Source organism: Lottia gigantea, assembly GCF_000327385.1.
Source record: "Lottia gigantea unplaced genomic scaffold LOTGIsca_34, whole genome shotgun sequence".
Taxonomy (NCBI): domain Eukaryota; kingdom Metazoa; phylum Mollusca; class Gastropoda; family Lottiidae; genus Lottia; species Lottia gigantea.
This window is the reverse complement of record NW_008709146.1, coordinates 194,041-266,129: the sequence shown is the minus strand read 5'-3', so window position 1 is coordinate 266,129 and position 72,089 is coordinate 194,041. Positions and strand designations below refer to the sequence as shown.

Below are 72,089 nucleotides of genomic sequence, written 5' to 3'. Positions count from 1 at the left end.
CAGTTACATTTTGAATGCAGAATAGTTTACATTTTGATGAAGGTAGGTTTTTATTGTCAAACAGTTACATTTAAAATCTCATAGCATAGGACATATCTGTTTTTATTTTGTATCAGAACTTTTCTATTCAAATCTGATCATATCTGACATGAAACATTGATATAATATCTAATACCATTGTTTGGGGAATTGCTGTCCAACCATTGAGCCTTTAGCAACTTCGATGTTTCTGAATTAAAAATCAAATTTTTGCTTCAAAATTAATTTCATCAATTCAGAAAGTTTGTGTGTGAAATCGTTGAATAAAATTTACCTACTTCTATTCAAACCCACTGTATAATACTATATAATACTGCTCAAATAGTCTATTAACAGTGAAACTCTAGCTATTTATATATACATCAAACTTTCTCAGGCCCCTTTTGAACCCTTCTTTCTAAATCAAGTTATTTCTTTCACCAATTTATGGGAGGTTGAGTGTTAAATTCTATCCAGTAATTGGCTAAACTATATCTTGAAAGCTCTTCAAGGATGAATTACTCTCATTTATTCACATGTCAATTAATTTGGATATTATTTGAAATTCAGTGTGTTGTTCAAGTGTTCATCATAGTTTGATTTATAAATATATTTAAATCTATCATTACTAAATTTATGAAATGATATTATCAATAAGTGACTGCTAAATTATAAAAGGATTTTTCATTAAGTGTTTTTTTGCTTTCTCATTGGATTTTTACTATGACACCAGCTTCAAAATATGAAACTTCATTAGATCGGGCAAGTTTAAATATTTATTTCATATGTTTTCATTTCATTTCTGTAAGCTTTATTTGTCACTTTTTTTCAAATAAATACAAATATTTCAGCAATAAAAAAATTTGTCATCTCTTTGAAGTAGTAGAGAATATTTTTATTGAAAGCTCACATATGCATCACGTATCGTGACGTAAAAGGAATTTTTTTGAATACTTCAAGTGTTGTGTCAATATGCAAGACCAAAGGATAAACATATTTGTCTTCAGGCTTAACTCACTTAAACTTTCCTGTTAACATAACTGGTATTAAACCCAAAGTTCAAAAGAGAAAAATAAAATAGCAATTCAGTGAAAAAAGACCAGCAATGTCATGTCGAATTTTCACCAACAATTGAATTTCGTGGGTCACACCTAAAAATACTACTTTAATTGTTAAATAGAGTTCAAACTAAAAGGGATGTTTACTTAATCTTGTCATTTAAGTTCAAATTAGATTGGTGGATGTTACTACCTTTTACAAATATATCTGTCAACTTTTCAACAAATTGGGAATATTATCTAAACAAAATGCATGTCCAATTGCACCCATGTTTTATTAGAATTATTACCTTTAGACTGACTTATTGAAAAGAATCAATGAAATTATTATTATAAAACATGTATGGTTTCTTTCATCTTTATGTATAATTTATAGTCTTACATAAAAGCAACGCACTACTTTCATAAAAGCAGCACACTACTTACATAAAAGTAACTCAATACTTATGATAAAAGCAGCACACTACTTACATTAAATCAGCACATTACCTACATTAAGTAGCACACTACCTATGATAAAAGCAGCACACTACCTTCATAAAAGTAGCATGCTACTTATGATAAAAGCGGCACACTACTTACATTAAAGTAGCACATTACTTACATTAAGTAGCACACTACTTATGATAAAAGCAGCACACTACCTTCATAAAAGTAGCACACTACTTATGATAAAAGCAGCACACTACCTTCATAAATGTAGCACACTACTTATGATAAAAGCAGCACACTACCTTCATAAAAGTAGCACACTACTTATGATAAAAGCAGCACACTACCTTCATAAATGTAGCACACTACTTATGATAAAAGCAGCACACTACCTTCATAAAAGTAGCACACTACTTATGATAAAAGCAGCACACTACCTTCATAAATGTAGCACACTACTTATGATAAAAGCAGCACACTACTTACATAAAAGAAGTACTTTTTTTACTTACATAAAGTTACATAAAAGCATAATTGATCATTCTAGTGAGGATATCAATTGTCTTTGAAGTCATTCTTTTATATTATATTAAAACTGAAAAGTGTATGTCAAACTGGATAATCTAAAGTTCATGATCAATATACAAAACAAACAGGGCTAACAATATTTAAAATCCATTGCATTTTATCAGGAAAGTTGTATAAAGTATTGATATTGTAGACAAATTCAATAAGATCATGCTCAAATTATTTGAAAACAATAGAGGTATAGAGTGTATTGTGATATTGTCCCTACTACTAGGCATATATAAGTAGGTTGAAAGGTGTGTCTTAAAACGAGGATAATTGAAGAGGGGTCTTATCACATGCTTATCAAATTGTGAACAATTCTAACTGGATAAAGACCTCACTACATATACTTAAAGTGTCATCATATACTTTCCTATACTGGTGTATAGTAATTGTTAATTACTGGTAAAATTTTATGGATAATTATTAAGTACTTCAATGCAATATTTTGGTGAAGGAACTCTTATTTTTATCAAGCAGTGACATGTTAAATACTCTACTACATGTATCTAGAGTGTTTTCACATAGTTATAATGTTTTATCTTTAGTGTTAAACTAGTGAGAAACTATTTCTTGTCATTTGTTTTGATGTTTACCTCCAGTCAGCCAAGGTTTCTATTGTTTTTGTAGATTCTAAATGTTGTGGTTTATCAAGGAAAGGAATTTATTTGATATCATTTGTAAAAACTGTTACAAGCATGGTATCTTTTTGTGGGATGGAATTAATGCTTCTAAAGTTTCAACTTCTTTTGTTTCTGTTATTGCCAGTGTTAGATTCTGGAATTAAGTTCTATTACCACTAGTTGTAAGTCTTATTTGTTCCTAATTGGGCTGATTGTCATTATAACTGTAGTGTAGTTAACAAATTTGAGAAATTCTTATATTTCATAATACATTTCCTCGTTCTAAGATATAAGTATACTTATAGTATAGCTACCTTGAAAGATTTCAATAGATTATGAAAAAAAGTTGAACTATTTCAAGTATTTCTTCAATAATATAATCGTGTTGGGTAGTGAATACAACTTCTATTTTTAACCAAATAGCAACTCAATTCAAAATAAAGTAATATTGGTGAGAGTAAATGAAAAAATTAAACAAATAGCCCATTGAGGTAGTGTATTTGATTTGAAATGTTATTGGTCACACTTAATGACCATGGTAAAATGTGTGTTATTAAAATCCTATATCTTACTACTTGAGTGGTTTAATGACATTTTAATGAAATTAGAAAGGAAAATATAGACTTTCAGATTATTTTGTCAAACTTGAGATTAGTTTCTAGTGATTTTGATAAAGAAGACATGAGAAATTTTGATCTGAAATCTGAATTGTGGATTAAATTTTTGCTTATATTTTGAAATCAGAAGCTGACATAGAAAGAGCATGTTATCGTTCAGATTCGTGTTTTAACTAAGTACGTTAAAGATTTATCAACAGCTAATGCTGATTTCCTTGCAAAGATTCACTCACTGCACAATGCAAGGTGTTTCCCAATCATACATTGTGTAGACTTTAAACTCAATTTCATTTCTTTAGAAATAAAGTTTTAATTAGTTCTTGTGTATGTTAGTCAGTTAAAATGTTTTGTATGTGTTGAGGTTACTCAGTAAAGTGAGGTCTATGGAGGGCTATATTTATAAGATATGATATAAGTTATAGCCTAGAGGTTATAATAAATAAAACATATTATTGATATAAAGTTTTTATATTGATCATATTATAGTTTACAGATAACAGTTTTATCATTCTTACCTTATATTTTCATGAAATAAACTTACTATACTTCAAGGATCTTCAAAGATCAAGGAATTATTGTGAAAAGTTTTGTGTATTTTGATGTGGTTCACTTGTGTTTAGTTGACAGCAACCTTTGTTTTTGATGCTCAATGTGAGGTGAAGTTTTGTATTTTTTTGTATCAAAGAACTATATTATATATAAATGATTGTTTTGTGGAATCTAATGTAGTTTTGCATGGTAAATATTACTGTCTGGTGAGCAACTATCTGGTGAAGGGTGAGCAACTGTCTGGTGAAGGGTGAGCAACTGTTTGCTGAGCGACTGTCCTACTCTCTAACTAAAGATGCTAGGGAAGGAATATGATCATCCTATTTCAGGAAAAGTCAGTTTCCAAATCTGTTACAATTTATCGTTTGGTCTAGTGAAAAATTACCATTTTGATGTGATATTAGAATCTCTATACATTATAGTGGTATGACAGATTTGCAAAAAGACCACATATGTACATATAATTACAAACAACATACACAGGAAATTCTTCCTGTTAAATTTGAAAAATAAACTGGTGTTGATATAGGTGATACTGTGAATATTGTTAAGTCTGTATACAATAATTGTGGTGTAAGATTATAGTTTGGCTACAATGAATTATTGATATTGATGGTTCTATATCAACATTGAATGACATTTGTTTTAGATCTTATGTCTATATATATAGAGGTTTTTTATCACTTCTCTTGTTTGATAGTGTAGAAATTACAATACCCCTGTGGACATAAAATGCCATTACAAGAATAGAACGGCTATTTTCATGTCTTCACAAATTCTTGAAAACAAACTGAAACCCTTGTCGAAATATTTGTCTCTGGTTTGACATTACTTTCACTTTCGGTACATCTGAAATCATATTGTTACTTTTATAACCAATTTGGGTTTTTCTTAAAATAACTTTGGCATTAATGAAATACATTGCTTTGTGATTTGTCTTAATGTCAGGGAAGCCAATTTTTGTCATTTTGAAAATTTTTGCATTTATAAAATCTGTTGCTTTGTGATTGGAATAGGGCAGCCTATTTTTTTGAATTTAGAATTGAAATCATACTACATGTAAGCTTATAGCATTGACATAAAGCATGGAAATTGAGATAATAATAGGACTACTTGCACAGACCACCTAGAAGAAAGGAAATGACAAGCAAAATCATATCAAATAGATACAGATATATTTGACTAGACTTAAAATAGGATTTAAAATGATAAAATAAATAAACTTGTCTTAAGCTGTGACACTTTAATTATAACATGTTCACCTGATAGAGACATGTTAAACTTATATTATTTATATATTTTATATATGTGTATTTGGTTATGTTTGTATATACCTGTATTTTGAATTCTCTCATATTATGTTTCTGTATTTCTATATCTGGTCTCTACAACACAGTGTCTTATGGAATAGGTGAACTTTTAAATGGATAAACTATCAAATACTGTTAGATTGATTCAACTGTGATAGACAATTTTAATGTTAAACTTCAAGGATATTCAAAAAGTTGTTAGCTTAACTTGGCTTAATATGAAATCTAAATACACCAACTAAAATATATTAATAGCATATGATTATAAATGAATGTTTTTTAATGTTAGGTTGTAATTCTTAATATGAGTTGAAAGTTAATTAAAATAAAATAGGCTACAGTTATATTCAGGATACATTTAGACAGAGTTGAAATTGTCATGAAAGCAATCAGAATCGAAATAAGTGTATGTCTTTCAGGCTAAACTTAGATAGTTCTACATTCTAGGAATAAAATTAAGAGGTAAAATGATATTTTGTTCTATTGTTTGAAAAATCTGAATATTAAACTTGCAAGGCTTGGCTTAATTTGTATAATATTCAAAGTGTAATACATGTAGTTCGTTCTATATTTTCCTTATTCGTGACATAGTTATGACAAGGAAAATATATAATTATATTTGCAAATATGACATATTAAGTGTGGAATTTGACAAAATAACTGACCTAGGCATACATGGACATGAACTGTGAGAACAGATGAAAAAATTGAGTGTTACATTGAATGTATCATCACATATTTGATTGAAGATTATCTGGTACAAGTGTATGATTGATGCAGCCAATCTAAAATGACATGCACCTTTTAATCTTTTCACACTCAGTGAAACTTTCACCTTATATTATTTCTACGAAAATATTGTGAAAATACAGGATTATGACAAAATATAGAGTCTATTCGGGATTTTTTTGTTTGTGATATTACTTGCTGAACAACTTTTTTTTTTCCTTTGAAGATTAGAGGTAAAAACTGTTATTAATGGTTCCAGTTTGTTGAATATGGTTATAGAGACAATGTTTTATTGTATGATAATTTTCAGATAGTTTTTATGTTTTTGTTTTGTTCAAAATGTCTTGTTGTAGGAAGTTCAGATATTAAATTGTTTGTTATATACTGCAGTAATTTAAAGGGATTGTAAAGAGGTTTTCTAAAAAATAAATTATGTGGATAAGGGATATTGATAGCATCAATTTGTACCATTCCAATTTTCAATCATTCCAGTTTAACTATGCGTTTTGACATCACTATCACAAAAGTTATTATGTGATTCAAGCACACTTTGCGATCAATCAATCAATCAAACACTTAGTTCTAGTGGAATAGCAAAAACATTTGATTGAAAATTGTAATGAGGCAGATTGATGCTATCAGTGTTCCCTATACTTTGAAGTTTTAAGTTTTGAAAACCTCACTACAATCCCTTTACATTATACATTGGTTGTTTTGGTTTAAAGTTTAAAATTGTCAAGAATGTGGCTATGACATCATTTAGCAATACTAAAGGATTAGTATGATGTGAAATATTAATTAGGCAATTATTAATTAGATTTTAATGAGGATGGTTCATGACATATAAATTAATAGGTTATTTGGTATTTCTTTTGATATATTTCTTTTGATCATGTGTGGAAATATTGAACAGCTGTGAATTGAATTTGCCAAATTTGATTGCAGTTAAATTGACTTTCTTTAGGATGAATTAATATTCTTATGTGCATACAGTGTTTTGAAGGAGTTATTAAGGAACCATTATCTTTATTCTTACATCATACTATTCTGAAATTTAACTTGAAATCAACATTTACAAAATGTGATCATCAAAAGTCATGTTTTAGAGATATGGATGATATTTTTGAAGTGATGAAACTGTGAACTTGGGATATATCATCAAAGCAACATGTGAATTGTGCTCACTTGAACATTTGGATCACATTTATCAAAACATTGAAATAAATATAAGTGAGACTCATGTGGTTTGTTATTTACATATTGCATGAGGATTCATACTGAATTTCTTGGCAAGGTTCAGAGTTTTCATCATTTGTTATCAGTGTGTATGAAGTGAACTGTATTTCTCATAAAATATGTATAGTTAATCAGTGTGTCATTGTCAGTAGTAGACTATCAGACTTGAAATCATTTTATACCTTCATGTGATGGAATGTAGTGGTTATTGGTTACTTCTTCCACATTGACTGAGTATAAACAGGTTGTGTCATATCATACATAATGATATACAAAATGGTCAGTTTGTAATGCAAAAACTTTTTGTATTTTGATAAACTGTTGTGTTTTAATCAATACCTGTACTGTTTCTCAAAATTTTACCAAGACATGAAAAGAACATTAATACAGCTCTGAAAGGCTTTGGTATTTTCTGATCCTGCAAATGACAGCTTTGTTTATGGATTTCAAGACATGTTAATGAAACAGTTCTGAAGATTATTGTTGTTGAAGGCTTTTGGTGATAAACTGCTTACAGTATCAGACATTTGCTCAAAGGATTTTACCATGTCATGACATTCTTCTGTTCATCATTGCAACACTAGCCTATAGCTGGAAGAGGAAAAGTCGATTTCATAGAATCTGTGTTAGATTTTGGTTTTACCAGAAACTCGACATTCAAGAAGTATTATAAAGTAGTATCTTGATCTGAAAAAAGATTCAACATGATGGCTACGTGCAGTAGAAATATGAACTTTAAATTATCAGGTGTGAGACCTGTAGGAAATATGTACAGCAGTGTTATCAATTTAGCTGAGGTAAAGTTAATTTTTATAAACAAATTTTCATATTCAAGTTATCTGGTTGCAATAATCTGGGGATGACTTTTTGGCACAATTAAGCATCTTAACCAGCATGGGTTGGACAAAAGGCATTAAGAGTTATGTTACCATCTGACCAATATCTTAATATAATGAAACATCTGATGGTCAAGTGAACCCCATGACATTATTATCATTTTAAATCCTGTATTATTATTGGTATCCAGCTGGTCAATTGACCTCCTGCTTTGACATGTTGGAATTACACAGCTTGCTTGACATTAATGGAATTTAAAGAGGCAATGCCTGTATGGTAGTTATTATCTGGCAGTCGCATATCATTTTCCAACAAGAATGTGTATGTCAACTTGAATTTTCACCATTCCTGTTTCAATGCAATCTAATTAAGATTAGAGTACAATTTCATCTCTTTTTGTTACTGTATTTATTATTCCTTTTTTTTGGTTTCCATTGTAATCTAACAAGATCAACAAGGATGCGTACTGGTAGTGCTACAAGCAATAAATCAGCTCCCACTCTCCCCCCTATCAGAATAATTTTTACAAAGAACGTATCTGCCTTTTCATAATTCGTTTCAGACGTTATATCACTCTACTCTGGGTTCCACTATCCCACAATTCATAGTCGATATTGAGACAACAGTATGGCAAAAAAAATAAATAATAATCAGATTTATTTCTATGCAATCTTATTCAGCTATATACAATAACGTTTGCCTAGAATATGTGATAAAAATATAAAATATGCTTATTGGAGGATTGATAACTTTACATTCATAAAAGTCACATTAACCTATTGATATAAATCAACCTCTCTTTAAAACATCATACTTTTACAGTTATTATCCCATCTCATTTGAATAAGAAAGTTCCTCAGGCTAATGTGCATATATAATAAGACATATCACTGTTATTATATATTCTAGAAATTATCCTCCCATCAATAAACATGCTATGGCTTCAACAGTACCCCTATCATTAGCATATATTAAAATCTAATTTGCATACATAATAATATAGCTTAGTTATGCAACAAAACATAATAGACTTAAATAAATATTATGGAAAATAATATGTTTAATGTTGTCCAATCAGATTTGTGTATTTTAATTTCTTCCTTCGTTCTTTTTGTTTCCGGTACGTTCTTTCATCATTGAACTTCAATCCGCCATTGAGAACTCTGTTCCTTGGATGAAATATACAGATGAGATATACAGATGAGATATCAGCATTTGTAGGGCCAAACATAAAATGTCACTTTAATGAAAGTTTCTCTGATCTATTTGTATATGGCTAGTTTTTGAGAATATCACAAAATGAAAAAAGCCAAATTTGGCATAAAGTTTGGGTATCCTTTCAAAGCTGAACCAATAATGAGTCCAACAAGACATTTCTGCATATCCTACAATGTTCCTGTGCCCCCACAATACACTGGTTGTGAGAATAAGTGAAAATCCTACCCCTTGACTGTATTGTGGCTAGGGCTAGATTTATCTGGCTATAAAGAAATCAAATGATAGAAATAGTAAAATATTGTTTACTATAAATTGAGGTTGTATATTATATATTGAATAAATGTCAAAAATACATCAGCCTGTATTTACTATTTGATCTTAACAGTTAGTATGTATGTCATTACAGGGTTACACTGACATCTTGAGGTAAATTGATCAAACCTGGTGTGTTTTCATGAATATCATAGTGAAATTCTTACACATGTTGTTCTTGATATGAAAGAATCGTTTATTTTAAATTATTCCTCTTGAAAATCTAATACAACCTTGAGTTCTTTAATTGCTTCATTAATGAGTTTTTGCTATTTGCTAGTATAAGATGTATCTATTTGATAAAATCTGCAGATCAGAACTGTAGAATAATCAGCCTATGTCATAATGTTAGCATGGAGGTTTATATAAAGATAGTACTGTGATCTTAGAGTTAAATAGGTTGAAACATTTAAAAAAAGAAAGCAAAGGCCCAGGACCTGTAATCTTAGTTCTTGAAAATAAAAATAATTGTCTGTTAATAGAAACATTCTAATATTAGGTTAGATTGTCTTCTGATTGTTGACTGTGAATCATTCAACTTAAAAAAATAAAAGATTCCATTTGATTTGAAATGGTTTAAATTTACTGTGTAATATTGATTTTGTAATAATAACCATTAAATTCATCATTTATTGTCTCTGAATAGATATTACATTATTTGTCTGTTCTACAGATCCACATAATTACTATTTTAATTGGGATTGATTGAAATTTTCCAGGTATAGCAAGTCACTTTGCTTGATTACAAATAGTCTTGTATTAATTTCCCTACATGTTCTGCTTTTGTATGAGCTCAGTTATTGGCACTGGACAAAACATAAACTAATATTGGTACTATTATCTGTGATCATTTAGTCAATTTCAAAATCGTGGTATTGGGTACACTGATAGCATCAATTTGCACCATTCCAATTTTCAATCAGATATCAGCAATTCCACTAAAACTAAGTGTTAATCTCAAAGGCGTTATGTGATACAAGCAATTTTTACAATTAGTGAGGTCATCAAACACTTACTTTTAATGGAATTGCAGTAACCACAGAATCGCATGAAACACAGACATCTGATTAAAGATTGGAATGGTGCAAATTGATGTTATCAGTGTCCTGATACACATAAAAAAAATTACAAAACATCTTTACAATCCTTAAACATGAAGTTCTGTGTAGAGAAACTAACTAGGTCCTGAGAAAATACAAGTACAAGTAACTAATGATGTCTACCATTGTAATTACAAACATGTAATGACTTATATAAATTGATGACATTGTGTCTGAGTACTGTATAATGTACCTATGTATGTACTAGCTAGTTGTTAGTATGCTGTAGGGAATATTATAACATTGTTCAGTCTGTATACTGGGAGATCAGTGGTAATTAAATACAATATTTTATACAAGTTTTTCCCTGAAATTTCATATGACAAACCATTGTATCTTTTGTGGCTTTTAGATCAAATATAACTACAAAATTTCAATAATCATTATGAGATGGTAGACTACTGTCAAGTTAGAAATTTTTATGTTAAATCTAAAATGTTTTACAAGGAAAATAGAAAGAAATCTATGAATGGTCGAAAAATTCGATCCACACACTACACTTACTAGTGCTGAAATACACAACTGGACAATTACAAGTGGATAACACAGCTTTAAACAATATGAGGATTTACACTTATCTGTTACAAATTTAAGAAACAGAACACATCTCTGTCTTAAATTTGATAGAAAAGTTATATATCTAATAGTTAGTATTTGAACAGAACACCTAAAAATATTTCAATCCTACAAGCAAGGTGACACCTCTAAAAGTCAATATTATCATTGAGTGATGAGTGGTAACAAATCTAGAGTTGAACTACTCCTCACCTTATGATAATCTGTACATCTACATTGAAGGGAAGATGGGATAGGATTGAGACAATAGTTAGCTGCATGATCTTATGGTGGTTATTTATCAGTGACAGAGGATTATTAAAAATTGTGGTGGTAATCTTTTATCTTTTGTATGTATCTTTATTCATCTTGTAATGATTTTGGTTTCTGTATGACTTGACTGGGGATGGTAATTAAAGAATAATTATATTACAAAAATAAGACAATTTTATGGAAAGAATATTTGATTATATTCCTGATGACACTGTGAGAACCATGTGGAAAGTTATAAATATTTTAGAAGTATCTTCTATACTTTAAACTGTCTTATTTATCTATAACTTGTTCTTCTAATCTTATTTTATTGAGTACAAGGCTGTGTATCTATTGGGTTTGATCTGATATAATTCAAAATTTGCCACAACTAACAAGACATTATTGAATACTGAGAAAAGTCTTAACTTTTATTGTGTCATTAAATCAATTTTAAAGATTTCACTGGCAAAATCAATTTTAAATTTCAATATCAATAGATTATATAATCAAAATGAAACTATTATTCTGTCTTACAATAGAAACCATTCATATTGATTGTTATAAGATATAAACCCTAGGGGTTGTAAGTAGGAGATGAACCCCAGTCACTTCTGATTTAAATCTATATTAAGTAAATGTACACAAGCTTTCTGCATTTAGTTATTTGTGTATCATTTGAGATGTGGTCAGGCTGTGACTTGGATAGATGAAAATTATGAGTTCAAATTGATTTGGAAATTCTTTCATATTGTAAGTAAATGTAGTTGTAGTTTATTCTGAAAAGAAAAAGTTTGAACTGATTAATGACACATCTTAAAGAAAATGAATTATTATGAATATCTATCATTAAATTTTAAGCTTTTTTTTCTTTTACTCCTTTTGTCATTGATTGATGTAGATCTTTGGTAAGAATTTTTTTTGATAAAAAATGGGTGGAGAATACTTCTGAATTTGTCTATTAAAATTTCATCATATTTCATATTTGGGACAAATTCTGAACTATTTAATATATATAATTAAAGCTTATATTTTGCAAATTCTTTAGTTTATTTAAAATGTTATGTAAATATATATGATAAAATATGGTTTGTACTAAAGCATTATGTTTATTTATCAACCATTACGTTTACTTTATGCATTTTATGGTATGAATACCATTGCTGTTCTATAATTAGAATATATATATATAACATGACAACTTAAGTATTTGTTGTCACATAATATAAAGAATATTTTTTATTTCTTTATTTTAAATATTTTATATGTATACAAGGAAATCCAGGTTAAATTGAGTTATTTTGTTACTAATAGTAATTTTAAAGTTATTATGACATTAATAAATATGCAATTAAAATCAAGAAAATTGGGATTAATTTACTTCGACTAGAATCAGATGATATCTGAATTTAAGGGGGCTTATTAAAGGGATTGTAAAGAGGTTTTCTAAACTTTTTACGAGTTTAGGGGGACACTGATAGCATCAATTTAAACCATTCCAATTTGCAGTCAGACATCTGTGGCTCTTGTAATTTAAAATTAAGCGTTTGATGACTTCACTATCACATAATTGATAAATAAGGACCTTTGCGATAGTGACGTCATAAGACGCATAGTTTAAGTGGAATTGCAGGAACCTCAGACGTCTGATTGAAAAATTGGAATGATGAAATTTTTATGAAACCACTTTACAATCCCTTGAAAAGGACAATCAGATCCCTTTTATGTGCTTTTATTTATTACATAATTCTATTATGAATGATTTAACATTAATTTTTAGAATTCTTTGAAGGACCATATGAATGTTTTAAAAAATACTCCAATGGGGGTAAAATGTTATATTTAGAAATGACAGTTAAAATTTGTAATCAAATAGATCTTATACAATGACTCATTTGAAAAACCAGTGAAATTTGACATAATGTTGGTATAATGACCTCATCTGGATAAGAAGTGAACTACCTTAAGGTCACTATTAATGGTTATCATGTCCAATAAGTCAAAACTATTTCCTTTAAGCAATACTGAATAATGTATAGTGGGTGGTAGATCCTCTTTATACTTCACTGATTTTTACTAATAATCACTGTTATATTTGATATAACCATCGTCATGGTAATTATATCTTTGATAAGCTTAGTTATATCCTTGACTGTGTGGTGTTTTTGCATATGAGGTGTGTTGTTGACATACAATTTGCAATTTTTTGCCTCAATGATTGGTAATAAATGTTGAAAATTTAGGATGTGTGCTTTCAACGAAAACAGAAGAAAAAAGATTAATTGTAATTAAAGATTTCGCAGCAAGCAACTAGCATAGTTTTCAGTGGACAGATTCATAAATACCAAGGAAATAGTAATTAGTACAAATTGTAATGCTGAAATAGTCTTTTACACCAACAATTTTGATTATGTTTCCTGAAATGTAAACAAAACCAATATATGAAATTTACTTAGGTTTAAAAGTCAACATGTCAAAAACGTTTAAAAAATCAACAACATTTAACTGTGAAATTAATTTTAATGAGATTCATTTTAATTTCTCTGTTGTGTTAAATCTTCTTGTGACCCTGTTCCACCATGTTTATTGGTCATATTCCATGGTCTCAGTGACCCTGTAACTTATAAAACACTCAGATTGGCTAGCTCAAAAACATAATAGAACAAATTAGAGCTTTGTGAACAGAATTGCAAATATTGCTGTTGCAATTCTGAATTAAAATGTACATATATTAGATACAAAAAATGTATTTTTTAAGCTTAACAACCATATTTTAAAAGTCATCAAGGACATATAGCTTTATTTGCGCTAGACATCAATATAGCATCTGAATCTTTGAATAATGGAAATGGTGTTCAATATTCTGATATTAATACATCAATACACATTTCAAACATTATTGAAATTCCATTGTGACATTTGAATACAATGTCGATGAATATATCTGAAAGTATTGGTTATAATGCAATATGTTATTAATTATATACTGAAAAATGAATATATTAACCTTATAACTGATATAATTAATTAAGTATAAGTATATTATATAGTTATAACATCATATTGTTCATATTATATTCCTACAGTGTTCATTAAACATAGCTTCATTGTTATTGTCTTATAATGGATATCTGTAATGTTTTTGTAAGTAGGGGTATAACTTTATTATTTTCCACATTACGTAAAATTAAACTAATGAAAGCTATTAAACTAATGAAAGCTTTTAACGTTATTCAGATATAAGCTTAATAGCAAAATCAGACATCTGTGGTTTTTGCTATTCAACAAAAACCTAGCGCTTTATGTTGTCGCAAAAGCTGTAGATGATATCTAAGGGTGATGTCATAAAATATTTAGTTTTTTTGGTGGAATTGCAAGATCCACAGATGTCTGACTGAAATTTGGAATGATGCAAATTGATGCTATTGATGTTCAAAATACACATAAAAAGTTTAAAAAACCTATTCAAAATCTCTATTACATAACTACATCATTAATTGCCTTATTTTCAGCATTAGAATTTAAAGTAGACTATGAAGTATATGAATTCTAGGTTTCAATAAATTTTAATCAAGATGGGTGTATGAACAGTTGTTATTTAACGATTTCAAACAAATTGAACCATCCTTATTTCTCAAAATGTTAAGATTCTATTAAAATTGCAAAGAGAATAATTAACTTATTTATTCACTACTTGTGTATAGTTGCATTAACTTTAACATTTGTTATTGTTGCTTGTACTTAACATTGTAATAGCTACTGTGTGGGATTTAAAAATTATCATTAGTTTAATTCTCATACAATGATACACCTTTGTTATAAACTGAGACATAAGATATAAAAACAAATATGACACATCAACCAAATAGACTTTCTAGGATATCAAACATTTCCTTGAGTAGAAAAATTATCATGTTCAAACTACACCCAGTATTATTATAATAGGATGTCTACCAACAACCCAATTTAACACTTCTCATCATTGTGTTTTTCAGGAAAAAGCTGATAATTTTGTCATGGCTGCCTTATTTTGTGCGTCTGAAGAAGGCAATGTGGATGGGTTGAAAGAATTGTCGGAAATGGCTAATAATATTGACCTCAACACAGCTAATAGGGTAAGTATTTTGCAGTATTAGAATTGGTAGCATTGCATGGCCTAAGGCTGGACAATACTGGTGTATGAATATATATGATTAGTAATATCACCTGATTATAATATACCCAGATATTACCATATTGTGATATATATATGGTAGTTTGCTGATGTATTCTCAAATTTCTGTCCAGATAAGATATCCTAGATGGTGTCTTTTTTTTGAGATTTTATTGTTTCCTTGCATTAAAAAATTTCATTTAGAGAAATATGCTTAATATCCACTTGAACCAATTTCACCCAGTCCTAGCATGGCCTATGCATTCGAAATTCAACCATTTGATGACAAAAGTTACAACTGTAGGATAGGTCATTTTGTGAATTCATTGATTTGTGTATACTGGATATATATACTTTATGCCAAATAAGACCTCTGTAATATATTCATGACATAATAATTTAACATTTTTAATGTGGATAAAATAGAATTAATGAAAATTTTGTAGATAGACTTAATTCAAGCTAATGTGGATCAACACCTGTGTTAGGGCCAAAACTTGAAGGATGACTTTTGACATAAGTATTTTGTGTTTTGACCAATCTGAACATATAAGGTTATGATTAACAAGTTAAAAAAACATATTTTTATAAAATAAAACCTAAGAGTTGAACATGTAATCTAGTGGACTAGTTAGACTTGTTGGAGTAGATTTTTTAAGGTTAAAAAGACTTTGTTGATAATTCAAATTGATGGTGTGGAAAAAGTTGATTTAAAGGTACAATTTAAAGCTACTTGTTCAGGTGGTCGATGCAAGAATCATCAAGCTTGGAAATGGCCAAACACAGATGCAAAAAATGGATCTGAGCAAAATGCTGAACATTATGTCGACTTTCCAAAAAAGATGCCAAAAGAAAAGTTCAGAGTAGCGCCTCTGCCTCAATAACTTCAAGCTCAAATTCAAAATAAAGTTTTTTGACTAAACTTGAAGAGCTTTAAGTTAATATATTCGATATATCTCCCATTTCATTGGAAAGAATTTTTATCTGTGTTAGATTATCCCTTTAAGGTATAAAAATGATTATCATTGATCATCATTGGCTAGTCTTAGTGACATGATATATATAATTAATGACGACAGTTTATACTGACATCAAGTTTGATATATTATCACCACTAGTGGACATACGTCTGTACATAATCATTTCTTGGTAAGATTTAATTTTGTTTAATCATAAACTTTCAAGGATTTGTAGTGTCTATTTGTATAAGATGATTGTAGAAAAAATAGTTTGATAGCTTTCAAATCATGCATCAAGTTTAATATACTACTATCTCAAATGGATAGAGCTATGTGCATTACCATTTTTGTTGGTGAAGAAAGATATTTGAATTATGTTTTAGATCATTAACTTTCAAGAATTCGTAGTGTCTATCTATTTTTCATATCAGATATGTTGGAAAAAAATGCTTTGATAGTGTTCAAACCATGCAGAGGAAAAAAACAACATGATTTTCATCTCAATAGCTTCAATTTATCTTAACCTATATTATTTATTGTGTGTAGCTTTCTGTATGATTTGTTTGATTTGGAATTTTGTGTTGTCATCCATGAATATGAATGGTTGTAAACAATGGTAGTTTTTGTCAATATCTGTATTGTTTTCCGGTGCAGTGAATCTGTCAAGTTTCATCAATGATTGAAGATTAATGTATTTATTGACTTTTTTTTATCTTATGTCAGTTAGTTGGGTCTCCAAAGCAGATTACTTTTTTTCAAATGTTGATCACTACTTGAGATAAGGGTGGTTGAAAGGTAACAAGTTTTGTATGATCTGGTAAGATTTGAGAATGATTTCATTGAGAGTTTAGATGTAATGTCATTAGAATTCTTGTGAGGAAGGTCAGATCAACTTTTAACTCAAATTCAGAAATTCTTGTGGACGAAAACTTGCAACAGGTTAAAAATTGTAAATCTGAGCTTGCCATTTCCTGAACAATTTTAACTAGATTGTTTAATTGTGATGGACATTGAAATGGTCTAGGATTAGAAGGTGTAAAGGTGTGAACAGGGTATATAACATGTATTCACTGTGACTAGGAGAGATTAGTAAACTTATACACAATGATCTAACATTACGTCAATGACATTAACTTCTAATGTAACATACTGTCACTGTACATTTACTCATTATCTAGCACGGTGAAACAGCAGTCCATATGGCAGCTAGTGGAGGACATGTGGAAGTTATTAAATTTCTTCAATCTAAAGGAGTCGACATTGCTGTTAAAGACAAGGTAGGTTTGATTATTTTCATCCAATATACAGTCAAATTTGAGATAGAAGTAAAGTTAAATAGCTTCAACAATAAAAAGTAAGCCCACTTTGCTGTTGATTTCAACAAGAATTTCTTAGTAAAAATCTTTGTTATTGTTTTTGTTTATTTTAGTAATATTGATATTAATTAGTATTTAAATGAACTCCCACATTATTGATGATGAATATATGTTTATTAATGAGTATTAATTAGATGTATTTAATGATAGAAAATGAGTAATTAATTAAAATAATATTGATATTATAGCAAGGTGATAGTGCTGTATATGTAGCATCTAGACAAGGACATTTAGATGTTTTAAAATGTTTCCATGAAGCTGGTGTTCCTTTAGATACCCTCAATAAGGTAGGTTAAATATATTCCTTTCTTTACATTAGTCTGATTTGCACAGAAATTATGATGATTTTAAAGTTTTTAAACAAAGCAATTTATTATTAATGTTATTAGTAAGATAAATGATATATAGATTTATGATCAATTTTCCCAATCATGGTCTTATCACTTGTATTGTGTAAGTATTTTAATTAGGCATGAGAAAACAAAGTACCTATATGATGAGTCATTTCAATTCCGTGTTTAAGTTGAAGGGATAAAGTTGTGTAAATATTTTTTTCCCAGCTGATTTCATTTGTCAGTATCACTTATCAGAATGGAATTTGATGTCTGGTTAGTCTGAACAGAACAGATTAAGTTTGTAGATCACTATTGATATTCTCAGATGATATCATAACATTGAAAATATCTGTGTGGGATAATGTTGATCATAATCTAAAACGACTTTCCAACAAAATTTGAGTAGTAATGTTACATGTATATTTGATTATTATTGTAGTCTAATGAAACAGCTCTACATGTATCAGCAAGATATGGTCACAGTCATGTTGTTGATTTTCTATGTAGTTTAGGTATTCCTATTAATGTACAAGATAGTGTAAGTATTATTTGACTCTTATTAGATTTTCGACGAATTTTTACCATATGATATTTTAAATTTTTAGAAAGGTATTAATAATGAAAGTACAATTGGATATAAATTACAAGTATATTGGCAAGCCATGATTATATCATGATATGAAAACTTAAAGCAAAGTTTTATTTAATGCAAAAATGTTAGTTTTTGGTATAATAAGAGCAGGCATGAAAATGCTTTTACTTAAAACTAATGCATGAACTTAGAATTTTAATTAACTGCATTGTGTGGCTTTAAGTGTTCCCAGTGTATACTATAGAGATGTTTACAATAGTTATTAGTATTCAAAGGCCATAAAGAAAACAGAAAATTTAGGGGGAAAAAAGGACAAAATTTCTTAAATTTGTATAAGAACATTTTTTGGTAAATTCTTGTCAAAGTAAATTCTTAACCCTTTTGACACTTGAGTAATATAAGTAATATAACTTGAAGTGTATGATGTTAAATTTGTGTCACTTGGTAACGGCCACTATATACCAGTAAACCCCTCTCTAGGGTTGAAAGGGTTAAATGAAAAATTAATTGAAGACATCTTTGAAAATTTTGTATTTATTAACCAATTTATTCTATAGCTTGGTGAAACACCAATCCACAGTGCTAGTTGGCATGGTTATGTTCATATTGTACAAACATTGTGTTCAGCAGGCGCTCACTTAAATATTCAAAATAAGGTAGGAGTCTTCTACTATATCATCTAACTTAAACTGCTTCTTAAACATTACCAATCACTCCATATCAGTCCTCTAATCCTTTTACATGGCAACTGTTTTACTATGAAAGCAGAGCTACCAAAGCGAGTTAAAATTATTTTATGTTATTTATTTACTTTTGGTTTGCTTTCACCTAAAGTGTTTCTACTGCCAATATTTTCAATGGCCTAAAAACCAAGAAACAAGTAAGAAATGTTATTTGTTTAGGAAACTTGGAAATTTGGCATTAGTCACATCTGTATGTACATGTTAAGAACTCTAAATTACCTTATTGATTTATTTACTAAATATGTTATTATTGCATGTTAACAACTCATGCTTGACATTATCATAAAATTCTTGTAAATGAAATGGAATTTTACATCTTACAAAAATTGTTGTAATATTAATATTAATAAGCTTATTAGTCGAAGGTCGAATTTGATTTTTATTAACAAAAGTTTTTTATTAATCAGCTTTACTAAACTTTTATCTAAAACTCATTATCTGAAATCATTTTGAATATTTTGAATATATTTTCGGTACAGGAAGGTGAAACAGCTTTACATAATGCAGCAGTTCGTGGTAATTTAGAATGTGTTAAAATATTATTACAATATGGTGCTCCTTTAAATCATATTGATAAGGTACAAATCATTACTTTTAAACTTATGGCTTTATAAGCATACATCCCTTAACCTGTTATCCCTTGCTGCTTTCCCACATTTCGCTCCAATTTCCAGAACACTGCAAAAGGAGAAAATCATAACTGAAAGTTAGCATTTCTACTGAAGGCATTAGTACTGAAGATTTTGTTTCTGAGCTTTTTCAGTTACTGATTTTGCAACATAAATAATTTTTCATAATCAAAATATAATTTGGTGACATTATTTTGAGATTCATTTAAGATAATGTTGACTTTATGATGTAAGGTGGTTGATAAAGAAACAATGTATTAAGAATAATATAATATTAATTTTCAGCATGGTAGTACAGCCTTACATATGGCATGTAACAGACATCATTCTAGTATAGCTAAATTATTATTAAATGCTGGCTGTGAGATGGATTTGATAGATAAGGTTAGTTCGAAATCTTTCCAGAATGAACAGTGATTCTTATAAAAAGGGCTTATGAGATTTTTGAGTGACTATCACATGCAGTAACAAGGTGAAAGTCTACAACAGCTCTTTTTCAGATCTTCTTGAAAGCTCATTCTAAACAGCTAGATTCACTTGAGAGAAAATATTAGTTTTTCAAATTAAATTATTAGTTATTTGAACTCTTTAGATGGGAAGGAGCATTTAGTCATAGAATGTTGAACATGTCATGTCCTACATGATTTAACACAAGACAGTAATTATTGTTCAACTTGAATGTCCAGAAAGTAAGAATGGTCAATCTAGTTTGATGAATATTTATTATTTCTAGGAAATATTTTAGCGCTATGTATAGCTCAGTAATGATTGTGCATAATCAAATCAGGAGTAGTAGAACTATTTAGCTTGTTGTCTTTTATTTTCTTATTGTTAATGTTTCAACAATTCCAGTTCTTTTACATGAATTCCTGAAAATAAAGGATTTCCCTGTTATTCAATTAATGTTTATTTATGTTAGTTTTAAGTTCATTATACTATATTTTTTTTTATTTTGTAATTGAATTTTAAGCGCAAGCTGAAACAAGCTAGAATAAAAAGCTCAAATATACTTGAAATTAATATATTCATTTTGATGTAATTTCAATAATCTAGAATAGTTTGATTTCAATAATCATTTACATTAATCGTTTATTTGTCATAATTGAAATACTGGACTATGGTCAGTAGATGATAGAAGTTGTGAACAATATTTTGATGTTATATTTTGTAGGAAACCGGTGAAAGTGCTCTACATGCTGCTTCTAGAGAAGGATTGTTTTCTGTGGTAGTAACTATGTGTAATTATGGTTGTAAAGTAGATACTATTAGTTGTGTAAGTACCTATATACTAAGTTCCAGGATCTGTTTCCAAGAGATTACTAACAATTTGAATTAGGTTCATTCTCAGTGAATTGTAAATTGTAAAATTTTCATCATAGCTTTTGTACTTTCTAATATGGTTACTGCTGTCTGTCTTGGTATTCACATTGGACAACTTGGGATTCTTTATTCCTAATTCTTTTATAAGCTTCCATTTATGTAAGATCATTTCTAGATTCTTGAATCCAGATATAAACTCATAGTATATGTTCTTTAACTCGTTTTTTGAACAGGATGGGTTAACTCCCCTACATCTTGCCAGTAAAGCCGGCCATATTGAAATATGTCGATGTCTTCTTCAAGCAGGTGCCAATCCAGACATACCAAATAAGGTAAATTTAGAATCTACTATAGCTGTTGTACTGAGGATTCCATACAAATTTTTACCTGAAATGATTGAAGAAAGCATCTTACTCTCATTCAGTTAAAATATTCCAAAGTTTTTTTTTAATCTTGTTTGATACACAATGACATTACAGATCAGCAAATTATTTCAGCTCTTCTTTGATCAATTGAGCATCATAAAGGTTAAAATTATTTTGTTTTATTTTCAGGATGGTGTTACTGGTGAGATCATGGCTTTAGCTCAAGGTTTTACCAATATAGCTGATTTATTAAACCGAGTCAAAGGGGTAAGGTTTTAATTGTTTATCAGATATATATATTCTTCTTCTGAGCCTTGGTCCTCAAAAAATCTTCTTTTCTGACTAACAGAGCACTTTGTGTCCATGAACTAGGAACAATTTTAAGCCAAGCATGAAGCAGAACATAACAATAATCAGTCTGTGATACATTCAATAAGATATTAATGTTTTTAACAACAGAATAAGCCTTCTATTTTCAAAGTTATGTTGCTTAATCATAGCTCATTCTATTGAGGAAGATGATGATTTTGATTAATTGTAGTAATATATATTGATGTGTTTTTTTACAGGAGAAAGGTCAGATACTGATCAATCAATTAGTACAATCTATTCAACCATTAAGTCGTGTCAAATTAAAGTTATTAGGATCAACTGGTGTAGGTAAATCAGCTTTAGTTGAGACAATGAAATGTGGGTTTCTTGGTAGTTTCTTTCGACGTGGTCATGCCACACCTCCAAACAAAAAACAAGGTACGTATACTTACCATTGTGTTATGCTTATATGATATCATCTTCACAATATCAAGGTATAACGACATTCAGCTTATACCTTATACCAATAGCCGACTTTCTTTTTTCACATAACGCAGCGATTTGATTGGATTGTATCTTAGGGAATACAACCAACCAGAGCCCTTACAATAAAGACTGTAAGCTTAGTATATACAGACAATTTGTGTAGGCCTCTGATTGGCTGCATTTACAAACTTCTGTGAAACAAGAAAGGTGGCTATTGGAGTCAAGTTATAATCTGAAGATCGTACTAGCCTATTATTGTCAATATTGATGATATTAATCATGGAGTTTTTGTTAAATAGGAGCAATAGTCAGAAGTTATAAGCTGATTATTGAATTGACGGGTAAATCTATGAATTAGTAATATGTTTGACTAATTAGTTGATTATTATTGTAGGAACACGTAATAAATTGTCACGACAGTTCAGTTTACCAACACCATTAAATTATACTGTAGGTAATCCTGTTTATACCAAAGGTATAGATATACAACAGATTACTGTACCAGGTAGGTACCATTTCATATTTTCAACCTATTCTTGTAGAATGCAGGTCAACTTATATCACAAAAAGTGAAAACCCCTTATCATTTTCTAAGAAAAAATCTAATTATTTTTTTGTCTGTTTTTTTTGGAAAAATGCAAGTATTTCCATGTCGGAAACATATTCAATGATTCAAGATGTATAGTATGTTAAATATATTGTTGTCTGTTACAGGGATTGGTGATTTAAGTATGTGGGATTTCTCTGGTTATGAACCATATTATATGTTATATGATCATTTTCTGGGTGATACCAACTGTTTACATGTAGTGATGTTTAGTTTACAAGATTCTTTTGATGAACAACTAGCACAAGTCATATTCTGGTTAAACTTTCTTAAAGCTAGAGTTCCACCTCAATTTCCTCTTGGTAAATAGAATTTTCTTTTGTGTTTTAATTTTGTGTCTATGTCCACATGACAACTTAAATCTGAGATATCAGAGATAGGTCCAGATACAAAATGGCACTTTTAATGGGAGTTAGTCACTTTTTTATATCACTAATTTTTTAGAATTTTCACCATGACAAAGACCAAATTCAAAACTAGCAATCTGAAGAAGGAACGCCAGTTAATTGTAAGATTTATCTGTATCTATCTGTATATCATGTCAACTAGTACAAATGTATCTTAGAGTTTTTGGAATTCAGAATATATGTATCATTTTAATGAGTAAAATATAGTCTTGCTTTAGGCTTCTGAAATCAGTTATGGGCTTCTATCATTGGAAATCTCAGTTAACAAATGATATTTTTCTTTAGAACTGCTAACAAATTACCTTCATTTTATAGGTTACTGTGGAAGACTACAAAATACAGCCAAAGTTCTAATAGTAGCTACTCATGCTGATAAAAAAGGTTGTCCTAAGAACAGTAAAGGAGAATACGAGTCTGAAGGAGGGGAAATAATTCTAGAGAAAATATTACAGATGTTTCAAGCCGATCTTGATATTATTAATAAATTATTTGTTATTGATACAACTAATGCCAGTTCTGCTGATTTAAAACTTCTCAAGTCTCAACTGAGTGAATTAAAGTCAGAGATTGTTTCAGTGAGTTTCTTTTTCTTAAGTTTATTTGATGTTTGCTTTATTTAGTACGATTAGTACTGTTTTTACAGTAGGGTTTGATTCAAAACATAAACGCAAACAGTCAACTTTTTTTCATGAAGTTCAAGTGGTTATGATGACAGTACCAGTTCTATTATTATTTGTTCTTACTCATTATAAAGCATTACACAATTATCTTGCTTGACTTTTGTGTTAAAAATCATTAGAAGATGAGATCCAACATGGGCTCCCAAAATATTTAACATACATATATAATTTTGCTTTCCTGTAAATTCTGAAAAGCAGTACTAAATTTTTCTTTTTTTTTTTTTAGAACTTACCAAAGTCAAGTGGTTTTCTGGATGCTGTTGTTGCTCAGTTACCATTATGGAAAAAGAATAATGCTTCCTATCCAGTGTTGTCATGGCAACAGTTTGTAGAATATACCAGATTAAAAGTCAATCCATTAGCTTCAGAAGAAAATATGAAGTTACTGGCTGAACAGCTTCAACTGACTGGAGAGGTAATTGAAAATAAATTATATCTTTTCATTTTGCCTTTTGAACAAAATAAAGAGTAAGGTTTGACAATGAAGGGTGATTCAACCATGTTTTAAATGTGGAAACAATGTGATAGTTCAAAGAAATCCCATTAAGGGAATGTAAACATGTTTCCCTAAATTTTTCATGTGCAATTTTCAATCAGACATCTGTGGTTCTTGCAATTCCACTAAAACTAATGTCTTTGATGATGTCACTAATCGCAAAATATGCTTTATCACATATGACCTGTCGCAGTTAGTGATCACTACAATAGCATTTAGGCCAACTTATTATTTTCATTTGTTTGTTAGGTCTTGCATTTTATAAGGAAACCAGAAGTGGTAATGATTTCGTATTAGTTTGAACCTTGTACTGTTGTTGTCCAAAGTGTTGTTGAAAAGCACAAACATTTTGTTGAAATATTCACTCAATATGTGTATAACTTATTCTTTGTTTATAATACACATCTTGTCCATTTTGTGTGAACTAGATAATACAGCACTATTTTCTGTAATTATGTGTAGTGTTTTTAATGTATAACATGTATCCACTGTAAATCGATCCCTTTCCACGTGTTCTCCACTTTCTGCCTACTAGACAAATTAATTCTTTCTATGAGAGTTCATGTTTTATTTCAACATGGTGTAATCTCTTCACGATCAGAGGCAGATCCATTTAATGAAAAACTTGTTAAGCAGAGGGAACAAATTATTTTTTCTTTTGAATCAAAGATTCATTAAGTATTTTGACAAACATTTAGAGCATTTAAATTTATTCGTTTGTTGCAGATTTTGTTTTTTCAATATCACTTTTGATATTGATATTGTATATAAACCAATTTGTTTTGTTCACTGTCTCGTTATTTAGACCATTGGAAAAGTTTTCTTTCTCTTTCATAATTTGTATATTAATATTTTTTCAGGTTGTTTATCTTCAAAGTCCATTTGTTCAAGATTTAGTGGTGTTTAATCCGAAATGGTTATGTTCAGATGTAATAGGTCATCTAATGTCTCATGACAAAATAGTGCAATCTCGTGTGACTGGATGTTATTCTGTGGATGAATTTCATTTGATGTTTCCAGAAACTGAAGCAATAGACTTATTAACTGTTCTGGAAGCATTAGAATTATGTACACAGTGTGATAACGAAGGGGATATCGAATATGAATTTCCTTGTTTGAATCTGCTGGACACTCCAGAAGACATCTGGAAAAAGGATTCCAATTTACAAAGTGACACTATTTACGGTGGTGTAAGAATACACACTAGTTTTCAATCTGGCTCTCAACTCAAATATCTTTTTCCCAGAGTTCAAGTGTATTTGCGGAGAAATATGTTACAAGAAACTGACGACCCTGAAATTGACCTTTATCAATGGCATCATGGGAGTAAATATTGTTGTGGCGATTTAGAAGGATTATTAGACATGGATCGTAATGAACAATATTTAGAAATTAAAGTGCGGGGACCTAGAGATGCCAAAACTTCGTTATTTTTCTTCCTTGATGACTTTATTAATATCGTGGAACAAGTGATTGAGGAAGTATGTCCTGGACTCTGTACTGAGCGTTATACATTAAGTCCCTCACAGTTAGGTGATCATGGTAAAATCATTCGAAGTTACTCTCCAACGGAAATTTTACGTATGGAATTAGAGGGTCGAAACTCAGTTGTATTAACTGGTAGTGTAACTGAGAACTTTATTGATATTGTTTGTTTTGGATCAGAAGAGGTACTTAACAGTATTACATTAGGTATAGATCTTGATATCTCCCAACTTTCACTTCATTCTCGCAGGTTATTAAGTTATTTATTAGATCCATCTGAACCAATGGGTCGTGATTGGTGTTTATTAGCCATAACGCTTGGACTTTCTGACTCTCTGCCAAAATTAGAAGCAGAACCAAATCAAGTCAGCCACACAGACAAAGTGCTAGATGAGTGGTCCAAACGAGAACCTGCAACAATCAGGAAACTTATCTCAAAACTAAAAGAATTTCATCGTATTGATGCCATTGAAGCGATCTTGCGAACATCTTCAACATTCAAAATTCTAGGATATGAAGATCAAAGTACTGATGATAGTACTGCTCAGACGACTGATGCATCAACCAATACCTTATCTAATTTATCTAGATGATAATCAACAATGAGATGAAACAGCTTCTCTACTGTGTTTGTGTCTGCTATATTCCGGTGTTTGCTTTTTGTTTGTTAAATATAAAACCCAACTTTACAATACTCATAGCTAAATCATTTCAAGAAATCTGACCAGTTGATAATGTCATATTGTCCTATCATATTCTTGGGATTATTTATTTATGATTATTGTAGTTATGTTGAGGACAAAGTTCCTTATGTCTTTTAGTGTCTTGTTTCAAAACTGTTTAGAATCTTTGCCAATTCATATACTAAATTAAAGTAGAATCATAAACATACCATTTCAGGCAATTGTCAAGAAATTAGATAATCCAAAGTACATTTCACTAGTATTCAGTAATTGTTTTTGATAAAGATGTATTAACTTAAAGCCACTTTTTCTGATCCAGTAATTTCTAGAATTATTAAGATGGTTCATCCAACAAGATCTTGACTGTTTGGTGCTTACAGTAATACATCTAAGATAAGAATGTAGTTTGTTTTTGATTCAAGATTTTATTTAAATATGACAAAAAAAACTTTTTAAGAATTTTTTTTCAACTTCTGTTAGACTTAGTTAAAATGAAAAAAATGGGTTTTTAGTTCTTCATAATTTTATACCTACCTTTCTGTATATTAATTCTCTACTCAGGAAAACCAATAAAGACTAACCATTTTAAGTAGTCTAGATACATGGCTATGCATTCATCAAAATACGTCTTAAGATTAATATAGATTGAATTTAATGAACTTTATAAATATATAATATAAATGCATAATAATAAGCAAAAAGGAAAATTGGCATTCTTTATTTTTAGCAGGGACTTGAATGAGTTTTATGTTACCATTATAAAAATGATATTTATTAATCAATCCACCTCTAGCTCAAACAAAAACTCTAAAGCTGGGAATAGACGAAGCATGGTGTCCAGTAAGCTGTAGGATTTTCAATACAGTAGGAAATGGTAGAAGCAAACTCTGCTAGGAAAGTATCCGGATCCATACCTCGTGTATTCTCTGCTTCCATTTCTTCTGCTTAAAGCACCAAACATTACACTAGTTTCAATCCATGCCATGTTCATGTTAAAACATAATTGTCTGTGATAATATAACCCAGTGTGTATAAAACCTTAATATATGCAAAGTCTTCAACCCAGCTTATTTTTTACTATATTCTGTATAAATTGTATAGTAATTGTACTATTGTTAACCTGTGGTTTGGTTATTGGTTGTGTATTAAGACTTTTTATGTGTTTTGTATATCGCCAATTTATCATTATGCATTTACTATTGTAGATAAATTATTTATAATACAAAATAATAAACAAACATAATTAAATTCTTGGAAATTATTTTATAGAAAAAAAAGAATGATACTTCAACTTGTATGGTTGAAATTGGGTCTAATAACGGGTTTGATATGGACCAATTAACTTGGGGACAGCAACATTCGGATTGAAATAACTCACAGAAAAGGAAGTAGAATATGTTATCACAAAAATTGAGATTACTCAATTCATTTTCCTTTAATTTCATGCAAATTGGCAAATATATTTTTCAAAAGTCATCTTTTACCATATAAGTGTAATATAACTGGATTCTATTTAGGTATGCAGTGAAATGTAATTACACACAAAAGGTAAAATAAAATTTGTAAGCAGATGCCAGCATTATTTCAAATCCAGTATACTGCCAGCATTATTTCAAATCCAGTATATGATATGTTTGTAACAATTATGTAGAAAGTTTAGAATTTAATATGGACAAAAGGACATGCAAACAGTTTTATTTCTATCATGATATGATTGTGAAAACATCTCAACATTAAATAAATAGGATATATCTTCATAGATTTGAAAATCAAAATATATATTTTCAAACAGCAAAATAATGTGTTATAATAACATTTACATTTAATATTTGAACAAAATATAATCAAAACAAAAATTTTATGGCACTACTTAATTAACATTTAATTAAGATCAAAGGTAAAATCAAATTGAAATTAAATTACATTTAAAGAAAGTAAAAAATTTGTAACTAAGGAATAATAATAACCATAGAAATTAAGCTTTACAAAAACATATCTTTAAACAAACTCTATTTATCTTAATGTATTCCATGCTTGCTTCTGGCAAGAACTAACTGATCATATACAAAAATCGTTTTATTTTCATGATTTTTACAATTATTTAACAAATATGAATATTTTTCAACGAGGCTTAAATTAACATTAATAACAATTTAACATATAACACTTTAAAAGCATGCAAGATTTCAACTTTATTCACATCTCCTATTTACATTCACAGATGTGTAGATAAAGGCTAGGAAATTTAGGTGGTGAACCGAGACACTGCTTAATTTAATTGGAAGCTGACAAATTATGTAATGTATAGTAAATATGGTGTGAAAGGCAGTGAATTTACATTTTTTAAATGGACGGTCCATTAAACATGCAAACCTCTAAATAAAGAATTAGATCAAAGCCAATTGAACAGATGATTTACTCTCTGGGCCATTGTTTAAATCAATTGTAATAGTAGCTTCATCTTCCGACGAATTCTGTGAGTTTCCAATACCGGTACTACTAGCATCATCAGGCTGATATCGTGGAATAATCTGATTAGCCTCTCTGATGACAGACTGGTAAGATCTGTGAGATTGACCATTATTATTGAGATAAGGATAATGGGTGGAGGATGGTATACCAGTATAATTTTCATATCTATGACAATACTGACTTTGTGTAAAAGGTACTGGTACAGGATTCTGATACCAGGTTCTGGAATATGGTTGATGACTATAGTTGGCAGTTTGAGGTCTGTTTCCATAATTATAATTCATCATTGATGATGCATTGCCAGTTGATCCTCTTAATCCCTCTAGAAGTTAAAAAACATTACAATTACTTAAATACAAAACTTCTTTTAATAAAAATATCTTCTTTAAAGATTAAAATATTCATCAGGAAACGGTTATAACTAAATGGTTTCTGGATTCATAAAAAGTCTACACAACTGATAAAAAATATAACTTGACAACTAAAGTTAATCTGTGTTTGAAGTAATTAAAAGGCTGGATAAGTTTGACATAACCCACCAGAACTAATCTCAGATTCAATTGCAGGAGAGGAACCATAATTCTCTTCTTCAATCTGTAGTCTCCTCAGAGCAATTTGACGTTTAGATATGTCTCTTCTGGCCTCCACCAATTGACATTTGGGACACTGACAGTCCTTATATAGGCATCTTCTCTTGTGACCCTTCAATGGACTCAATACACAATGATTTCTACATTTAGAACAGCATGGCCTTTTCTTTTCTTCATGAATTTCACCAGTGCCATTCATATTGATTATATATATTGAAACTGAAATGAATGATGAATAAATTTATTTCGTTTGGATACGTTGATTTAAATGCATATTTCATGATTGAAGACTAAAACTGGGTGGGGCTGACACAGAATAGGATTCCCAACAAATCATGATGACAGGAAGTAATATTATTACTTTATAGGCTATGGACTTAAGCCTATGTTATGTCAGCATTTGACTAAACTTAGCTTAGATAAAACTAAAAGTCAAAGAGGTTATTATTACACACTACATTGACACAATCTACTAGACACTAGATAATAGGCAACTAACTAGGCCCAGATAAGGCATATTTAGCCTAAACCTTTTAACTTTGTGGACACAAATATAGTATCTTGAATATCAAATTCCTTTGTCTTGAAGTTATTAATTGCTATCAAAACAACATCAAACATCAAATGTGTAATAAATTATTACATAATGGAATTTATGTCGAACAATGTAATAATCTCATAGGCTCCAATACGTTTCCCGCCAATTTTCACGTGATATCAACGTCGGATTATTAGTCCACATTATCCAGATCTTAACAAAGTTAATTTTTTAGGAATTCTATGTGAAGTCCATAGAGTTATGTTCATCATTCAAAAATGCTTATGGAATTACTATATTATCTAAACATTATATTAGAATAATGCTTTTAAATTTCTAAACGTATTTAAACTTAATGGCCTTGTAAATTTCTACAGGGACATTCGGTACTGAAAAGTTATCTTTAACTTCCGGTAAGATGGCTGCGCCCATGAATGTACACAAACCGTAAGTAGAATTATCAGTTAGGCTGATAGAATTTGGTACTTTAAATGTCATTGCATTGAAGAATTAACTCTGAAATCTGAATGATTTGATAAACCTCTTCTATGACTACACAATGTACTGATTGTAATGTCTTATGAACCATCTGCAACTTTTGACTTTTTGTGCAACTTGTGCTGAAAATTTCAACACTTTGCACTCTACTTTTGTCTCTATGCAATGAGTGAGTTGACAAACCTCTCCATGCTTTGACTTTGACAATCATCCTTTGAATTTGAGTCTTTAGCCTAACAAATATTTGATAATTATTTTAATAATAAGTTTTTTTTTTTTTGATTGATTACAGCTGGAAAAATTAAGGTAACTTGTAACAAGTATGCCAAAACATGATGAAGGGCATAGGCGATCTAAATACGTAGACTATCAGAGAGATTACAAGCACAGTGATAGGAGGCACCATGATGGAGAATCATTTTCAGGGTCAAGTAGAAGCAGGCCAGAGGTCAGGTCACACAAAGAAAGATATGAAAAACAATATAAACATGAGAAGAAAAGGCAGCACAGCTCCGATTCTGGTGATGAGAAAGGTAGTGGAGATAGACAATATAGTAAAGAAACTGACCACATAAAGCAGTCTTCTAAGAGAAGGAGGCGTCACTCTGAGTCACCACATAAAGATGATAAAGAAGTGTGGAAGTTTGATTTCACCAGATACAAAGTATCTTTTAACAGAATATTTTTTAGAGATCAATATTTCATTCAAAGGTAGATAAACAGCTTTGTATCTCAAAATCCAACACTTTTCTTAATCAAAGCTGATATGTGGAAATCCCAGTGGTTCATCAATAATCTTTTGGACATGGGTGTGATAAGTTTCAACTATTTTAAATGCAATTTTGTATAGTTACCTTGATGATGCCTTTTTAATTTCTTCATTTAGAATTTTATTATGACCATGTTTCAAGTGATTATTTTGTGATTTTCAATTGTATAGAAATTCTACTGAGTATGATGACTTTTGGGCATTTCTCAAGAAATATCAAGAATTTCAGAGAAAGAAAAAAGAAAAAACAGGTATGATGTATGAAAATGGAAAATTTGTTTTCTAATGCATGTATTTTTAGGTATTGGACTACTTCAGATGCACTTTGCACTTACCAATATTGTTGGGAAACATCTTCCAAGAAAATATCAACCTTTTAATAACTTTGTGGAAAGAGTTGATTTGATTGTTCTGATTTCAGGTCAGTCAACAGAAATGGAAAACAAACAAGTCACCCATACTCCTATAGAAACTGATGATAAAACATACAAACATCATATAGATATTGTTACGAAAGCTATGAAGGGTTTTAGTCAGAAAGGAAGACTTGCTGGTAAATACCTAAATTTATCCAGCTCTATCCATGAATACATTACACAGAATAGAACATAGCCAAACCAATCTGACCCTAACAGTTCCCCAGACCAGATATACACTAAGGGCCTGACATCTAATGCCACTGTTTATGGGAGCTCATTTCGATCCAAACTTGTCAAACTTTTGGTATCCTTACAAAGTTGAACATTTAATGAGTCCAACAAGACATTATTGGATATTTTACAATGTCCCAGTGCCCAACATGGTACCACAATTCAATCCAGGGTATGCTCAGATTTTGATCTTGATGATATTACTATACTTATTGATAACATGAGCAGTTTTGAATTTCTAACATATTGAATTTTTCCAGATTATGAGGTAGAAAGAGAGTTAAATGTTGAAAGAGTTGAACAATTTAAAACTATTCTACTTCTTTATATAGATTTTACACTGAAACAAAAGGTAATCAAATTCTCTAGCGAAGAATGAGCTCAATGTAAGACAGTAATGAAACTTTAGCTATTATTTTTCTGAACATTTTGGACAGTTAATGTAAGTGAAAGTAAAGATATATCTGACTATGCACTTAAAAGTGGTGCACAAATATCAGTCCTGAGTGTAACATTGATCAAAAATTTAGTTCTAGGAGGTTTCAAGACATAAGCTAGCTTGGCATTAGGTCAAATTCCTAGGTTACAATATTGGGACACTTTAGTTTGATATCTTTTTATATTCAGATAAATAAAGTCAAGAAAATAAAAGAAGATAGAGAGAATCTACCAATATTTAGTTTTAAAACTATGATAGTTGAAATGATCAAGAGACATCAGATAGTTATAGTAGCTGGTGATACAGGCTGTGGTAAATCAACACAGGTAAGAATTGAACATTGTAAAGCCATGGTTCCTGACCTGGGGTGTGGGATTGGGTGTTGGTAGGAGAAGAATGTATCTTTGATGATCTAAGCGCATATTTTTCAATTGATTGACATGTATTACAGCCACTACTACCACGTATCTAAATAATCCTTTAGAATGTTCATTGACAAAATATTTGCTGTAAAAATTGAAGTTTTCAAGACCCTGATTTTGATAGAAATGTAAGTTTGGCAAATGACAAATATTATATTTCGTAATTCATAATTGAATTTAGATTTGAATTTTGTTGTAGCTTCCTCAATATCTATTAGAAGCAGGATTCAATCATATAGCCTGTACACAACCTAGACGTATAGCTTGTATTTCTCTATCTAAAAGAGTTGGATATGAATCGTTGAATGAATTCGGTACAGAGATTGCTTATCAGGTAATATTTCTAAGGAAATAATTTGGGATGTAAACAGACCCAATTGCAAAATGGTATGAGGTGTTCTAGAAGTCTGAGTATGTCCTTCTTCAATATCAACACTCACAACAAATCAGAGCTAGAAATGAATGTTTTTGAACTTAAACTTAAAGAAAATTGACTATATTATCAATAAGATTTCTTTTACTTAGGTCAGGTTTGATAAAAGTAAAACGCAAGCAACCAAAATTTTATTCTTAACTGAAGGTATGTATTACAAAGGAATTTATTTTTGCAAATTTGCTGTCCCTGTTCTTTCCTTCATGTTTCTGACATGTATGAATTTGCTAGGATAATACTAGGTCTATTGGTAGTCAGATGTCTAGTGATATGTGTCTATCATAATATATATTTGATAATACTTGGTCTATTGGTAGTCAGATGTCTAGTGATATGTATCTATCATAATCTATATTTGATAATACTAAATCTATTGGTAGTCAGATGTCTAGTGAATTGTATCTATCCTAATATGATATATATATATATTTGATATTATCTAGGTCTATTGTTACGTCAGATGTCTAGTGATATGTATCTATCCTAATATGATATATATATATTTGATATTATCTAGGTCTATTGTTACGTCAGATGTCTAGTGATATGTATCTATCACAATATGATGTTATTGTTATTGATGAGGTAAGATGTAATAAATATCGAAGGGACAGATTCGCCATTTTTGGGGGGGCAATAGTATCTCGGTCTCAGAAACTGGAATTGTTCAGCTTAGCTAATCAGAACTATTGAATAAGAAAAAGTTTAGTTTATTTCTTTACTCAGTTTTATGTATTCTTTTTATATTTCTTTTGTAGGTGCATGAGCGTCATATTTATACTGATTTTTTACTGGGTGTATTAAAATGTTTATTAAAACAACGTGATGATTTAAAGTTAGTGTTAATGTCAGCTACTATAAATATATCATTATTTAGTACATATTTTGATAATGCTCCTGTTATTAAGGTAGGCTATGATATTTGATATTTTGATCATTATTATCTGCCAGTAAACCAAATGTATCACAACCCCTATAAATTATAACTTGGCTGGTAAATATTACCAAATCAACATCCCTGTCAAACAGACCTTGTAAAATTAATGTTTAACCCAAATTGTTATTTGCATTTCAATGAAATACGATTTACAGTTGGTTCCCTCCAAAAGTGAATATAGAGCCTGAAATAGAGCTGAATGAATTAAAAGATGTATTGGACATTGCTCTCAATTATAATGTCTAATATTGGAATTTTATATGACTGTTTGGCATCATGTTTGACTAGACTGATGTGTCAGAAGAATTTATCCCTTGTTAATTTATTGTCAGGTACCAGGTAGATTATTTCCAATTCAGCTTGAATATTGTCCATTTAAAAAAGATGATATCGGTGGTAAAACAGAGAAAATTGACCCATCACCTTATATCAAGATATTAAATCTTATAGATCATAAGGTAAAAATATTGAAAGATATTTGGAGTTGAATTTAGTTTTTGTATTGTTCACTAAATGACCTGTGATGATGTGAGGTTTATTTCTAATAGAACCGAAGTGCTGCAAATGGTCTAAGGTATAATTCAGGCAAGCCGGTAGATTGAGATGATACTTTCACATTTTCAACCCGGTTTCCCTCTGTCAGTGATGCAGATCATAGGGGCTAACATAGAAAAAGTGTCTTGATGATGGGACAAAAAACTGCAGCCCTGTGCACATTGAGGATCCCTTAACAGTTATCCCTTGTGTTATCATTTTCAGTATTCATCTACAGAACGTGGTGATGTGTTGATATTTTTAAGTGGTATGACAGAAATAATGACAATATGTGATGCTGTACGACAATATAGTCAAGAATCAAAACATTGGATAGTATTACCATTACATAGTTCATTATCTATACAAGAACAAGATAAAGTAAGTAATTACATAGTTCATTATCTATACAAGAACAAGATAAAGTAAGTAATTACATAGTTCATGATCTATACAAGAACAAGATAAAGTAAGTACTTACATAGTTCATTATTTATACAAGAACAAGATAAAGTAAGTAATTACATAGTTCATGATCTATACAAGAACAAGATAAAGTAAGTACTTACATAGTTCATTATTTATACAAGAACAAGATAAAGTAAGTAATTACATAGTTCATTATCTATACAAGAACAAGATAAAGTAAGTACTTACATAGTTCATTATTTATACAAGAACAAAATAAAGTAAGTAATTACATAGTTCATTATCTATACAAAAACAAGATAAAGTAAGTAATTACATAGTTCATCAATCTCCATAGTTCCTGTATTTATTACAATAGTTCTCTTTTTTCAAGTAGTTGAAAGAATTGAGATGAATAGCCTGTAATACATATATTCTATCAGTTGAATAAGATTTTCTGTAATTTATTTGACTGTATATAATTAATATAGGTATTTGATATAGCACCAGAAGGAGTAAGAAAATGTATTGTATCAACTAATATAGCTGAAACATCAGTTACAATTGATGGTGTGAGATTTATTATAGATTCTGGCAAGGTGGGTATTGCTTATTGATATTTTGAAACTATTCTGTTACTTTTGCAGTCTGACTTTCCACGTACTCTAGGCTTTGTTGTTCCTTTACATCTTAAATGATTCAGGATGTCCTAACCATAAGACTATTTTTTATGTACCTTATATTGTAGTTTGATGTGAGGTGAATTTAATGCTGTACTTTTATTATTATTGGCTTTATATATATAGGTGAAAGAAATGAATTATGATCCCAAATATAAAATGCAGAGATTACAAGAGTTTTGGATTAGTGTTGCTAGTAGTGAACAAAGAAAGGGAAGAGCAGGTATGGTCATTTTACATTTTCGTAAACTGAAATTAGCTTCAAATGATGCTTTAAATCAAGTACTTGCACTGGAAAAAGACTTCAAATATATTTTATTTGAATGAAAGAAACAATTTTGTGATTATTTTCCAATGTGAAAGGTACCCATATGTGCCAATGTGTTTAGAATAAAATCATCATAGCCAATTAGTCGAAACAAATTTATATTTATTTGGTTTTTTATTTCTAGGTAGAACAGGTCCTGGCGTGTGTTTCAGACTCTATGATAAAAGTGATTATGAAGAATTTCAAGAGTTTTCAACTCCAGAGATAAAAAGAGTCAGTTTAGATACATTAATATTACAGATGTTATCTATGGGACTACCTGATGCTAGAAAGTAAGTTCAAGCTGGTGGAAGATCTTTTTAATTTCTCACTGTTACTTTGATATGTTCTGACTAGGAAATGTAATAATGTAAAATGACTAGTTGTACAAATGAAATCATTAAATACAATGTGACAAACTTTCCACTATTGCATACTGCATGGCCCTACCCTTTTTTTCATTAGCCCAATGAAAGGGAAAAATATGGTGTTAAGCTTTAAATATCTTTGTTTGTAAGGTTCAATCTTTTTGTATCTTTGCAGATTTCCATTTCTAGAACCGCCATCTATACAAAGTATTGAAAATTCAGTTATTTCTTTGAGAGAACATGTAAGTATAGAATAATATTGATCTTGCTGTATCATTAGACAATCATTTCTGACTGAAATTTAATACTTTTAGCAGTAAAATCACACATTGACAAAAGAAAATGATTAGACTTTTGGAGAAAAGACACTCTTAAAGACCAAGAAGATTCATCATTCAGCTGAATGGATGTATTGCTCAGTCCTTACATCTTAAATGAACAGAAAAGGAAGTTTTAAATGTGCTATCACCATACTAACAAACTAGTGTACCTCTCATATCACTATTTATTATAGGGGGCATTAAAAGAAGATGAAAGTTTAACACCAATAGGTGAAATGTTATCAAGATTACCAGTAGAGGTAGCCATTGGTAAAATGTTAATAATGGGCTCTATATTTCATGTAAGTTTTTACATTAATATTGTTCATGTTGTCTTCTGCTAACTGGCACCAAATTGCTCTTTTGATATTGGGCAGCGATGACATTATGATACCATAAATATCATTGTCACATTGTCAGACTATTACAAACTAAGTTTAATTGTCACAAATAACAGATTCTAAATTCTATTAATTGGTGATTGAATATGTATTCAACTATAAGTATATTTATTTATTTGTAGATGATAGATCCAGTCTTATCAATAGCAGCTGCTATGAGTGTACAGTCACCATTTATTAATAAACCATCAACAGATAGAGATTGTATTGTAAGTTATAACAGATTTGGGGATTATTAATAATCATTTAAGTGTATGGTTATAGATTGAATATTTGATATTGGTGATTGTTACATACACAATACCTAGAAATTACTTGTTTTCTGGTTTTTTTTATTAAGAAATGTTATTGAATGGACTTGGTACTAACTCAGTTATTCTAAACTAAACTCTTGCCTTACTTCGTGTTAGTTTGATATCAATCTGAATTTGATAAATATGTCATTATTTCATGGTTTATGTTGTTTTATTTGTAGGCAGCAAGAAAACATTTAGAATCTGATCATGGGGATCCTTTCACTTTGTTAAATGCTTTTGATGAGTGGATTCAGGTAATTACAGCTTTTTTCAGACAACACTGTCAATATTTCAATATATGTATATATGTTGTTATAGTTTGATATTATGAATATCTGGTATTATAGGTAAAAGCTGAAGGTAGAGGAACCAAAAATTGGTGTAAACACAGAGCTCTAGAAGAACAGAGGTTTTATGAAATGATTAAATTGAAAAGACAATTTCAAGATTTACTAAAGGTATAGTGAACAAATATTCAATTGAGATTTCACAAGTTAAGTCTTTAAATGTAGACACAGCCTTATGGACTTATGCAACTTTTCGAGGTGTTTCCAGCTGTCAGGCAAACTAATGGACATTTTGGTACTTATTATTAGGAAAATGTTATTTTATGGATGTGAACTGTGACATATTATTTATATTTTGTCCAATACAGGATCATAATTTATATGACAATGTAAGAGATGAAGATAGATTTTTAACTAGTGAAGAGAGAAGACAGAAACATGGTGAAAGAAAAAGATTAAGACAATTAAAGAAAGAAAATCATAGAGATTCTAGAAAGAAGAAATTCCTGAAATTAGAAGAAGATGTAAGAGTGAACTTTCTTTTGCTTTGTATTAGGGGTTGCAGAGGCTCAAATGACACATGGCTTCTAGATTTATCTACAATCAGTTCAGTTTTCTCATGTCAGTGATGTAGGTCATTGACTGGCATTGAAATCATTTACTGGTAAGCATTTGGATAGAATGTTTTCTGTGTCCTACTGGCTGCGGACATGAATTATCCCTTAACATTTGGAAATCAAAACAAGATTAGTTTGATACGGCTGATCTAACAAATTATCCTATTTGATCCTTGTTTGTTGACATTTTATTTGGAGTAAAAATTAAATAAGATTTATGATTGAGTTTCTAGTCAGTTGTATATTATATGTATTATAGGATTATACTATTAGTGATGGTGAAGATAATGATAAAGGAAATGATATTAAAGATTTAGAATTTAGATTATCCAATGATCTTAACAAACTACAGGTACTGTCAATTATAAGTGTCAGTTTGAGTGCTTGTAAATTTTCATATCATACCCTTAAGAAATTTTGCAGTGGCTCTTTCTGTTGATTATAGATGCTCCCTATCTTGGAGGTCTTTATATTTAGACCTTAAACTGTAGTTGAGTTGTTGGTACAGGCCCCTGTGTATTGCAGACATTGTACTTAACCAAATTTATTGAATTTTCAGGAAACAGCGAATAAAAGTCGACACTTTACTATACGTGATATGAATTTATTAAAGATTATATTATGTAGTGGTCTGTATCCTCAGTTAGCTATAGCAGACGACTGTAATAATTATAAAATGGATTCTGATCAACTCTACCATACAAAGGTTTGTAGTGTTTTAACTCCTACCAGCTAGTCCTAGTCCACACCTCCTGGCATTGATCTTTCCTGGATTATCACTAGCTCTAACAGACTGTGCTACAGTATACTATTTAAAATTTATCAACTTCGTTAATGGAGTCTGGTTGCAATTTATAAATTGCTTCAGTATGTGAAACATCATCTTCTGTAAATTTCAGACTAAAGGATTTATATTACTACATCCTACTAGTGTATTTATAAACCAACCAGAAGTTTTACAACCACCAAATATTAAAGATAAACCAAACTGCCCTGAAGATTTAAAAGGCAAATTAAGCAAAAAACATGAGTTACTGGCTTATACGTAAGTTAGAGAGTTATTTTATATAGATTGGTAATAAATTAACAAAAAATAATACCAGGTTAGATAATACAGCTTCTTAAATAAACCACATGATTTTTATCAGATAATAAACCATCATCAGAGCAACCGAACATTTATTTTGATAAGTGAATGAGCTAGTAAAAAAAACCTTTAACTATATAGCTTTTACTTTTGATAAACTGTTCATCATTTCAGATCATTATTAGAGACTAATAAACCATATTTAGTTAATAATATGAGAATACCAGCATTACAAACTATAACTTTATTTTCCAATTTTATAGATACTAATTCATCATGTTCAAGGTAATTATTCTTTTATATGTTATAGAGGTTATGTTTTTTTTTTAAAGCACTTTGATTTAAAAGAAACATTTTTTTTCACTTCATCAAAGAAATTTTCACCTCATATACCAAAATATTTGACAAGGATATCTTAACTAAAAGAAAGTTTGTTTGATTTTAGATTAGTATGTGATGGTTGGTTAGAAATTAGATTTTCTAATGAAGAATCAGCTCAATATATCTTATCTAGTGTGATACAACTTCGTACAACATGGCAGAATTTATTACAACTTAGACTAGAAGGTAGGTCAAGCTTACTTTAGTGGCAAAAATTGAGTTCTGACAAAGTAAAAGTAAATTTTGAGTTTTTTCTTAAGAAGAGTCAATGAGAAATGCAAGAAGGTAGGCCCTACATGAAATTTATTAGTATCTAGATGTACTTGATCAAAAGCCAAAAAGTACATTCTATGTATTTCCTTACATAGTAAAACTCTTAGTAAATAAAGTTGATACACAAGTTGGCCTGCCATGGTCCACAATTAAACTTTCAATCAATTTGTTTTTCAGATACATTTCAGAATGTAGAAAGTGAGAGGAAGATAAGTTCTAGAGCTAGAAGATTAGAGAAACTATTAGCTGAAAAATTAACAGAGTTTTTAGATAGTAGTGTAGAATATGCTATAAGACGAATTTTACCAGCTGAAGCAAAACATCTTTATATAGGTCCAACAGTTACTCAAGTTGGTATGTAGTCTAATCACAATCTCCTGGTAAACAGTGGTTTAAATTCATGCGCCTGTTAGGCTGTATGGTCATGGTTACCAAGGGCAAGGTCAAGGTCACATGTGGAGGTGGTAAAATCTTGATTGATTCTTCACTGTCTGTAGAATTGACACTGTGACAGCTTCTTATATCAACAGATTACTATGTGATGGTAACATTGTGAGTAAATACTACTGTTTGATAGGGTACTGTATTGACTATATAATATATTCTTGAATTTGATACTTTCTTTCAGATATTAGTGGTGAAAATACAAATGTCCATAAAACGCTATTAGGTAGTGGTAAAGAACATTCTATTAAAGGTGGAATACAAGTTTCAGATTTTCTGGTGGTTAATTGGTAGGAGTATGTTTTAATATTATTATGAGAATGATGTCATAATTTTAAAGTGGGCCATTTGCAAATTCAATTTGAACACACATACATGAAGCTTTGGGGGGAACAAATTGGCACAATATACAACCAAACAAATGATTTTCAAACAATGTAAAATATTTTAATGTAGATGGTCACAAAATTCATGCCCAGAATGATACTTTGACTTTTACTTTACTTTGACTAATAAAAAATCTTTATTTTTAGCCTAACTGAAGATTCAAGTTCTAGTAATGTTTGGAATGAGTTTACATCAACTATGCAGAGACATTGGACTTGTTCACAGTGTAAACAAAGTCTGATAGTTTCAGTTATGGAGAGATTACAGCATGAAGCAGAATGTTTAGAAAAACAAAATACTGGTTAGAAAAATTTATATTTTTTATCATCAAACTTATAGAGTTTTTTATAAAACGCTGGGGTTTGAACCAGAAATTGCTTTGACAGGGTTTCAAACTATCTGAGAAATTCCACATTCCACATAAGTGTGACTTAGTCTTAGATGTATATGTCACACTATTGTTGGTACATTGGGTTTCAAAGATGGCCATTTTGTATTTTTCAGTTGATCCTATAGAAGAAGAAAGATTGATTGAAGAGGAGAGAAAAACTCAAGAAAATCATTTAAGGAAATCTTATTATTGTACAGACTGTGATAAACAATATTCTTTAACATCAACAGAAATATTAAAACATAAAAAATCTCATAGACAATCTACGTAGATCTTAATACAGCAGACAATGCTCATCTGTTCATTAGAAAAAAAAGTAAATCACATGTGTTGCTTTACTAGTCGTATTGAAACTTTCCATCAAAAATGACTTCCACATACTTGTATCTAAATTAACATCTGCCAGTTATCACCACTGCAATCCCACTTTACAACCATTATTGAGTCAAATAAGTTTATGGAAGTTAAAAACACATTCAGGAACACAAGCTTTATCTTTCACTATTGATTTTGTTGTTGGTTTGTTTAGTTTAAGTTTTTATATACATTGTACTATATTTTAATCAGAAATGAATGTTACTAGTATTTTATTCCAATACAATGGAATACTGAAGATATATTTCACAGTGGGGAATTCATGTATGAGGTGAGAGATATACCTGGGTCCAATTCTTGACATAACATATGTATTGAATATATAGCTAGTGATAATCTAGCTAGGAATTGGGCATTAGAAGCATATGATATTTTACAAATTTTCTGAAGGTGTTTAATATTATATTATATAAATATATTAATCAAATAGTTCTCTGTTCAAAGAGGATGTGGTTGCATCAGTCAACAAGTAAATAGGAAGAAGATATCCAACACAAGAAATAAATACCAAATTTTATTGGAGCAATTTGTATCATTCTTTACAAAAATAAATTTTAATTGTTTACAAATTTAAAACTATATGGTTGATGATATTAAGTATTTTGTTAAAAAAATATATTTTATGATATTAATCTGTGTTCCATTGTTTATATTCCAAGTATGATTCATTTGTTTCTGTTAGTTTAAAATTGTCCAGCCACTGTAATAGAAAAAGAAGAAGAATTGAAGCAAATCAGTGAGCTGAGATCTGAGCTGATAAACAGGAAATCGTCTGCAACTGTATATTTGTGGGATCTTTTGAGATATTTTGGTGATATTTATCTTGTTTTATGAATTAATAGTTTTACTTACAAGGATCTTGAGGGAAAGGTTGTGATTGACTGGCTGTTTCACCTAATCCGAATCCTCCTAATCCAAATCCTCCTAATCCAAATCCACTTCCATACATACCCATAGCCATAGGATTATACATACCCATTGCCATTGGGTTGTACATTCCCATCATAGCCATTGGGTTGTACATTCCCATCATTGCCATTGGGTTGTACATACCCATCATAGCCATTGGGTTGTACATACCAGCTAGCCCCATCATACCAAGACCACCATATGGAAAAGCTAAACTAGTAGCAATGATACAAGCTAATACAACTAATTTCATCATCTGTAAAAATAAAAGTAAATATTTCTTTGACCCCTTAGAATTGAGTTGCTCCCTTACCATAATTCTGACAAAATTCACAGAAATTTATACCAGCTGATATAAACCTTTTATACTATTGCTCCTCTTATATGTAATTCCTATCCTCCCACCCACAAAAAATAGGCAAAATAAATAGCTTTATAATGGACATCAATACTCACATATAGTAAATACTTGACAAAACATTGAAAAATTAAATCGTCTTGCGTAAATCAAAATTCTACAATTTCTGAATTATTCTCCAATAATTATTAAAAAGTTTTAACTTACCTTGTAAGTGAGGAGAGAGTTAGATCTACTGAAGAACTAAACAAGGAGAAGATCAAGTGAAAATCTGAAGATGTTATAGAGAGTTTGGTCTTATATAGTCAGAACAGTGGCTTAATTAGTCTACACCTAATTAACATACCCAGACTAATTAACATAATATTATATTTTATTAGTCTTAATTCAGGAAATTAACATAATTTATGTAATCCTTATTAGCATAATAATTTTGAAAAATTGTCACGAATGAGGAAATTGATTTTAGAAATTTTAAAATAACTCTTTTTTTGTTGAATCCTTGGATTTTTATTTATTTTAGGGTTTTGGGTTTTTAGGGTCAGGGTTTTAGGTTTTTTCGAATATTCTCACAGAAGTATTAGGTATTATTCGTTTATTATCTTTGGAAATTTTATACTATTTTGAACCGCCATTTTTCCAGAAATATTGGAAAGGAACACCTTACAGAAGCATTTAGCATCCATTTTTCACTCATTTTCAAAGGATAAGCCCGTGTCACCATCACAGTGTCTCATGTCAATAGAGTCATTAAAAACTCATTAACAGCAATTAAGGATATGGGGACAAATTTTTTTGACAGACATAAATGAAAAGTCAAGGTAAATTATGTAAGTTTGCATTAGGTAAATTAATTACATTTCATTTCCTTTCCCAATCCAGATCTAGTCATTTGAATTTAGGTATAAAAAAGATGAAATTTTCAAACGTGACCATTCGATCTTTTACCTATTAATAACTGATATTCAGTCTTATCTGATTTGTTAGAAAAATCTTTCAAAATAACTTAAGAATTACTAATTTTGGCTGAGAGTTAATTATTTAATTATGATTATATTTGTCCATGTAACAAAAAACTAAAGATGTTTTTACAGATAAGTACTGGACACTAGTATTTATGGCCAATTTCTTAAAATACAAACAGAGAAAATAATAATTTATTGACAAACAAGTCTAATACATGATCAAATACACATTTATTCTCTAAACATACATAGAAAATTGAAATATCTATTTATTAAAACAAAATAGCTTTCAAATCAAGTGCTAAATTAAAATTCAAAAATTCAACCATTAGTTTTGGTGTGTATAGCAATTAGAAAACAATGACCCTGGTTATAAAGTAAAGACAATAATTTGTCATACAAATAGACAAAGTTGGTATGTGATTTAAATTTTCTATTAATGTGCAAAAGTACAAGTAGAAAATATTTTTTTTAGGTAAAAAACACATTATCTCAATATTTACAATTCTTGTATCAAATATGAACCGGTATATTCATTTACTCATATAAAGGTGTATTAAGTTGTGGCAGGTCTTGAGGCTTACTTTTCTGAACAATTTTATTTCCATCAAGAATGAATGTATTCTTCTTTACAAAATCCAGGTCCTGTTGCTGGTTCAGCTGGAAAACCACGTCTACAAAAGTAAGATACAATTTTCACTTTAGTTTTGAAATAAAAAGAGTTTTGTGTCCCAACTTTTCTCCACATGACGAGAGAACCTATGAAGTTTGTAATGAGTGAAAATTTACTTAACCTATTTCATCCTGTAATATTATTTCATTTTTCTACCATGTTTCAGTGTAGCAGGTAGGCTTCATATTAGGAACATAATAAATATTCATTAAGTCATGGGGGAGGGAAGATTCTTATTTCGAAACACCTGGTGTATTATTGTCATAAATATCTAACTAACAACATCAAATCCCTAGCCCAAGTCTCATTGAATATGATATATTACAATACATGACTTACCCAACCATACGACATCTATGTTCCTCTAATCTAGGTTGAGCTACAAATGGAATACTAACAGTCTGGTTACTCCATAGTCTTTCTCCTACAGCTGATGCACGTGGCCTGTCAAAATACAGAAGACATTTTCTTGTTATCGTTATCATAATTTGATTTAAAGAAAAGTTTGACCTGTATATATATTATACTACAGGTAGATATTATAAAGGCTCAGTTCAGTAGCATATTGAGAATGAAGGGGTGGGCATCTGAGCCCCCCAGGCATCCCTTTGAGGATTTTAAAGGGCATTAGTCATGGCAAAGAGTGCGGGAAAATTTTCTAATGTAGGATAATAAAAATTTTTTATCCCAAAAATTATCGCCTAAATATGCCACTGTACCAGTTATATTATCCTGATCTGGCAGGGAGCTGTATTGATTAATAAAAGCAATACTTACCATAATCTAGACATAAGATTAGTATCATCAACGAATTCTCCCCATAAACATGCTTCACCTCCCTGTATTAATTTCTTCTGACTAGCATTTCCTATAAGACAGTTAATCACAGTTATAAATAAATATCGTATGCCATTTTTATTCTACGCATTTGGAATATTTTTGTGCCATGCATTGAAGGGATGCAGTTTGCTTATTAATAATTAATGTAATTAATTAATAATCAATTGGCTATGACCACAGAAGTGAAAGTCAAAGAAATGACAGGCCAAGAAAATGGATGAGATAGATTAGATTTGTATGAAACTAAGCACAAATATTACCACCCCTATAAATCTATTTCGAAGCTTAATAGCCTACCTGGAAAATTAAATGGATCACAAACATAAAACGACTGCCAATCTCCTAATTTTATCATATCTAAATACCAACAAGAAGCTAATAATGTTTTATATCCCATTTTAGTTACTTTATCCATTTCCTTTTCCCATCCTGACTTCCATACTTCAACAACAGTATCAGGACGCACCTGTGTATGAATCAAACAATCTTAATAATCTTAAATCAAATTGTCCATGAATCGAACAATCTCATTATCTTAAACCAAATAGGGTGGAATCTCCTTTGAGTTCAGCAAAAATTGGACCACAATTCTGTGAATCAGTTTCCAACCTTACACAGCTGACCAAAGAGATAGCAAAAGATCAAGTTAAACTTTTGTTATAGAGAAAAAAAATATATGTTACTAAATTGGTAACATACCTTAGCTCCATTATCAATAACTTCCTGCCATATCTGATATCCTTTACCTAATCTTCCAACTATATCTAATAATCTGTAATATAGTGTTAAACAATGATCTATTCAGTTACGGAGGCAAATTGTTAAATGGGATTTGTTGTTCATTTGTTGTGTTTCTGCACCTTGCATTGTAAAAATCTTTCGTTGCATACACCTTTTATAAGTGAGTGAATCAGACTGAAAGCTCTGGAAGAACAACACTTTTGTGTCCAGATTATAATGACTTACTTCTGCATATAGTACTCTTCTACTTGACCATAGAAAAAAAATCCCATTTTCTTTATAAATTCCTTTACAGCTGGATTACTAGCCCTATAATAAATGTAAGGGAGATTCTCAATAACAAGTGGTAAGAAGTATGACATATTAATGCTTTACTAAGCAGGAATCTTAGGATATCCTATTTAGTTAAATATCATGTTTGATTAGGAAGCATATACTTTTTGGTCAAAAGGATTTTGTCAGATCACGGTTAGAGGGTGTAGTGATCTGCAGAAAAACAACAAAAATCGGCAATTTGTACATACCAACAATTAAAACTAACTTCATCTCCACCAAGATGTATATATTGATCAGGAAAGACATTAGCTATTTCACTGAAAAATTTCTGTAGGAATGTATAGGTAGCATTATTTACTGGGTCTATTGGACCAAACTGACCATTAGGTTGACCTTTAGTATAACATTTAGTTAATAAATCAGTTTGTGCCTTACCCCATGATTGGGTATGACCTGAAATATTGAATAAAATTGTTATCAACTAAGATAAGAAGCCTATTTTAGTTAAAATTTGATAAAAGCTGAAAACCATAAAAATCTTTACATGGACATCATTATGCTTAGTTACTTCCAACATGACATCAAAAATTGGTGGTTGTTGGTTCTAATCTTTATGGTGTGTGAAAGTCAGATGACCTTGAAGTAAAAAGGTTAGGATAATCATAGAAAGATCAATGCCAAGAGGTTTTGCCAAGGAACAACTGTGAATGTAAGTTGTTATCCAGCTATTTCTTTCTCTATTTCTATATAGAATGTGACTACTGTTACTACCAATTGATATATTTACCTGGTGTGTCAAATTCAGGAACAACTCTAATACCACGTAATCTGGCATATTCTATAATTTCTTGTATATCAGATTGAGTATAAACATGAGTTTCAGGATCATAGGCACCCTGGAAAAATTAATGTCTAACATTATATATATTTGTATAATCTGCCATACAATAGTATATTACTTTTAATATAAAATTAATGTTTGTAGAGTGATATAGAAAGATTGGAATATTCCTAATTCGTTCTAATACAAATAATCATTTGACAAAAACATCATAATTCTCAATATCATTCATGCTTGAAAAGAGTAATGAAATTTAATGTCAAATAGATTTGAGTCCATGTCCTTACATTGTACATCAGCCCCAGTTTTCAAACAAGCTGTCCTGATGAGGATTATATATCTAAAGCATGTGTCAACACTCATACATACCTTTTGAGAGAGTTCAGGAAACATTATGCTTTCATAAGGAAAGGAAGGATCATCAACTATGTGCCAGTGAAACACATTAAATTTATTCTGAGCCATGGCATCCTGAAATCAAACAGTATAGACTAATTAGTATGACATCAGCTAAACTAATTAATTGAAGATTTTTTATGCCACAAAATATATACTGGTAGGCTATCTTTCTTTCATCACAGAAGTTTGTAAATGTAGTAATTTAATTGGATTGTACTTGAGAAAATACAGATAATCATAACTTTCTATTTCATACCTTGTCAATTAGTTTACAGTATTTCTGTTGAGGGCTTGGATTGGCTGTATTCACTAGCATAAAGTACAATCTAATAGCTTGATATTGTGAAGATGGAAATATATAAGTTATGATGATGTCTACTAAATACATGTTTTTATAAAAATAATAATATGCAACATACCAGATTTTGTAGTAAGATATTTTTGGATACAAAATGTCTAGAAGTATCTAATAATAGACCACGATGTGGAAATCGGGGATGATCAGAAATTGTTGTAGTATTGACAACATACTGAAATTATAAAATAATTGTTATCAAACTAAATTAATACTAAACAAAGTGTTATTTTCATGCAAAATATAATATTTTATATATGACCATATGGACTCTTAATATGATAAGTTCTGGAATTACAGGAACCATACTAGTAAAAGTAGTGCAGGAAATCTGATCTGTATAAATAACAATCAGTAAGAAACACTGTCTGTTTAAAGAGAATACTATCAAAGCTAATCTATCTTAATTATAAAAAATATTTCAAGATGCTTACTTGACCCAATTTATCATGATATATAATTTGACTGAATGTTTCTAAACCTCTTAATGCTCCCCATACAGTTTTAGAATTTAATACAGCTGAATCTTTAGAGATCTTTATATTATCTGAAAAAATATCATCTTTAATATGATCAAAATCATCAAAATGTATTATAAAATATTTCCATTATCAGAATTTAAACAAGTCAATAGTTGAGCAAATACCTATATCCCTCCAAGGATGAATCTAATTTTGAAGTTGATCTGAAACTAATCAAGCTAGAGACCAATAGTGTAGGTGGGCCTACCTATTCTATCTTAAATTACCTCAAAACAGAATTATTTTGTAATTACACTGCTACAAAAGATAATAGGCCTGCTGAAAGCCTACAGGCTCAATAATAGTTCTATGATTCAACAATGAGCTAAGCTTTACTTAACATACTTACATGATTCATCTGTATCTAGTTTAAAATATTCATTATCCTTACAAGGTGTGTTGACAAGGACTTCTAGTTGTGTTATACCACTCTCAAATTTCAATATTTTATAAGATGAAGACCGTCTAAAGTTCTCATTATGATTAAATATCAATTTATAATAACGAATAAATGCTTCGTCTAAAATCATACACTGATATTTGCCATGGACGAATTTAAAGTTACCAACATTTATGACATTTACATCTGGTTTCACATTATAACTTTGTGGCATTGGCCATGGAGCTCCTGTGGTAGGAGAAGTCAATTTCAATTTTGATGTATTACTATTTGTTTGACTGTAAAGTGGTGAATTTCCTTGGCTAGTCTCATAATGACAACATGTTTGAGAAATGCACAGAAATATTATAACAAAAACAAACGACAAATATTGCCTGGAACTGGCCATGATTGCCTGTAGTTTCAAAGAAATCATCAGCTGGTCGACAATGTCAACAACAACGCAAGTCACATGATTTCTACTTGGTAGTTCGAAATATCTGAATCTATTCTTGCCTTTCTGGTAATCGGTTAAGTCTTGACGACTTTGTGTCGGGTAGGAATCAAATATGATGGAGACGTAGAGGGATGGGAATATGGAAAACTCCTGCAACTATGAAGATGAAACAAAATATTTTCTAATATTTTTTTTTACAACTTTCAACTGGGAATGAAAACATTTCCGACTAACAATTTCACTCGTGATATATCACATGATCAAATCACGTGATACTAATATTCCAAAATGGTCGCCAAGGTTTGTACGATTATTTTGGCTCTCTTAATAAATGTTCACAGCAGCTTTCAAAACGGAAGTGCAGTGAATAAACTCAGGGTAAATGCAGCTATAGCTACACCATGGCCAATGCCACAAAGTTATTCATCGCAATCAATGACCAACAACGTTGATGCAGCCACATTTAAATTCAGTGTTGTAAATGAAGCGATCTTTTCTTGCACAGTGTTGCAAGAAGCCTTCAAAAGATACGAACCTCTGATATTTGGAAGACGTCCAGAAACGCTGTATTTTCATTCTCAAGCTCGTAGAAATGTTGGAGTATCTGGTGATATTGATGAATTGGTAGTACAACTTGGTAAACCTTGTAATGATGTGGATGCACCATCTTTACAATCCGATGAATCATGTAAGTTTATTTCAATCTATGGAGATAGAACGTTAAATTCCTAGTTTTAGGTATCTTTTATCCTTAGAACTGCCTTTTTATACATTTGATGCATATGCAGACGGTGAAGTCGTAAATTATAAATATCGGAATTTGAAATTTAAATATTGATTTTGTATATAAATTATAAATGTATATAAATTATAAATTATTCTCAGTGATCATTGCAGTGGCCATATTTACCATATATATGATTATCTTCAATATGTAGATCAAATTTTGAAGATATTATGTTATTTCTTATTGCAGATAAGATAAGTGATAATGTTATTTCTTACTGTAGATAAGTTAACTGATATTGTTATTTCTTATTGCAGATAAGTTAACCGTTCAAAATGGACAGGCAATGTTATCAGCTAACGAGTTATGGGGTGTTATCAGAGGTTTAGAAACATTCAGTCAGATTGTTTATCAAAGCCCTACTGGAGGGGTAAGCTACCAAAATGATATAAATTACAAAATTAAAACAATAATATAATGATAGCATTATCTTTTGCATCATCTACTAGTGTGATGCACTGTATTGTTTGAAAATAAATTTAAGTGTAATGGCTCAGATTCTTATAATCAGCGTCATAAAAGAGAACATAAGACATAATAAAGACAATAAAATCTAAATAATGATGTATATTTACTCAATACTTTAAAACTTTCTGCACAAGTTAAAAAAAAAAAAGAAGTATGAACTGTATTGATTGTTATACAATGTGCACTTCTTCTGCCCTTCTTACCGTTTATGTAATTTTGCAAGGGGACTGCTTTGCTTAAACATTAAGAATTTCTTTCATCAATAACATGTCTTCTGTCAGATTACTAATTTATTGATTGTAGATGGTGGTAAATAATACAGTTATTAGTGACTTCCCCAGGTTCAATCATCGTGGTGTTATGTTGGATACATCTAGACATTATGTATCAAAGAAAACTATCCTCAAAAATTTGGTTTGTTGATTTTTTTATTCATTGTTATTTATCTAAAGGAATAAAATGTTTTTCTGTGGCTTGAGAAATAATCAATGAAATGGAGAAAATACCTCAAAATGTTTCCATGATGATACAATTATTCATCAATAAGTATATGTACAAACTTTGTTATCGATATAACTCACCTCACCAGCAAGCTCATCAATTAAATTTATTAAACTCGATTGATAAATTAATCAGTTGGTGACTCCCAGTTACTATGAAACCATAAAAAATGTCGAGTAACTTAACATCATGTTTTTAAATTCATATGTTTGAGATGTATGCTTATGTTTTTAGGATGCCATGACACAGAATAAATATAATGTATTTCATTGGCATATTGTTGATGATCCTTCCTTCCCTTACCAAAGCGCTAATTTCCCTGAATTATCTCAAAAGGTATGATATTATTTCTGATTTCAGGATGCAATGGCTCAGGCTAAATTCAATGTGTTTCATTGGCACATAGTTGATGATCAGTCTTTCCCATATCAAAGTTCTGAGTTTCCACAAATGAGTGAAATGGTAACAGTTTCAAAGTCATCCAAATTTACTTTTTGACACCTTTTCTGCTATACCTAAACAGCTTATTGACACTCCAATATGATACCAATATGTTAAAAACATGGTGTTATACTTATGTCTTGAAATGAAAAGTATTTTTTTAGGTTGCTGCTTATCCGAGAAAACTCTGCACATTGCCATTGCTTTGTAATATTCAAAACAGATGCACATATTATCCCTAATAATTACCCTTAAACATCAAAGAAAGCCACTGAATCTATGTTCAACAACATTTTGTACTCCCTGCTATTATGATGTATAGAGGAATTGAATATCATATTGACACAAGCATTTCGCTATGTAATTTAGTTTGAACATCCATAATCCAAAACTTAGTTGCTCACAATTGTCAATTTCTTGTGTCCTACTGAATATTTCTTTCCAAATTAACTTCAAAATGCACAAAGCAGTAGGCCTAATATTATTTTACAATTTTGATTTGAGAGCTTACCAATACATTTTGATAGGATTTTATTTATGAATTGTTTTAGGGTGCCTACGATCCTGAAACTCATGTTTATACTCAATCAGATATACAAGAAATTATAGAATATGCCAGATTACGTGGTATTAGAGTTGTTCCTGAATTTGACTCACCTGGTAAGCTAATGCAGTTCCAAGTTCCAATCTCTACAATATTGAATTTTAACAATATCGTCTTATTTATAGGGTTTTTTCCTACATGGAATCATGGATGGTCTTAATTTGTTCTTAAATTTGTCTTTATACATGGATGGTTTGTCTACACGTGGATGATCTTTTGTTTGCTTACACATGAATGTTCTTTTGTTTGCTTACACATGAATGGTCTTTTGTTTGCTTACACATTAATGGTCTTTTGTTTGCTTACATTTGGAAGATCTTTTGTTTGCTTACAAATGGATGTTCATTTGTTTGCTTACACATGGATGATCTTTTGTTTGCTTACACAAGAATGGTCTTTTGTTTGCTTACACACGGCTATTTTTTTTCTTGAATAAGATCATTAGATTGAAATTGGTTTTTTACAGGTCATACCCAATCATGGGGTAAAGGTCGGCCTGATTTGTTAACTAAATGTTATAGTGGTAGTTCACCTAATGGTCAGTTTGGTCCAGTTGATCCCAGTAATAACGCTACTTTCACTTTCTTAAAACAATTCTTTATGGAAGTCGGTAATGCTTTTCCTGATAAGTACATACATTTAGGTGGTGATGAAGTTTCATTTGCTTGCTGGTTTGTATTGTATATTTTTCTACACCCTGTATTGTTTATATCAACTATAAATAAAATATGTTTGATATAGCCTGCTTTATTATATAAACATTAATGTATTATAAATCCTCTACAATTGGTGTATTGCACAAATATATCATTATAGGTAATAGAAAAATATAACTTAAACCAATTTCAGGCAAAGCAATCCTGATGTTCAAGCCTTTGTGAAGAGAATGGGATATTCTGATTATTCACAAGTTGAACAATATTACATGCAACAGTAGGTATTTAAATTTAGGCTAAAATTAATGTTGTTACCTCTTACATAAATGGTAGGCTTCTGTAAATTTGTATGTGTTGATTCCAAGATGTGTATTGTAAACTTGGTTCTTCCTAGTGGTAAAAATTACAGCATAGTTTCTCTAAAAACCTTCATCTAAACTCTATTATTATGTTTAATTTGAAAAACAGACATTCCTCATTTCTACAAGTTTGATCAAGATGTTGCAAGTACATTTGAATTTTGATAGATATAATAATTATATTTAATATATCTTATTCAATATTGTATTACAGATTATTAGATATAGTTGGAGGATTAGGTAAAGGATATCAGATATGGCAGGAAGTTATTGATAATGGAGCTAAGGTAGGAGTCTTTTCTTCATGTTAACTGTTGCTGTGTTTTTGGAATTTTTTATGTGTATTAGGGACACTGATATCATCAATTTGCACCATTCCAATTTTCCACTAAAACTAGGCGTTTTATGACAATAGCAGCTTTCGCTATTGTGACGTCATAAAACGCTTAATTTTAGTGGAATTGCATGAATCACAGACGTCTGATTGAAAATTGGAATGGTGCAAATTGATGATATTGGAACACATAAAGAGCTTATGTTGAGCTAACTTGTTTTTAAATTTATGGCTGTGACACCTTTGGATTGCTGTACCTAAGACATGAAGATTTTCAGGTATGAAACTGCTATTACATCATATGTTAAGTGTCTTGTTCACCAAGATTTTGTTTTGTATTTAGGTACAAGCTGATACAGTAGTAGAGGTATGGAAAGCTGGGTGGGAAGATGAAATGAATAAAGTAACTAAACTAGGATACAAGACATTACTAGCTACTTGTTGGTATTTAAATTATATTAGTTATGGTTCAGATTGGACTAAATATTATGGTTGTGAACCCTATAATTTCCCAGGTAATGATTTCATTTATGCTCAGTTCACTCTTAAGAATATTGCTACATGAAAAAATTGGTTATTCATTTCAAAAAATAATGTTTCTCTTGTGAATTGCAGTTTATGAAATATAGACCGTTCACATCCTTTCATTAATAAAGGAATTCCTTGATCTGTAGTTAGTAAAATGGAATACTGATGAAAGTAGCTCAAAGGGGTCTTTTGTGACTCATCAATTCTGTTCTCAAGGTTTTGATTTTATTTTGATCACAAGAAGCAATATTTCTTTCATCATCTTAGTCTTATAATTAGTCTTCAAAGGGTATTGTTTGCCAAATCGGTTTATTTCCATTATTTTCTATTTCCTGTAACATAAGACCAAAATGTTTTTAAATACTAGGTACTGAAGATCAGAAGAAATTAATACAGGGAGGTGAAACATGTATGTGGGGAGAATATGTTGATGATACTAATCTTATGTCTAGATTATGGTGAGTTCTAACCTTAAGAATGTGTTCATATTATTTGCTCTAACACACATTTATTGAATTTTATAAACAATCATAACAAAAAGTGAGATTATACACAATAAAAATGCTCTTAGTTGAGGTAATGAACCATATGTGTGTATTGTTTTCAAAAGCTAATGCACTTTTCCCAACAGGCCACGAGCATCTGCTGTAGCTGAAAGATTATGGAGTGCTCAGTCTGTATCTAATGTTCAGGAGGCAACACCAAGATTTATTGAACATCGATGTCGTATGGTTGGGTAAGACACAGAATTTTATTAAACAAAGTATTTTCCAGTAATATAAGTTTCTACTTCTGCTCTTGTACCATTGATGAACTGTGTTGACCACCCTGTCACAGACAGCATCAGTTGATCTGAGCGAATATGTACTGCCATACTTGTTAAACCTGAGCATGAACAAAACATTTTTGTTCGTTTAATAGGCCTTATATTAACCTGTATCATAAAATTAATTTGGTTATTTGTTTTTATAGACGTGGATTTCCAGCAGAACCAATCAATGGCCCTGGATTTTGTAGAGAAGAATACATCGTAGATTAATTAGGACACTTAAAAGATATCAATCCCGTTGTTTATAGTTGACAATGAATTTATTTTTGATATTTTTTGTAATATTTTTTTGTACCGGTACTAAAATTTCACACATTCCTAATTTTCGTTCATTAGCTTCTAATAGAAATCCAGTTTTGCACTAATATGTATTTTTGTTATGTTTGATACCTTGGTCGTTGAAGAGGACTGATACATCCATGGTTTTTATTCAAATGTCACCCTTTTGTCATGCATTCTGACAAACAAAAACAAGGATAGGAAAATGCCATGACTGAAAATTACTTGAAGTGGATCTTGGAGAAATCACAGTCTTGAAGTTGAAGAAAAGCATCACGTTTGTTCTGCTCAACAACTGTCAGTTCTTATTGTTTTGGATAACTGGGATCTTGTCAGAAGAAAATAAAACAGCTTAAAAGTATAATATAAATAAATAAATAATAAACAACAATATAATAAATATTAAACAATGAAATATAATTTATAAAAGTATGACATAATTCAGTCTTAGTTATGAAAATTTATTGCACATTAACCACTTTATATAATACCATCTTGATTCGCTAACATTTCAGCAATTTTACGATTTCTCTTCACTTTCTGCATTTCTGAATTCTGAAAACAGACATAACATTATTACATTTGCTTTGTAAAAGTATTAATATCAACTCATACACTTGAAAATCAAACTAATATAAACCGTGCCTGTTTACTGATGTACATTATGGATTTATAGAGTTAATCGTCAGTTCAACAAAACAAGTTGGAACAGGGTTCAAAATGAGTTCTACGTGTGCCAAGCACGACCAATATTTGAAAATAGATGTACCTTCCAAACAATGACTAATCCATCAGCTCCACAGGATACAATACCTTCTCTATCATAATCACAAAATGTCTGAAAGAAATTTTACTTTTATTGATCAATTTGAACTATTAACATATTAGAAGCAAGTGTTTTATGCTGTGCTTTCTTCACCCAACTGAAGTTTGACAATTAGTACTTGTTCTAGCTATGATCGTTTATTTAAAGATGTGTTATGAAAAACACCAACAGGAGTTAAAATTGGCAACATATTTTTGAAGTGAAAACATCAGAACCTTTTCTGATTATTACTAAATAATGCCAAATCAAATGTAACTCCAACATGCTGTTAATGTAATCAAACGACCAGTATAAGACATTTGTTTACCTGAACTGCTCCTGAGTGAGCTGAACATTCACCTAATAATACTGGATTAAACAAATTATCTCCCCCTAATCTCTTTACTACTTCTGGACTGAAATACAACAAACACATTTGATATCAACTTAAGGTAGAATATAGACGTTCACTTGTCATCTACCAATCAACCAAATAAACCTATTCTCACAATGAATCAGCATTTTCATCAGCATGTCTCTTTTTCATGTCAATGAAGTTTTCAAGGAAAATCAAATAATCTGTTAAATGTTTAAATTGGCCCTTTTTTATGATATTCGAAGGTCAGGATATGATGCTATCTGTTTTAAAGTATGGAATAGGTACCTTAAACCAGTAAATGTATTAATGCGAGACAGGGATAGATGCTCTTTTTCTTGATCTTCAGATGGAGTACATCCCCATAATCTAATAGAACCATCTTCAGAACTAGTAATTAAATATGAACTGTAAAGGAAATTATAAAAATTTCAGTATTGCTTAACAAACATTCTTAACTTTTGTTGCAGAATTCTTCTTGAAGAAGCCCAATAAAAATGGTGACAGCATATTTCAAAGATCCTTATGTTCTTCATGCTTTAGAGAACTTGAGGCATTGTACATTGAAAGAATTGAAATTTCAGAGATACTATGAAGCAGTTGTTGCAATACCCCACTGAATTTTGATTCTCAGAGCAGACAACAAATAATTTGTTTTTTTAAGGCAATATAATAAGACCAGAAGCATACATCTGTTAACTTTTTGACTTTAATTTCGATTTTATTTTGTCCATGACACCCAATTTAATATGATAAATGTTCTTACCCATCCTTTGTCATGCCGATATTGAGTATTTTAGAAAAATGAGCTGAAAGTTTTCTACAAATTAAACCATCTTTACTTGCTGATAAATCAAATATACAGAAACCAGAACCAATAGCAGCAAACAAATATTGCTGAAATATAATGCAATCTTTATGAATACTCCTATATTGGTTGTTAAGTGAGTTGAAATTTCTCAGAATCTAGGTATATATCATGCATAGTATGGGTATTCAATCATCATTATTAGCAAACAAAGCCCACAAAAAAAGTCCAAAAATATTTCCAGAATCACTTGAGGATAATAAGGTGTGCACTATATTCAAGTATACAGTACCTCCTGTATACAAAACATACACTGTATACTATGTGGATATAGTTTATCTAAACCTTGGTAGTTGGTTACTGTGTTAAAATATTTAGCGGGTAATAAATTATGAGCTGTCCACAATACTATCATTCCATCTATTGAACCACTAGCAAAACATGATTCTACAAAGATAGAACCATATAATCAAATACGCCTTAAACTCTTAAAAAGATAGGTCTATCATCTATTTACATCAGAATCCCAGCACTGTCTTGCAATAAATGATTCCATGAAATTTAGAACCTCAATGACACTATGCCTTTAATGTTCATTATTCACCAATCTACCACGAATAAACTATTATTGTTATGCAATAAATCTGTCCCAGATGTGCAAAAATCTATAAATAGTATGTAAGCTTAATACAAAGAGACTTACTAGATACAGAAATAAGACTATGTATAACTTCTCTATGGGGTGGTAATGTTTTTATCAATTCCAATTCTACATCTATTTTTTCATTTTCTTCTTCTATTACAGCTTTTATACCATACACCACTAGATAATAAGATCATATGCTCACTAGCTAAACAAGTTAACTAGGTCCCACTATTACTTTTACTATCAAAATCGACATAGCCTTAACGTTACTTTCAATAACATTTCTTTTATTTATGTTAGCAACATTAAGGACAAGATACAATGTGTAGTCATCGTCATGGTTGTAAAATATGTTTAAGAATAAAAACCTACCTAGTTTTTTATCAGCAACTGTAACAATTCTATCATTATTTACACTTATCATTATACATATATCTGAAAAATTGTATATTAGCCACTCATTTAGTCTGTTAGTGCCCTTTCCATGCCTATTTACTTCTTTATCTATATCAGCATTGTAGTACCCTTGAACCCTTCTCATGAATGACTTCACTCACAGCAAAAACATCACATGCCAATACTGTCTAAAGCATAACACAAGCTGTCTGAAAACTTCCTTAAATGATTCCCAATTTATCTAGGCCAATTACATGTCATAAGGTAAGATTGTTTACCTTCTTCTGATTCTGGTCTTTTATATGTCTGTAACAACTGACCATCAATATTCCAAATAGAGATATGTTCACCACCAGATACAAATAACTCACTTTCAATCAATGAGACTAGAGACTGAAATGGATAGCAACAATATAAATAATCTGATTACATCTAGAATTCAGAAAATTTCCCAATAGAAGTGATACTATATAGATTACTCATTTATAATTAACTTATATAATTATCTTAAGTCTTGACTTGCACCTTACTTTGATATAAATCTTTATTTGTGACCTAGGCCAGACCTAAAATCTTTTTGTTGAGAAACATTCTCTGCTCTTACCTTAACACAGCAATTATGATCTTTTAAAACATTTTGACATTCTCCTGAATTTATATCCCAAATCTGAAACATTTATCAATTATAACAATAAAACAGATAATAGAACGCATATGTTCACTTCAGCACTTCTATGACAAGAGAACATGTTATTTCATTTTATGCAAACCACAAGTTTTCATTTTGATAAGGAATACAATTATATCATTAACAATTACCCGGATAGTTTTATCTGATGATGATGATATAATAACATCACTATGTAATATCAAGCTTGTTACTGGTAACTCATGACCTAGTAATACATGTAAACAACTACCATCCTACAAATATCAAATCAAAATCATTCATTTATGAAATACCTATAGAGTCATTGGCATTTCATATCAATACCTTGAGGATAAAGGAATGTAGAAAAGTAAACAGACAGAATTACAGACTACAAATGGGCCAATATATCATTTCTCAGTAGAGAACTTTATGGTGTTTGATGAAAAGAAAAATTATTATTTTTTGTGAAAGAAAATTTAAAAGAAGCATTAAATTTTTCTTGTGGGTTAGGATTTTGAGTCTCTCTAGCCATTTACTCCAGACAATTAATCTTTTTCACCTGTATATCCCATATAGCAATTTTACCATCATCTCCAGCAGTGGCACATCTAAAAATTAAATAAATACATGGGTTCTTTACCGTATATGATCGTTAATACATTCTTAAATATAATTAATTCAGCTGGGATGTTTACTATATATCGTTTCAAGGACAAATGAGTCAGACAACATATTCTCATTTTGCAGAAAAATATTGGGTTCTTATTATAATGGAAAAGTCTCCATAATCTAACAGGAACACTATTTGGTAAAATTTGATAAAGGCCAGTTCTATCAAGGGTAAGATGTAGACTGGCTCATGACCCTTGATAAGATATCTTGAGTGATCTTTAATTATTATCATTATTTTGAACTACATACCTATAATCATCTATAACCAATATCAGACGTATGATATCTTTGTGACATTGTAATAATAATATTTCAGTATATGGATTGTATGGTTGTCCTTCATTCAACTGTTCAACTTCTGGAATGGTCTGGGGAAAAAAGCAAATAGTAGTCAATAGTTACACTTGGTTTAATAAAATACTGTAATTCTAGGCCTATAATATGTTGCATTGTAGCACTCTGTATCTGAATATTGTTCAATTTCATTTAAATGTCATACATAGGCATATTCATACATTTTTTAAATATCTGCCAGAATGGTCACACATAGACCTACACAGAGAGGTCTACCTCCTACTCTACTCATAACTGTAGACGATAGCCGATCTTCTTAAAACATACGTAGCTTACTTACAATCTTTTCGTGCTTTGATTTTTCTTTGTTTGGTGTTCCAAGAAGCCTCTGCAGAACTGACATCGTTCAAACTAAATTCTGCTTCGAAATACAAGAATGTTTGCGATGTTTTGATTCTAGTCAAAATTTTATTATATTTATCGGGGATACCGGAAGGTGTTTTCCGAGCAAATGACGTCACACTTGAAAGGGTGTTGTTCGTTTTGTTGCAAGTGGTCAACCTTCGTTATAGCCAAGTAAGTTGTCAGACTCCTGCAATTCTTGCTTCGATGTTCGGATCCAAAAAAATGGGAATTTCTCAGCCCTCAACGAACGTTTCGAATAATTTCTTTCTGTATTGTGAGAGCGAGTATTGTAAGTGTAAGTATTGTAAGTATGGGGACTTACTTTAGTATATCAGTGGTTGTCCAAACGCTATGATTGAATAAAACCTTTATCGCGTCTAGAGGCAATATATTTTTTCAAGGGCAATAACTCTTAATATGTTTAATGAAAAACAATGCAAGTCTGAACTCATCCGAGATATTTACATGAGCATAGCAAGTAAAACACCTAGTTAGTAGGTAATGGCTTTGTGGAAATTATCTTCAACATACTGTCTCACACTAATCTGGCCAAGGGCAGAAGAAGGTTTATTACAGTATCATTGTTGACACAGGGGCAGTAACCTATGAATAAAAGACCATAATGTTTAGAAAAGTATAATTATTATTATCACAGTAAGCCATGCCTATGAGCATTTTATGCAAGCAACAACATACACAATATTTACATTCAACCATTGCCTATGCGTAAACTATGTTTACTTTTACATTTGATCTATATTATACATAACTCAAGTATCTGATACCAGTAACAATTGCAGATTTAGCCATTTGTTTCATAAGTCAATTAGTTGGCTATGTTTTTCAATGGATTTTCCACTTTCTTATCAATCAAAACTTCTTCAAAATAACAACATGTATTCATTTGGACCTGACGTTTCCAGGCACCATAGACTACTTTTTTCTCTGGAAATGGAACTGAAACCATTACTGCATGGGGCTGGTCTTTTCTTGAAAGCCATTCAGTGAAATTTCCAAAAGTTTCAAGTATTCACAAAACGTTATGGCTTCCATAATTACACAAGAGACTGGACGACAAAACCATTCCTTGATTCCATCTTTCGTTTTATGTGAATACTATACTTCCGTTTATAGCTACATTTGAAGTTTCTATTATATGACCAACATTATGTCTTCAATGTTTTGGGGATTTAAAATCATTGGATCATTTCCATGATCAAGTTTCAACATTTTTAAATATAAGAATACTGTTAAATATTTTTAATGCTGGTCCAAGTTTAATGTTTAATATTTTCACAATGTCTGATTGATTTAACAATAAAAATGCTTCGCCATCAATTTGCTAAAAAGAAAAAGAAATTTAAGATATTTAAACAAACTAAAGGTAACAGAACTACTATAACATTTATGTGTAAATTTAATTTTCTGAACTCTTCAAAAGGTGAACTATGAAGGTAAAAATCTTCATAATATTTGAGCAGGATGAAAACTGAATAATTTTTATGTTAGGGTATAATGAATAAACTTAACTTTTGCTAAATTTTTCATCCTTTATCTGAGAAAAATTAACCCCTACCTCATCCACAAATTTGTTGCCATGACTTTCACATCCAGGTAAGGTATGTATAAAATTAGCCACTTCATTGATAGTCCATTTACTGACATCTTGTGTCTGTAATTTGTCAACTCCTGGTAAAAGTTTACTATGTTGTTCCCAACATAATGGTAAATCATTTGTTGGATTGGGTATAGATGATGTTTGAAACACTGATTGATGTATTCCTGTATACAAATCGCCTGCAGATGAAGCTGTTGCACTCTGCTCCGACGCTGAAAAAAATTGATTAAGAAATGGTTAAAAACAGCTCATGCATGCAAGTCTTAATCTTACCAATGGAATTTTCAATTTCAAAATGGCAACTTATATATATATCAGAAATGTATTTGAATCTGAAATTCAACAAATGAGCCTTAAAAAATGAAGTCAGTCCAGAATATAAAAATGGCATCCTTACATTTCTCATCTCTAAATTTCTTAAATCTTCTATCATCAATATTAAGTGGCTTCAATCTGGAATAAAAAGAAGGGTGTGTTATAATCTCATCTATTGTACTTTTTTTAATGATAGGAATTCTCGTTTGATATATATTTTTCAAGAGGAAGTCATCCTTGCCCTGGTAAGAATTCACACAATTAGACTTCAGAGTAAAATAATATGATAATTTCTGCACTTCCCCAACAAGATCTGTGTATGAGGCATGAATAAAAATGTTAATACATATTTGTCTTTTTTTAAATTTTCTCATTTAATCATTAAGACCTTTAGTGAAATTTAGCCAAATACCTAATCAATGCACACAATTCATATTCACATCAACTATTTGAACAAACCTCTTTCGTCCTCGTTTGGCACCGGTGTATGGTTTTTTATCAGGAGGTGGGTTGATTCTCTCTAAATTTTTCTCACTATAAGGACAACCAGACAGACGGTGATGGGAGGTAAATTTACCAGTCACATGACCAGAACCATCACAATCTGGTGTTGGACATTTCCTGTAAAAGATGAAATATGATGAGGTTAGGACATCTGATTGAAAACCAACATAAGTCAGCTTGTGCGTCTGGTGTTCTCTTTTGAAGAAAGTCGGTTTCCTTCGTCTATTTCAATTTTACATAAGCTATTTTCACAAAATCTCTCACTTGCATTGACTTTTTATACTCAAATGTGAATGTATGAAATTTAAACTATTAACCATTGTTTAGGATATTAAGTATATTTGGGGATGATTCAACATATTAGAGATAGTCTATATTTTTAAGAAATTTCAGGAGAAATAGTTATAATATAAATGTGACATGTATGTATAGTTTTAGTAACTATATGTCCTGTTCTGTTTAAAATAAAAATAGATTGTTGGAATCTGAATCACCACTGGGTTTGTAGCAATATCAGACTAAAACCTACCCTTCAGGAGAATTAGAAACTGAATCTGTTTTAGATTTATTTGGCGTTAAAGAGCCTTCCTCTGATCTGGTTGAACCCAATCTATCTAACAGTGGTGTTTCTTTATTTAAATTCATTGTTGAATATGGACATCCAAAAGAACTACAATTAAATATTTAAGATATAAGATAAAGAATATATAAAAAGAAATCAACAGCAATAGATTAATGACTAAGCTATATGAAACAATGCTCTAACAAAAAGCAACAGAACATAGAAATACCATATCTTGAAGACATCAAATTGCCTTACCTGTGATGACCTGTAAATTTAGCACCTTTTATATGACCAATACCTTTACAACCTGGTGTAGGACAACCCGTTTGATTGGAGTCTGTCACTAAATCACTTGGAGCTGAAATTATATATTGTTAATAGATGTTGTAATTAAATGAAATCTCCAAAAGACATGAAATTGAAAGGAATCACATTCTGTGTGCAATATGGTAAATTTTGCTATGAGAGAAGCATTATACTTTTCAAGCCAAAACTGTCAAACTTTACATTTGTGAATGTCAACCCCTCAAAATCTGCAAATGACATAAACAAGACTGATCTGACTTGAAAATCCCAAAACAGAGTAGTGTGGTGAAAAAGTAATTACTTACATAGTGGTGGTTGTAGCCAATGTGAGGTACGAACACACCAATTTGGAGGATGAATATCCATTGAGTCATCATCTTCCCAAAAATCATATTCACTAGACCAGCCTTCAAAATGTATCTTAATTCTATTGCTATCCACATCTACTATCCTTGCTGCTCGGATTAAAATAGGATTTCTAGGATCCACAACCTCTAATACCATATCTTTCTCAAAATAATATGGGGGTCTCTGAATTAAACATAAATACTCATTAAAAAAAACATTTCACCTTTTAGAGTTTACATTTCTACAACTATTGCTAGAACATTCAAGAATGTCATTGAATAAGCTTACTTTAGACAGTCTGTTCAATAGTTCACTCACTAGCTATTATGCCTTCATTCTGGATATTTGAAAGTTTCCAAACTAGCTATACTGATAAGGATATATTTGCATGTGTGTCTGCTGCATGAAATAAACTCTAGTTAATTAAATTTAAAAGAAATAAATACTAACAGGTTTAAAAGCTCTGGCAGGTACTGCTGAAGATTTATTATCAGTAAGATAGGTTTCCCAACAAAATGTTTCAGACTCCTTCCAATCTGAAATAAATAATAAAATAAAAAAACCTGCAATCTAAACAGGAGATTTGAAATTTCAAAGACTCCAATCTAAAAGTCTAGGCCATATTCCTCAAAAAATATAAGTGTGAAAATCTACATTAAATAATATCATATTAACTACAAAATTGACCAAAAATTTATAATAACAGGTGACATAAAGAGACAAAAGTTAAATAGTTATCAGGTATATAGTATCAGATCTCAAGTTATCCTTCTTCAATTCAGTAGTACTGGTTTGTGTATCAAAAAGTAATTTTCTTTAAAAACTTACCACAAGGAGGAGATAAGGTATGTCCATTTTCTTGACACCAACCTACAGGATGGATACATGGTGAATTGATATCACACCAATAATCATAATTGTTCTCCCATCCATCAAAATGTATTAATATTTTATCTCCTAGAGTATCAGCAACAGTAGCTACACATATTAAATAGGTATTCTTCTTATCTACTGCTTCTAATTTCATACCAACTCTAAATGCTGTAGGTGTCACCGACTGGAATAAAATATAAGGAAAACAAATACTAACTTTTGGCGTTAAAATAAAATTGCTGTGCTGTGTCTAAATCCAATCAGAAGCAGAATAGTGGTACATAAAACACCATTTTATTTCATTTGTTATAATAATAATTGTCGTTATATTTAGAAAATAATTCAGTAGATATAAATTGAAGCAACTTGAATAAACTAATTATGAGATTTTTTCTATACATCTTTAAAGATGGGTTCCCTTATTTTCATTTATGGTAATACTTATATGATAGAAAGTAGAGGTGTTCTAATGACTTGGAAAAATACCAATATGTCCATAATAAATTCATAATTAGCTAAATTAGAAGAGAATTACCAGCAGAATTCCAAAGAGTGACCAATCAAGAAAGGTTAATAACTTATTTTGTTTATCCAGACTGTACATACATGGACATTTATGATTGTTTAAAACTCTTACTTATATGCAATAAGAACATAATGATATGATTAAGAATACATGATAATTTATTAGAAAGACCAATTAATCAAATAGAATGCTGAATTTGATACTAAAAAATAAGGAAACCATTAACTTTAATGTTACAGTACCTATTTTAGCTCAATACTCATACACTAGTACAGAGGAAGATGAAAGAGCTCATTTTATACTCTTGTTGTATCTGGTACCCAGATAGCTGGTATGGGAGTGAGAATTTCAACATATAAACAAAGTATGACTACTTACTGTAGCAGGCTGACTAACAAATAAACATTTTGGAGCTGCAGCACTCTTAGTATTCCTTAAATAATTAGGCCAATTAAAACCTTCATTCTGTGATAAACCTAAAAATAGAAAATAACTTTGTACGCTAGCTGAAAGCATTGACAGGTTGAAGATACCTGTTTATTTATATATAACAAAACACAGTAAGTCAATATAGTATATAAGGATCTTATCATTCCCTTTATAAATGAATGGAAAAAATAACAGACATTTGAGTTGGTCTGTCAGTCATGTCTGGAAAATGCAGTCAAATCAACAGCCCTGGTTAAAATTGTACTGAGTGAGAACATACCTTTAGGTGGTTCTAATGTTTTTCCATTTTTCTCACACCAACCAACAGGAAAAACGAACGGAGAATCTGCATTACTCCAGAAATCATAACATTCAGAATATCCATCAAAATGAAGGCGTATTCTGTAACCCTGAATTTCTGCTACAGTTAAAACACAATATAAACTCTGATGTTTAGGATCAATACCTTCTAATTTCATACCAACTTTAAAGTTTCTACTAGAAACTGGGAATGGCTGAAATAGACAGTACAATAGGTATGTTATACTGGAAATGATCAAGTTATCTTCATTAAAAGTAACAAAATCCACCCCTTATAAGGACAGTATTCTGTCAGTAACATAATATAAGAATTCTGCTTCTAAAAATACTAATTTTACCTCTTTAAAAAGTTTATTGGAAGCAGGAACACAATTGTGACTATCATAATAATCATTCCAATTAAATCCTCTCGATCTTTTACCTAAATAATAAATAAACAAAATAACATATAAAGCATTTTCATATACAATATTTAATTTTGAAAATGTCACTTTTTATATGAAGTGCTATAAAGCCTATCAAATGTCTACATAATATATATGTCCTTATATTATTACGGTAGCTTACCTTTACTTGTAGTAGTTGATGTAGGTTGATCATTACTAGATGTTGTTGACGATGAAGATGATGGTACTTTATTTTTATCTGATTGTTTTGTTTTATCATCCTCAACCGAAGTTTCTGGTGGTGAATTAGCTGATGCATCATCTAAAAGTAACTTCTTTTTCTTCTTTTTTGGCTTCTCAAGAACATTCTTGGATGTGTTTTTAGTTCTTTGTAGGTTTCTCCTGGAATGAATCAAATAAAAAGCTGATAAATAATATACATGCCATTTTTGGGAATACCTCTGTTGAATTTGATAGACATGGACAAACCTGAATGACCCAATAGAATCCAAAACACTGGAAATTACATATATGCAAGGAATTCTGACATATTCATTGCATATATTCAGATAATCTTTTAATCAACACAGAATTTGATTGGTTGAATATGAATGACCCAGAACCAAAAGATTTTGTCAGATATTGGATGACAAGTTGAGGCGCCTGCAGAAAAAGATACAAAATGAAACATGCAGATTTGGTATATTAATTAGACTGATTCATTGAAACAAGAGGAAATTCCTGTACTCACTTTCCAGCATAAGCTCCAACACAAGCCTGAGAACAAAATCTACCAGACTTAACAAACTCACTAGCAAAACCCTGAATATCACAATTCTCACATTGACAAGTTGGATCATCTTTCTTTTCAATTTTAATCTTTTCTGGTTTATCAACTAAAAAATAATTTAATATAGGTAAGGTACACTTAAATACATATAATGACTCGAAAAAATATGATATCATCCAATTATATCTCAAACTACCTACTTAACCCCAAAGATTTAGAAAGAAATATCTAATAACATACCTGGAGATAAAACTGGTTTATTTTCTTCAATATTGTCTATGACACTGCTCATTGTAGGGCTTAGCAATTCATTATCAACCTCCATTTTAATATCTTCTACAGTTGGTATGATAATATCATCAGTTATCATTTCTATTATACCAAACTCATTGACTTTGAACTGTGGGTAGAAAGGCAGAAATCAAAAGAAATTGATACTTAAAGAGTAACATTTTTTCTGTACATTTATACACCAAAATGGCATTTCTGCAAACAAATTCATAAAGCAACACAAAAATTCATAAAAAAAATTGCTTACTCTTAAATCACTTCCAGGTAAAGTTCCAATACCATTCTCCCACACCATCGCATCAATGGGATCAAAATCAGTATTAGCCTTTTCTGACTCTTCTTTGCTTTCTTCTTTTGAAGTGTTTGTCATGTCTACATCATCTATTTCTTCATTGCACTTCAGTTCAGGTGTGGCTGGTTTAGGAGCTGGTTGTTCCTCAGATGTGGTTGTGGGTACTGAAGGCACCTCAATGTCCTGACCAGTAGGCTCTGGTATGGTCATTGATTCCACTTTGACTTCTTCTGGAGGATTGTCTTCAACTTGTGGTACAATGGATGTAATAGCTGGAGTACTAACTATTGGTGGTTGAACTGTTGTGGAAGTATGTGGGGTAGTTGCTTGGGATGTCATTGTAGTCTGAGGAATAGCAGCTACCAAGATTGGTGTTGTTAGGGACTGAAGTGTTGAATTGGACATTACAGGTACCGACAGTGTGACTGCATGAGAGATGCCTGAATTATTTCTTAAAGGAATTATTTGAGAGATCTGTTGAGGAACACTTGTTCTTTGAGCATGAAGATGTGGAGCTGTGTTATGGAATGCTGTTGAGCGTACTTGACTCTGTGATGTTACCAATTGAACTGGTCTTTGAATTGTTCCCAACATATTTGGATTGATAGACCTCTGTACTGTTCCTAGAACACTGGGTGAGAGCTGATTTTGAGTGATCTGAGATGGAGAAATGACATGAAGCGTGTGAGCAGGTTGCATTATTATTCCAGATTGTTTGTTTTGTTGTATCAACATTGCCTGTTGCCTAGGATTGTAAGATGGTTGACGAAGAGGAACAACCATGCTAGTTGTTCCTGGTGGGTTTCCACTGCTGGTGTGTTTCATTCTATTCTGAACCATATATTTGCCATGAGGAGCAATCATCTGTTTAGGTCTAAGTTGAGTTCCACCAGAAACTGCAGATGATAGTGGAAGAGTTACCAAAGAGTTTGAAAGAGCTTGAATAGGAATTTGACCATGTCCAGAGACTGATATCAAACCAGTACTATTTGCTCTGATAGGTGTATTTTGTGGTGTACCACTGATGGATGATGAAACTGTTGGTATCTTGAGTTGATCTCCACCAAGTATTGGCTGAACATTGGAAGGTTGAGAAGTATTTACCATACACAAGGAAGCATTTCCAATTGGCGCTGAAAATATATGAAATTACCAAAAGACATTCCTATTTTTACATAATACAAGGCAAGAGTATAATTGTCTGCATTGCCTTTCATCAGGTTGGCAACAAATTTGTTGGTCAAAATATTTTTGAAGTTAAAAATTCAAAGATGTTTCAAAACCCTTTAATGAATTTGTCGTCAAATTTTTGCTTTCCCGGCCAATAGAACTCGGAACAACTGAAATTGTGCTCTATCAGCTGGGAAAGAAAACTATTGGATGGCTATATCTCTTTAATATAAATTATTTAGTTTCTAAAGATATTCTTACCTTTAAAATAAGCTACATTTTTAACTGGTGGTGAAATATTCTGGTCTATAGTATTGATTCTTCCTATAGAAACACAAAAATAATTATAAGTTTTTGTCCAAAAATATGAAAACTGCCAGATCATTTCAAATAATACTTCTGAACAATTTCAACAGACATTTTAAAATAGTCTAGTTAAGGTTAAATTTCCTAAAAATCAAAATGATTCATTCACATCCATGGACCAAAGTAGAAACAGGAAATTTTTGGGAATATTTCCTTCTTCGATACAAGTAAGTAGAATTTGTAACTAGAAAAACATTCATTCATTAGTTTGTTTAGGATAAAAAGCTATGAGAAAAGAAAGATATATTATTCTATATATTATCATATCATATGACAATTTATACAGGTTACTACATAGCCATGTTAAACATCTATATCATCTTGGTTAATTCATTTAAGTCAAAAGCGTTCAAAAGTGGTTTTCTGGTTTTGTATGGGGACACAAATCTATATTTGCACCATTCTGACTTCCCTTTTGACAACTTTAGTTTTTGTAGTTAAAGAAAAATGGTCAATCTAAGCCAATAATTCAGACAATATTTTTTTCCCTAATTAAAGAAACACAGACGGCAGATGGAATGGTGCACACCAACGATATGAAATCCCTGATACACATACAATGACCTTTTCAACTTAAGTTAATAAAATCATTCATTCATTAAGAAGTATATTGAAAAAAACATAACAGAGTGAGTTATGGAAAAAATCAAAAATCCCAAAAAGGTTGCCCAAAATGAAATAAAATTAATGTTAAAAGAAAAAGAAATAAAATTACCAATACCATTTTTAATGGTCAAACTAATCGAACCTGGCTGAAAAGATGTATTTGAAAGTGAGACTATATTAGCTAGACTGGTAGTTGTTGTTAAAACTGTTGAAGTCGGAAAAGTTGTTGATAAATTATCAATTTTTATAGTTTTCAATGGAGATGGTTGTGGTGGTGCTTGTTGTGGCTGTTGTGGCTGTTGTGGCTGTTGTTGCTGTTGTTGCTGTTGATGCTGTTGTGGATTTTCATTTGATGGATTCATTTTGATCTAAAAATAGAAAAACAGAAGATTGAGGGTCATGTATACTTTAACTTCTGGTTCATGGTGAAACCCTGTTTCAATATTTTTCTAATAGGCTAGAACTTTCATTCACAATAAAATGCTATGCTGTAAACTTTTTACCATAGAGTTCACATAGTTTATGTTGTTTGTTATGTATTCATGTAAAATGTATAATACTACACTAGCATTACTACAGCAGGGGAGCCATGACCAGAAGTTTTGACTGGCCTAGGGCTTCATCAGTTTCAAGTTTCATAACATAGAGTTCTTAAATTCTTGATGCTATTGGTGCCCCTTGGCAATTCTGTGACTTCCAATTGGCCCCTCCACCTGATGCTTTATAGAAAGCCATTATATTATACAAGCTGATTATACTACTTCAGGTAAAGATAGTCCTCAAAGACATTCTTCAATAAGTAAGATATGATCACTCTTCTGCGACACTTGATGTTACTAAATTTCTATATTTTTGGTGCTTATTTGAAATATTTATATTCCAAATGGATTTGTAAAATATCATTTCTTATCATTAAGACAAATTGGAACAATGACCAAATAAAATGATATGAAATAGTAGAAATAAGCATCAATTTTTCAAATAAAAAAAAATTAATTTAACGTGTCAGTTTTGTGATTTAAGTAAAAATAAGAAATTATTTGGGGTCTGGAAACTCAATATGGAGCTTGAACTTGAAGTGGACAGGTTGTCTCCCTTCGATCACAATTTTAAAAATGAAAGATTTCTATGTCAAAATAGTCTGGCATCAATTTTTTACCTTACCTAATTTAACACAAAAAATCAAAGCATTCAGAATTGCAAAATCATGATCCACGGCAAAAAATATCTACAATACTTTTATTGTGAACATGGTATTGTAAAGTCAGTCTTCATAGAATAAGAATTGTTTTAGGCTACAGTTATTGCCTTTATGAAATTAACCCAGTCCGGTCTATTATGAAACTAATTAATTATTTTTACATTGTGAAAGCTTTTGTCTAATCTTCATAATATTATGGCTTTTTATACCATTAAAATCCTATGGCAATGTGGCAAAAGATCTAAATGTATAATTTACTCAGTACAGTACACTCAAATCT

General features: G+C 30.5%; 6 protein-coding genes across 6 annotated transcripts; 2 read left to right on the top strand and 4 right to left on the bottom strand.

The window, feature by feature from the left end:
* Positions 1 to 23,371: 23,371 nt before the first annotated feature.
* On the top strand, positions 23,372 to 27,092 carry LOTGIDRAFT_216599 (hypothetical protein; the record flags this gene model as incomplete). Its single annotated transcript, XM_009058412.1, has 4 exons — positions 23,372 to 23,595; positions 24,016 to 24,275; positions 24,607 to 24,795; positions 25,737 to 27,092. Coding segments are annotated over 4 exons (1,891 nt in total), but the record flags the coding sequence as incomplete, so codon positions are not given.
* A 2,997-nt stretch (positions 27,093 to 30,089) lies between these two features.
* On the bottom strand, positions 30,090 to 30,287 carry LOTGIDRAFT_79168 (hypothetical protein; the record flags this gene model as incomplete). The annotated part of the gene is made up of 1 exon (XM_009058392.1): positions 30,090 to 30,287. A coding segment is annotated over one exon (198 nt), but the record flags the coding sequence as incomplete, so codon positions are not given.
* Positions 30,288 to 43,031: 12,744 nt separating this feature from the next.
* On the bottom strand, positions 43,032 to 43,573 carry LOTGIDRAFT_162415 (hypothetical protein; the record flags this gene model as incomplete). Its single annotated transcript, XM_009058411.1, has 3 exons — positions 43,032 to 43,048; positions 43,201 to 43,513; positions 43,571 to 43,573. 3 exons carry the CDS (start codon positions 43,571 to 43,573, stop codon positions 43,032 to 43,034), a joined length of 333 nt encoding a protein of 110 aa, XP_009056659.1.
* Positions 43,574 to 45,187: 1,614 nt separating this feature from the next.
* LOTGIDRAFT_120422 (hypothetical protein) lies at positions 45,188 to 50,014 on the bottom strand (the record flags this gene model as incomplete). The annotated part of the gene is made up of 12 exons (XM_009058410.1): positions 45,188 to 45,254; positions 45,593 to 45,697; positions 46,031 to 46,121; positions 46,391 to 46,559; positions 46,793 to 46,865; positions 47,060 to 47,143; positions 47,359 to 47,563; positions 47,898 to 48,006; positions 48,321 to 48,422; positions 48,770 to 48,880; positions 49,140 to 49,252; positions 49,576 to 50,014. The coding sequence occupies 12 exons, from the start codon at positions 50,012 to 50,014 to the stop codon at positions 45,188 to 45,190; spliced, it is 1,668 nt and encodes a 555-aa protein (XP_009056658.1).
* Positions 50,015 to 50,357: 343 nt separating this feature from the next.
* LOTGIDRAFT_190462 (hypothetical protein) lies at positions 50,358 to 57,047 on the top strand. Its single transcript, XM_009058409.1, has 12 exons — positions 50,358 to 50,750; positions 51,107 to 51,219; positions 51,621 to 51,731; positions 52,053 to 52,154; positions 52,811 to 52,919; positions 53,330 to 53,534; positions 53,713 to 53,796; positions 54,093 to 54,165; positions 54,556 to 54,727; positions 55,108 to 55,198; positions 55,372 to 55,476; positions 55,713 to 57,047. Exons 1-12 carry the CDS (start codon positions 50,471 to 50,473, stop codon positions 55,777 to 55,779), a joined length of 1,512 nt encoding a protein of 503 aa, XP_009056657.1. The 5' UTR covers positions 50,358 to 50,470; the 3' UTR covers positions 55,780 to 57,047.
* A 5,071-nt stretch (positions 57,048 to 62,118) lies between these two features.
* Positions 62,119 to 66,890, bottom strand: LOTGIDRAFT_216594 (hypothetical protein; the record flags this gene model as incomplete). The annotated part of the gene is made up of 10 exons (XM_009058408.1): positions 66,667 to 66,890; positions 66,336 to 66,433; positions 65,390 to 65,615; positions 65,009 to 65,094; positions 64,516 to 64,741; positions 64,160 to 64,262; positions 63,869 to 64,009; positions 62,918 to 62,973; positions 62,479 to 62,732; positions 62,119 to 62,244 (listed from the first exon to the last, which is right to left on the bottom strand). Exons 1-10 carry the CDS (start codon positions 66,863 to 66,865, stop codon positions 62,119 to 62,121), a joined length of 1,515 nt encoding a protein of 504 aa, XP_009056656.1. The 5' UTR covers positions 66,866 to 66,890.
* Between the last annotated feature and the right edge of the window lie 5,199 nt (positions 66,891 to 72,089).

What these genes read in the sequence shown, in the direction of transcription:
- LOTGIDRAFT_190462 (XM_009058409.1), top strand. Translation starts at nt 50,471, where the DNA reads ATGCCACAAAGTTATTCATCGCAATCAATGACCAACAACGTTGATGCA. An exon ending in TCCTGAATTTGACTCACCTG is followed by an intron (nt 52,920 to 53,329) that starts GTAAGCTAATGC and finishes GGTTTTTTACAG; the next exon opens with GTCATACCCAATCATGGGGT. An exon ending in TGAACCCTATAATTTCCCAG is followed by an intron (nt 54,728 to 55,107) that starts GTAATGATTTCA and finishes TTTAAATACTAG; the next exon opens with GTACTGAAGATCAGAAGAAA.